Raw genomic sequence first — 67,584 nt, forward strand, 5'->3', positions numbered from 1 at the left:
TGTTAGGGAAAAAGAAGAGATAATGAGTCATTGACCATTGAACCACAGAAAGTAAGTTCCCATATTCCTTAAAATGTCTCATGAATTTCAACTTCTAGAATGGGAAACAATTTCTTGCTTCTTAGTTGCATTCCTACAACGCGTTTTCTCCTTTTCTTTGCGTCTCTTTCCCAAACACTACCTCATTTGCAATTTGGTCCATAAAATTTTACTTTATATTATATTTTAATATTTAAATTTTTAAAAATTAATTATTTAATTTTTAAATTTTAAATTATATTAAATTTTAATCTATTAATTTTTAAAAATTAATTATTTAATTCATATTTTTTAATTACAGTAACAAAAAATTCAAGAGTTAAAGTCGTGGACCACCACAGAGCTCCAAATTTATTTTTGGTTTCGAGGAAAAGCGAAGGAAAGATGAGAAAATTGGACTCTCTTTCCGACTTCCCCAAGGAAAGCGAAGGAAATATAGATATGTAATGTCTATATGAATACGATCACAACTATTCCCCCCATAATATATTTTTGTTGTCTTGCAAAAATTATAAATAAATTAAATTTTGTTAAAAAATTATATTAAAATTAAAAGAGTTAATTTAATTTTATATAAGAGATTATATATATTGAATATACTGAATAATTTTTATGTAACTTAGGGATAAGAATAAGCATTCGGTTAATTAAAATAACCAAAATTGAAAATGTTTGATAAGTTATTGATTATAATTAAATTAATTGAAAAAATAAAATATATATTTTATATTATTAATTATTTAATAAAATATTAATAAAAATATATTTATAATTTTTATTTAGTAAAATAATAAATATAATTTAATAATATTATTATAAAATATTAATATATAAAAATTTAATTATTCCGATTATTTTATTTATTAAATTAAAAATATTTAAATAAACAATTTTTATTATTTAAAAATTAAATTAAATTAAATAATTTTTATTGAAATAAGTATATTTTATTAGTTTGATTTACAACAAAATAATGTATATATATTTCATCCGATAAGTGATCAACGCGGAATACGTGATTGAGGGACAGTGATCAGGTGTCACTGCGCGACCCGCGGCGTCAAAACCTCGCTTTACGTTAGGGAGCAGGAGAGTTATCCTATTACGCCGAAACAGAAAACACATTTCCCAAAATTTAACATAATTTTAGAGGGCCGCGTGTTCACGCAAATAAAAAGATGGGGACCACCATAACCGTTAGGCGCTTTCCTTGTGACATGGACGTCGACGGGACAAAGAAGCAAAGACACTCTGGTGCCGTGTATTGACAAGAAAACTCTAATATTCAATCTCAGCCGTTTGTACTTTTTAAATTAACGGTCAAGTATTGATGTACAAAATTACGGTCTTTTGACAATGACTTCGATCTGAGTTTCAAATTTCAATTTTTTAAAACACGTTTTTTAAAAATATTAATTCAATTTTCAGAAAAATATTAATTTATTTTTTCACCAATAATTTTAAATAATTTTATTATTTTAATATTTAATTAATATAATTTAATTTTTTGTAATAAATAATAATTCTAATAAAAATGTCAAAACCTTGAATGTCACACCAAATATTATTTCACCTCTGTTGTTCAACGCTAGTGTGGGGCCAAACTATGGGTCCACTTCTCCTGCATGGACCCTTGTTTTCTCACGCATTTAGTCCTCTGATCAACTATGGTTCCACGAGTGATCTTGACGTACCAAGCCGATTCTTTAGATCCTATATCAAGCGAGTGTAGAGTATTGGTACGTAGATTACATAAAAATAAAAATTTTATTAAAATTATTATAATTTTAACGATAATTAATTATTATTATTAATATTAAATCTGTGTGTTTTGTATTTTATTTATTGATAAAAAAAAGAATTATAATATTTATAAAATTTAATTATTTTTTTATAATTAATATGATTGAAATTTAAAATTAGATGCTCGTAACTCTAAAGATCACTTAAATATTATTAAATTAAAATTTATTAGTTTCTTGCAGTTTAACTCTAATGGTGTTGCTATTATAATAGTTTATATATTTTGTTATTTTACTACAAAAATATTATATAAAATATTAAATATACTTAATTTTAAGTTGATTTGAATTTATTTAACATTCCTACTTCAATCATTATTTAAAATTTATTATTTTAAAATTATTAAAAAATTAATTTTAAGTTAAATTTAATATTTTATTAATAATAAAATTTTAAAATAATTAAATATTTATAAAAAGAAAGTCAAAATGATAGCATTGAGAGAGAAGTAAAAAAGAAAATTAATGATGATGATGATGATAAATGTATCAATCATTATTCAGTTTGGCAAAGACGAGGTTGCCATCACGTTCATCACTGTTCATCCCGTTGAAATGAATCCACCACAGTACCCAATGATAATCAATGAACCCACATAGAGAAAGTGAAACAAACAGAATCTGTATGTAAATTGGAAACTATTCCTTTTCATTCTTGCAGAGAAAATCAAGAAACCAAGTGATTAAGCTTAACTTACTCTCTCTCTCTCTCTCTCTCTCTCTCTCTCTCTTCTCTGACACTAAGGATATGATCGCGTATGCAAGATGTATATATACCAGTCTTTGAAAGCCAAGATTTATACGTGTTTTCCTACAACACTTTTTCAAGAAATGAAGTAAAACCCTAATCTTGATTTATCTGACTAGGAGAACTCAGTGGAAAAAGGGTCAAGAGCTGTGGTGGGTCGCTTCCTCTCGGTGTAGTCATCGGTGATGGATGCAGATAAAACCTTTTTTCTGCTATTGCCTTTTCCTCCTCCGAAACTGCAGGGGACGATGGTGATTCAGTTCCAGGGCTACGGATAAAGAGTGACTCTGAGGAAAGTGGAGTCACCGGACTCGGGATCAGTGAGTCGAGTCGGTGATGATGAGTTTGGCGGCGGGGGGAGAAGTGAGTTGGTGATGAGTTGCAGTGAGAGGTGGCGAGACCAAGTTTGATTTCGAGTTTTCTCATGGTGTGTCTTCTTTCTTGGAGCTTGAAAGGTGAGCGGCGATGGCCAGTGGAGTCAACGGGATGGGAAAGCTTTGAGGACAGTCCAGCCGGAAGAGTGATGGGGAGTTTTTCTGAGTTACTGCCAGCTAAACCCGTGAGCTTTTGGACGAGGTCTCTGAAGGTGTTGGCATCTGCATGGATAAAGGTTGTGGGTGAAGCTGGAGAAGAAGTTATGGCGTTCATCTGTCTTTCCATTTGAGAGAGATAGAGGAAGATTTTTGAAGAGATGCAAAGTATATTATTAGGTGAGGGGCTAAGAGAAAGATGGGATTCTTGGGTTTGTGAAGGCGTTGGAGGTGGTTTTCATAGGGAGATCGTTGAGGGAATTGGAAGATAATGAGACCTTTTAGAGAGAAGGGAGACAGGGTGAGAAAGAGGGCAAAGATATGCTTGTGCTTATGATTAATTAATAAGTTTTAAGTATATGGGTCGGGTTGTGCACACTGCGAAGTTTGCTGCTACACTGGGTAAACGGGTTGAAATTCCACTTGACCATAATAAATGACGCAATGCACTTCTTTTTTAATAGAATTATTTAAATTTATTACATAAATAATATGCGTGCAACCTCTAGGCGTATGGTTAGTAGTTGTAGCGGAAGGTTTTGCTCTTAGAAGGACTAACCTCTTTGCTATTGCCAAGAAGTTTCCTGTTGTGATATTTGAGAGGGATTCTCTTGTGTTAATAAAGCTGTTATCTTCTACAGAATAGGTCCCTCGAGACATTGATGCTATTATTCTGGATATTAAGATGTTATTGCAGCAGTATCCTTCTTGTTCTGTGTCCTTTGTGCCGAGAGAGGCTAATTGCTGTACTCATTGGCTAGCTTGTAACGCTATATTAGGATTAGTATTGTCGGGTTGGGTGTCTAATATCCCTCCTCGGCTAGCTTCTGTTGTTGATAAGTTGTACGTTCATCTTTCCTCTTGAATGAATTCCCTTTTTTTGGTAAAAAAAAAATATAACAATATATTTAGATTCCCCAAATCATAATTAATTATACATAAATAATAATTTTTAAAAAATACAGAATATTTCATTTACTAAAAAATTATTTAAAAAAGAAAAATAAAATACTAATAAAAAAGAATCAATTTCTTTTTTAAATCTTTCTCTTTGTTTGACACTCACATAAAAAACTAGAAAACAAAATTTTGTATTTATAAATATCAATTTCAGATGAAGAATTGCAAAAATTAGTTTTTTAACCGTTTTCCTTTAAAATCAAAGTTTTATTCTCTTCTATAACTAAAATTATACTATAACTTTTTTATAATTAAAAATAAATAATTATTAAAAAAGTATTTATTTATAATAATAAAAAATTAATCACATTATTATAGAATAAATGAATATTGCGTATTAAAAAAAATTTAAAATAAATAAAATTTAAAATATATTAACAATTTATTTTTAATTACAAAAATATAAATAATTTTTTTAAAGTTTTTAAGTAAAAAATTTATTTACTATGATTAGTGAACGCATTTTTAATGTTTTTATTTATTTATTTTTATAAAAAATAAAAATTAAATTTTCTTAAAAAAAAAAAATTGTTTTCTAAGGCTTTAGACTTTTCAAGCTTAGGCTTAGCTTCGTTTAGCTACAAGAAACAAAACTTTCAAGATTTACAAAGCCCAGCCCAACTAAATAGACAAAAAGCCCAGTGTCTAGGAGCTTCCTCGCCGTCCAAATTGGTGAAAAGTCACACGGATGCTACTTCTTGTTTTCTCGGTCCAAACAAGAAAGATGCTTCACCGTGGGCTCACACTCAGACCTCAGACATTCAACAAGAGGGAAAAGAAATCGCCGTTAGTTTTCCCCCACAAGAAAACTCACATAACCCATAGTTTTCATTCTTCATTCTTTATAACCCAGAAAAAAAAAAAAAAAATTCACCCTCTGCAATCAAGAAATGACGAATTGTATGTGTTCTTGTAGCAAGTCTCTGATTGTGGACAAACCCATTCACAATGTGAGCTCTATATCTACCGAGAGGCTGCCAATCAATTTGGGGGTTTTACCTTCTGCGACAACCGCCGCCATCGCCACTTCTAGGGTTTTTCCGGTTAGGGCTTCAATGGTGGATTCATATGAGAGTTCCTCTAATTTCGCTAAGCGCATGGAGCAAGCTTGGTTAATTTCACAGGTAACTAAATTATAATACATCCTAAACGTAAATTTTCCTAGGGTTTTCAATTATTATGAATATGTTTCTTTGAGTAAATAATGAATTGAAATTAACAAGAGAATGAAAGCAAATACAGAAAAAAAAATTCCTAGCTTGATAATCCTACAGTGGTGTTCTGCCAGTTGCAAGCTGGATTTAAGAGGAATGCTATTACTATGTTGAAGAAATGAATAGATAAGATGACTATGGGTCTGGTTGGTGGTGTTGTTAGAGCTGCTAGAGGAATAACAAGATCTTAAATATATTAATTAGAGGTATTAGAAATTAATTTAAAATTAAATTTGATATGTTTCAGTGATAAGAACCCTAAAATCTTTTTTTTTTCAACGGAATGTAAACTGATACTTTAACACAAGTGCTTTTTTTTTTTTGCTTCTCAACCTCAACCCCAAACAGGGCCTATATGAATAATTAACTACAAATGAGGCCTTTGGTTTCTTATGGGAAAATTGGTACGTGATTGATGCTATATGGAAATTCAAATTTGGAAAATAATGCATCCCGTACAATTTGCAAAATTTTTAGTTTGCTGAATAAAAAGATTGATATTTTCATTTATTAAGCAGATTGAAGGAGAACAACCTTTCTAAGCATCATAGGGTACGTTAAAACTTAATGAAATATCTGATACCTAATGTTTTTCATGATGCTATTGCTTACAGCAACCAAGACCAGTTGCGTGCACTTCTTGCAGCTCAAATGGGTATGTTGAATGCAAATGGTGTGCAGGTACAGGCTTCTTCATTCTTGGTGATAATATGCTCTGTCAAGTCCCCTCCAGAAACACTACTTGTGTCATTTGTGCTGGGAAGGTAATTTAAACTTGGATAGCCAGTTATTGTTGGTGCACTCTTCTTACTTTGAATACCAATATTTCATAGTTGTAGCCTTTCTGCCTGTTACTGAATGCTAAAGCTACAATATAAGAAATACTTTCCTGATCTTTATTTTTCAGGGTTCAATGCGCTGCTCTAATTGTAAAGGAACAGGCTTTCGTGCCAAGTGGTTGGAGGAGCCTCCAATCTCCAAGTAGCTGCTGAATTGTAAAAAAAAAAAAAAAAAGGCTGTCAACAAGATTCAAACATCAAGGGCATGAGAAATATATAACTGGAATTTTATTCGTGTTGTGATTTCTTTTACCTTTCCAATTTGGAATTCATGATTAAAGTGATTAAAGTTGTAGCCTCATTTACTTCATAGCACAGGTTATACGAGTATTGTTTAATTGTCTGTTGAAAAAAATCAATTCATGTCAAGCACAAAACTACCAGCCAGAGAGATTATTTGGTTCAGGTGTTACTGAAATTGCTAGTATCAGATCTTACAGCACACTAATTAATTGGTACTTTTTTGAAAGTTTATTGAAGAAAACCTGTTCTTGCAGTACTGATTAACAATCGTTTGATCATTTGCTTGATCCCATGGTTGCCAATTTACATGCAAGGTGTGCTTGTGTGTGCTGAATGAGTTTCCTTGTATGTTCAGCATCATGCTGTGCGGGCCTGTAGCAAGTACTGATAGTCATCATGGAATTTTGGAAATCAGGGTCTCTATGGCAGAACCTCGTTTTGGTGGATTAGACAGGGGAGGTCGTAATGACAACCTTGGTGCATTCATCCAAGACGAGACAACTACAGGACCAATAAGCCGAAGGATATGATAGGATTGTAATCCCAAGTTCATCTTGGTACGTTATAATCCCTTAAAAAGAGACTTGAATTCAACTTGAGTAAAAAGATGAGCACCCAGAAATACCATATAATAACCAAAAGAATAGCATGATATAGCAAGATGTTTTTGTAATAGTCTGTACAAAATTTATTTCAAAAACAGAAAATCATAATGCCAGTCATCGCAATATAATGGTAACACTGCATTAAACTTAACTAAAGAGACCTCATTAAACCATATGGAGAGATTGATAGGGCACAACTTGTAACCAAGAATCGTTTTCAACAAGGCTATTCAATTGCTTTGAACTACAGCTGAGAAGAGTAATTTGTTAATATCCTCGGATTCTGAATTCTGCCCCTCATTCCCTGCATCAATAATGCAAGATTATTTAAAGTTAAAACATTTTGTTTATAATTCACATGTTCGCAAGTGATGTACAATTGTCATGGGAAGTATCGGATAAAAAAAAGGAAACAGAAGTATTAATTTGAAATTTTCTATTTTATTTTTCAAACAAATCTCCAGCAACTCCATTTTTTCTAGTCTGGATCTCAAAATTATTTCTGCATCAGCTTAAGCGAAGGACCTTTGAATGCCACATTGTGGCTCCCACATGAAATTCAATTTTAACAGTATTCCTTAGGCCAGCAAACGGATATTTGGTCCTAAAGGCTGAAGCCAGACTATGTTGTCACAGAAGCTCAAGGAACAAGAATCACGTTTACGCCTAATGCATGCTTAGTTCCATTATCAGTGTAGACAGATGAAAGTTTACACAGCAGAAACAGAAATTATGCATGAACATTTAGTCATGCAAAAGATAAGAACATCAATTTTCATACTATAAATTTCTGATTTTCCAATCATCAGTGACAAAAGTATCTCAATGCTATCAGGCATTATTAGATTACTTCCACCTGTAAGCATATCAATAACTAAAAAAAGCCATGAAATTTACAAATACATACCTGTTCTCGATCTGACTTGAATCGTCCACTCATCAATGATCTGAATGACAACAAAGAGACAGAAGGGTAATTATAATGTTTCAGAAATGATATTGCATAAATTAGTTGGCAGAGAAAGGACAACAACCAAGTAAAAAAAAAAGTATGGAGGTTATGTAGGCCTTATTATCACCAAAGCAAAGCTATCCAACACATCTCCAGATGGTTGTTTACTTGCGTAAAGCCTCACAAGTTGTTTTGGTTGCTTGCTGGCAAATGGTGCAAACACTCACACACCATTTGGAAAAATATGCAACCTTTCAGACCAGTAAAACAATAATATCAAAAATATTTTAAAGTCAAAACAGGATTTGCTGAGTCTCCACTTTGTTTCCACAATTGAAATAAGTAGGACATACAATTTGGCTCAAGTTTTTCTCTACCATATATCTACAAGGACGTGTAACGGTAAAAATACTGGTTTAATGGTAAAGTAAACCTGGTAAAATTAGCAAATGCAGGGTCCTCATCGACACTAGTGAGGAGAATACCCATGGATGCTTGCGTTCTCTGCAGTAAACTTCTGTTTCCAATGAGAGTTGTCCGAGCTTTATCAATCAAGTCCGGCATATCAAATTTTAAATCAAGATCACTAAATTGCCTCCACCTCATCTTATTTTTTTAAGCCACCTAGACCATGTTTACTCTCCTTGTTTCTCTTTGCATTTAGTACTTAGGATATGGAACTTCTCCACTAGCTTGAAACCATAGACAACAAGAATCTCCATTCAGGATAGAAAATACCAAATACTTGATTACTGTGTTCTCGTCTTTAAAACACCAAATTGAAATAAATACAATAATTAATCATTATTTATACATATGCTACTCATTGCCTTCAATTACGCATACACAGCATCCAAACAGAAGAAAACGAGTACCTCTTTGGCAGAAAGAAGCTTGCGGCACTGTTCTTTCAGTGTAGTAAGATCCTCCTGCATCTTCTTTATCCTATTAACTAGCTTTATAGGATTTGCCTGCAATTAAAAATGCCCCAATTAATTTTCCTTATAATTCCACTTAACAATGCACAAAACATATTAAGAATAAATGGAAATCGAATTCAGTAGTTTCCCAAAATTTCTCATACAAGAGAGCTAATGTGGTTTGCTTTGCTCAATAGATTCACTAAACTGTCTGCTGCTTGGTAGTGGAGGTGGTAGCGACAACACTACTATCATTATTACTGATCTGAAACAAAGGCTAAATTGCCCTAATCTACAAAGTGATATCTCAACTGTCTAGAAAGTTTAATTTGGCCGAATTAAACAACTTGGTGATAAGAAGTAACTCCTTCTGAGAAGGAAACCCCATCCCTCTAGTGGAACTGAGGGGAAAGAGAGGAAACTCTGGTGACCTGTTTCTCACCTTTTTTTTTTTTCGGCTAATTACAGACCTCCTCACCATCCCCAAGCTTGATTCAACTCGTAGCAACCCCAAAACTCACTTTTAATCACGCGAAGAGAAACTCGAGAGAGCCTGAAACTGTCAGTCACAAATCCTCCATCTTCTGTCACCTCTCCCAGCTAACACCACCTCTAGAAGCATCCACAGTTTCCATCTCCCTCTTTCTGACGCCAACACACCTCAAACCAGTCTCAAATTGAGAAGGAAAGTGAGAGAAAGGAAAAGAACCAAACTTGCCATTTTCAAATCCCTCAACTCCCTGCTGGCGCCTCCAAGAGCCTCCCTCGACGTGGCAAGGCCACCTGTAACCTCCCTTTGCCTTTGGTATGGCTTGAATCTTCATTGGGTAACAAATTAGAAAGTTGTAAGTGGGAAACTTTGGACATTCGAATTGCATGAACTAGAGCTCCCCTGAGTGCGTAAGCACCACCAACGAGCTCCCCTCGCCATCATGAACTTCTGAATCCTTTTTCGCATTTGTCCAATGAACCTCCATCAAGGATTGGTCATGCTTCGACAAATTTCCAGCGAGGCCTTGTCTCGCCATTTCAAACGCATTCCAGATATTTATTTAAAACCCTTTAAAATTCTTAACAACTTCCTCGCGAAGTCTACCGCTAACAACTTCCTCGCGAAGTCATCATGCAGCTGGTCTGTGGGCCCAGACCAGACCAGTCTCCGTGGGTACAGTTTCACACGGTCCAGCATATAATCCTTTCCGGACAGCCATAGCAGCAAATCTCTTCTTAAATGTATAAAGTTAGCAAAGAGCATCTCCTTTTTCTTTATTTATTTTCTGCTTAATATTTTTCTTCAACATCAAGCATTTAACTATCATCTCTACTCCATCAAAATCCTGTTTTCTGCTTCTTTAGTCTTTTCTATTTTCTCTGTGTCACTACAATGGGGAAGGAGGCAAATCCCAGTGGCACTGTGAAACCGGTTTCGACTATCGGTTCATCTTTCATTCCCATAATCAATAAGCTACAGGACATCATTGCTCCTTTTAGCGGAGGCGGCGAAGTTTTACAGATATCGCTGCCACAGGTGGCTGTGGTTGGTAGTCAGAGCAGTGGGAAGTCTAGCGTGCTTGAAGCTCTTGTTGGCCGCGACTTTCTTCCTCGTGGCTGTGATATTTGCACTCGAAGACCACTCATTTTGATGCTGGAGAATAGGTCGCCTATTCCTGATGATGATGACACTGAGTGGGGCGAGTTTCTACACATGCCTGGCAAGCGGTTCTATGATTTCTCCAAAATTCGCAGAGAGATTCAGGTTATTTGTTTGTAATTTTTTTGTTATCTAATTCTTGGCTTTTGTATGCCTCACTGCAGTTGTAGTAGTTTGTGAGGTTGTGCTTTGAGGAGAATGAATTCTGTGCTGAGTTAGTTTTCAGGATGTATCAAGTTAATTGATTTAGTGATTTAAGGCAATTAGTAACTTTTGTTTTCTTTATTTCTTTTCTGTTAGTCCAGGCTGAGACTGAAAGAGAAGCAGGATTTAACAAGGGAGTTTCAGATAAACCAATTCGTTTAAAGATTTCTTCTCCAAATGTTCTGAATATGACCCTTGTAGATTTACCTGGCATTACCAAGGTTCCTGTGGGAGATCAACCGAGTGACATAGAAGCAAGAATTAGGAAGATGATAATGGACTATATCAGCCAAGAAAACTGTATCATATTAGCAGTTACCCCAGCCAATTCGGATTTGGCTACTTCTGATGCTCTTCAGATGGCTAGAAATGCTGATCCAAAGGGTAGATACTTGATCCTTGATTGGCTTTTGCTTCGTCACAAATTCATTTTGAATGTTAAGGACTAAGGAACCTTTGTGTATTGTTTTTTTCCCCCTATTTTAGCTTTTAATTCTTGGCATCTGCTGTATCTAACTTACATCCTTTGCAGGTTCTCGGACAGTTGGTGTAATAACAAAGGTTTGCATTATCGTTTTTCTGTAATAAGAAATTTGTTTTCTCCTATTTAAATTTTAATCACCATAGTGATTTGATTATGGCCATAAGCAACAAAATAATTTTTTACTTCTTTTTTTTCTTCCCACTCTGTAGCTTGATATAATGGACAGGGGAACTAATGCATGTAACCTTCTGCTTGGAGGAGTTGTTCCACTTCGTCTTGGTTATGTTGGCGTTGTGAATCGCTGTCAGGAGGTCTGAATTGTTAAAGATCATTATTTGTATAGTAGTTGTTTTGTTCTGTGCATTGCTATCAACCATTATTTTTTCTTTTCAACTGCTTCTATGATAATTAATTTTGGCTTTTGCAATGACTGAAAAATAGGAAATTAGGCAAACTTTGGGATCAATAATCTTTCATCTTCCTCGTGTTCTTCTTCATCTTCTTACATCCTTTAAAATAATCTATGATGCAAGTTTCTTTATTTATTGTTGTTATCAATAAGTAATTTCAGATTTAGCCCTTTAACCTGTAACCTTCATGTATTGTGTTCTCACAGTGAAAAAATCTGTACAACCTAGTCATTCACTTCAGCCATTCACCTATTCTGTCCAATAATATGTTTTTTTTTATACAAAAGAAACCTTCAGGTGCATTCTGGGTCTAATTTTAGAAGGAGAGGAGGGGGGGGGGGGGGGTGGTGAGAAATATAAACATGGTTCTCTTTTCGATTAGTTTTCATTGTCATGCTCTCTTTGTTGGTAACTAACACAAATAATTTGCAATTCATATGACTGCGTTTCAGTTGCCAAATGTTGAAAAAATGAATGGGAAATCCATAACCCAATGAATTCCTTATAGATTTCTATTTTTTATCAGTCTTTCTAAAACCATTTCTATCTTGGTTCAGCTAAAGATCAATAATATATTTCAAGACATAGTGCTGTGTAGGGTGTAAATCTACATGCTGATGCATTACAGGATATTAATTATAATCGGAGCATTCGAGATGCGCTTGTACGTGAGGAGCAGTTCTTCCGTGATCATCCTGTACTTCCACTCCTTCATAATATTTTTTTTTTTTAAAAAAAGTTTTTAATTTCTTTTTTCTTTTTATATGAATTGGATGATTTTGTATTTTACACTTGTTTAATGCCATGCTTGCTGAAGGTATATAATGGCCTCTCTGATCGGTGCGGAATTCCCCAATTAGCAAAGAAACTGAATCAGGTTGGTTCTGGTGCAACCTAAAATAAAATTTTCTTCTTTGTTTGAATATCTGAAATGCAAGTGAAAATATTGTATGTTTTATTTTTACCCCTTAGAATGAACAGCCATTAGAACAGCCATTATTCAACTATATGATTTGCCTCCAATAATCTTCCTTTGATCTTTCCTTTCTTTTCCTTCAACCGTTATCTGATGTCTATTTACGGTGTTTGTTGATTGTCCATTTTAGATCTTGGAGCAGCATATCAGAATGGTTCTTCCAAATTTGAAGGCTGAGCTGAATTCTCGTATGGTGGTTGTGTCGAATGAACTGCGCACATATGGTGAAGACATGGAGTCAAAAGTATGTTTACTGTTTAGCATGATAAATTGTATGAGTTCTTATAATAACTTCTGCAATTTCTAATGATAAAATGCTTAGATATTCATTTTAACTGGTCTCTTTGCATGTATTTGGAATTCCATCAATGTGCGTTCAAGCAAGAATCCATTTAAAGTTGAAGCCATTTGCTGATTACATAACTATTGTACTGTTGTTAATTACTATATGCTTACTAGGAGCTTGCAAATTATAGTCTCTGTACACAGGCTATGATTCAAAATTTTCAGTGGATTAAGAATTAGGAAAAGTTTTGAATCACCATTATTGTTGTGGTCAGCATTTTAAGAATGTTGGCTAAACAACTAGTTTTATGAAATTTCTGTATTGCATTAATTGCTTGCATGATTAATATCTAAGTGGATGTCACCTAAAGGCTTAGCTGCTTGCTCTGTGAGTGTAGTTGCAACTTGTTCCAGACACGCAGACTTATAGACGTGTTCATATTTATATTTTTGCATGTGAGCTTGCATCCATGTGCATATCCATGTATGCATGCTGAAGGGAGTTTTGTTTTATGATATTTTACTGTTCATGTCACTAAATATATTAATATATTTTTCTACTCTTTCGCTTTCCCCCCTTTTTTTTCATGTTGTCATTCTCTAGGCAGAACAAGGTGGAGGAGTCATTCTGCTGAACATCCTAAAAAGATACTATGAAGGCGAGATTTCATTTACTAAATTCATGATTTTTTATTGATATGAATAGTGCATTTATGTCCACGGAAAGGTTGCTTTCTCTTCATTTTGATGTGCAAACTTTGTTTTCAATTTAATTCCCTTTTCTCCATCCGTTTTGATTTGTTTGTTTAAATTGATAACTTTTCCTGTGCTTTCTTGATAATTATTCAATAGCCTTTACTGCCATGGTCGATGGAAAAAGTCAGGCGATGTTGACTGAGGAGCTTTCTGGGGGAGCCAGGATCCGCTACATTTTTCAGTCAATTTTTGTAAAGGGCTTGGAGGTGTCAAATCTATTTTCGTGAAAACATTCTATTTTAAATTTACTATCTTTGATTTGTTTAAACCTGAAGGCATTTGTAACTAACATTTCCTGTTGGTTTGTTCGCTGCCTCACTCATATGAAAGGACATCCTTTTTCACTGAGCACCAATAAATTACATTATAATGGTTGATGTTAATTCCGTTGTTTTTACTCTTTTATTTGTTGAAATCTGCATTTGCTACTAACTGCATTCGAGTCTTTGTAGGAAGTGGATCCTTGTGAAGATCTAACTGATGATGATATTCGAATAGCAATTCAAAATGCTACTGGTCCTGGAAATGCTTTGTTTGTGCCAGAGGTGAGAATCAAGATGATTGTATATGATGGTTTGTATGTTTTGCATCTTCTCAGTGGTTGCCCAGTGTCCTGGAACCTTGGTTTCATGCAGCAAATTGACCATTTCTGAAATGGTGTTCCAGGCACCATTTGAAGTTTTGGTTAGAAAGCAAATGGCGCGACTGTTAGACCCTAGCCTCCAGTGTCTAAGATTTGTTTACAATGAAATGATAAAGGTTATACAAGTGATATCAGAAGCTTTAGAATGATTTTATTGTTATGAATTTTCGTGAGATAGATGATGTTAAGAAATTCTATTTGCCACAGATGAGCCACTCTTGTCAAGCAGCTGAGTTGCAGAGATATCCAAATCTGAGAAGGCATCTAGCTGAAGTCATAGGAAAGTTCTTGAGTGATGGTGTTAAACCAGCTGAGAGTATGATAGCAAACATTATTGAGATGGAGGTAATTTCTTCTTTTCTTCCCCTTCTGTTCGCTGTGTTTTCCCACTGAATAATGTACATTAACAAAACAGTAAAGTTGCGTAAATTTTCTTTGTTTATAGCTCCATATTCTATTTGTTCCTTGTTGAAATCAAAATATCTAAATTCTTCAAAATTTACCTTTATTGATTTTTATGTATTTGTAATGGAGTCTAATAAATGAAGAAATGAGAACCCTTCATGAATGGAATTTCATAATTAATTTGATGATAGTTAACTTAGTGAGTTTCAATTTGAACATTCCTTTACTTCTTTAAATGTTCAACACATAATACAAATTCAGTGGACTTAGCATTTTCATATTATATTTGTGAAATTTTATGTGCTCTAATTTGTTGTATTTGATTTTGATGCTAATTTGCCTGTCTTTTTAATAAATTCAGACGGATTATATAAATTCTTCACATCCAAGATTTATAGGTGGGAAAAAAGCTGTTGAACTTGCCATGCAACAAGTTAAATCATCACAGGTATTAGCCACAGCTGGCCAAATTTATGTTTAGGAACAATATTCCTTTGAATTTCTATTGATCTCCTCGTCTGTTTACTAGGCAATCCAACTATGAATTCTGGTGTTGAAATTCATTTGTTTGCAGAATTTTATGCATGGATAGAATGCATCTGGATTGTAGAGTTCTCTTTTAGATTTTTAAATCATCATGGTTTTTCGGATTAATCTCATTGTGTAATTGGTTCTTATTTGGGCCCATCCCAATACTGTTGGTTTTTTCCATCAATATGATTCAGGATATTGGTGATGTAGAATGGTATCGACAATTGAGAATGGCTAGAGATAGGGCTATTCTTGCTAGGCTAGTTGTCAATGGCATTGTACCTAATCAAGTGATTAATTATTTTTGGATTAAACTTTGTTCAGAAAGATGTTTTTGCAGCAAGGGAATGAGTTCTTTGTAAACAGAGTGGAGAATGTCTACTCTAAATGGAGAAGAAAATTGAAAGTTGTGCTTCAAGGGAAGAAATGACGTTAAATTTACTAGTAGATAATGTAATTTTTAACTGCATCCTTATTTGCACTTTATGCTTTGTATTTGGCAGGAAAGTCTTCCCCAGTCACATAATGACAAAACATCAGCAGCGAGTAATCTCTTGAATATGAAGCTTTCCATGACATGTGAATCAGGTAAGCAATTAGTGTTGGATTGTTTTGGTGGTTCAAGTGTTTATTTTTTCTAGGGGTGGGGTTAAAAATTTAAAGGGGTGCTGATGTAGGGGATGAAAAACTATTTCTCAATTTTCTATTAATTCTCAAAAATTGAATTCTCAAATTGTCAATAATAAAAGCCTACCAAACTACTGAGAGGACATATTTGTTTATAGTAGACTTGTTAATCCTACTAGTAGATTGGAAATCCTAAAACAAGAAAAATACTAATCAAATTCTTATTAGGAATCCCTAGTCAACTTAACTTTGTAAATAAAATAAAATACTACTTCCTAAACAATGATAGAATTCTTAAATAATAGAAATACTACTGTTGATTAAATTTCCTAAACAATCGAAAATTAAACTTCTTATTTCTAAGATGAAAAATTAAATTCTTAAATTCAGATTTCCTTCTCTGCATCATTTTTTACCTGGTTGTAGAAAACTCGACCTTGGTTTTGTAATGCTGAAGAATCAGGAACTAAATTTGAAGAACAAGCAACTTTATCTTCTTGATGGTAGCAATAAGATTGAAACGAAAAACTTCATGCTTTTCTTCACATCCCTAGTAACATCTAAACATATAAAATCAATCATAATTACAATTGAAAGGCTCTTCAATTCATTAGGAAAAAAAAAAAGATAACTTTTCAATTTCCATTGTCTTCTTAAAGGTTTACTTTTCTTCTTTCCAAAGGTTTCTTTCTCTAGGATACGTTCCTCAAAATTTTCCAACTCAATCTTATCATTTTGGATTTCTGCATGTAAAATCTCAACAATCAAACCTTCAGGTTCTTCATTTTTCTTTTCATGCTCTTCACTGTCAAATTCTTGCCTAGTATCCTATTGATTTGTAACCATATCTTTAAGAACTTTTGATATCGCATCCATCTCTACTTTTAGCCTTGCCACAGAGTCCCTCTTTCACGCATCAAGTTTTTGTCCCTAAATCATATTTGAAACATATATTCTGTGTTCCATGCTTCAACATAAATATTTTTTTATGGTTCAATATTCATAAAATAAATTAGGAGGATATATATAGTGTCACTATAGAAATTCCTTAAATAACATGTCTCATCTAGTTGTACCTTGTAGTCATCGATTTCAACTTGTAATATTTAAATGTTACTCCACTTCATTAGTCTCAATGAAAACACAATTTGAAGTTCTGAGTCATTTCTACCTAAATCAGATGTCAAAATCAGAACTAGCGTGTCAAAATTAGTGTGGAAGGGTTCTGCCAAAATTGCTGACGTGGTGCTATCCTAGTAGGTGACATGTTAGTGACATGGCTGCTGAGCTGGAAGCTGATTAGATGCTCATGGGCTCATAGAACTTTGTGAGCTCATCTGGGTTTAAGGGGACCCAACCTGGATGAATCTTTGATGTAGGGATGATGGACTTGAGTTTCGATAGTGGGAAGGTGCTGATTTCTGATCTATTTATGAGTTGGGTTGAAACTTAATCCAATCAAAACTCTCTCTCTGAGCAACCTCTGGATGCTGGACTTGCACCAGAGGAGTCACCTGATGCCGAGATGTCATTTGGTGACGGAGGCTGTCATGTGAATGATGGCAGTTGGTTTAGTGAAGGACAGTGGTTAGGGGCTTTGTTTTGTGATGATAGGTGGGAGTGTTTTTTTTTCCTTTTTTTTTTTCTCCCCAGACATTGAGGTTTCAGAGGAAATTGTTCAACAATGGGTAACTCTTTTGTTGTGGTGTGGTGATGGTTTGATGGAAGGGAAGTGATGGTTTAAGGTCAATAGCAGCTAGGTCTAGGGAAAATGTGAGAAAGGCAGTAGGCAAAGGGGAAAAATTACAGAAAAAAGCCCATAAATTTCAATTCGAGTTCTCTGACTAATTTTCAATGGTCATAAGGAATATGGATAAAAAAGGGTCTGATACCAAATTGATGTAAAACACAATAGAACACTCCAAAAGGATGAGAAACAATTCACAATTTTCTATTAATTCTCAAAATTCAATTATCAAATTGTCAATGACAAAAGTCTATCAGAGTACCTAATGGACATCGGTACTTGTAGTAGAATTGTTAATGCTACTACTACTACTACTACCAGGATAAGAAATCCTAAACCAATTCAACTTTCAAAATAAAATAAAATATTTCCTAAATAATAATAGAAATACCACTACTAATCAAATTTCTAAAATAATAGAAAACTAAACTTCTTACTTTTAAGATGAAAAATTAAATTCCTAAAATTAGATTCCTTGACTGCTTCAGGTGCTGTCGGGGGCAGCAAATCGGCAAGGGTGGTTGGAGGTTTCCATTTGCATGAGCTAACTTCATCAGTTATTTATCCAGGTGGTAATTCATCCAGGGGTTGGGGCATTCCTTCAGTGTTCGGAAGCAAGGCATCGTCCAATGAGAATTCATCCAGTGGATCATTAACAAATTCATCTAGCAAATCTCTTGGTGGAACTTTAAATAGTACAAAGCATTCATCATCAACAATCCAATTGAGAGAGGTGATATTGTGCTTTGGAAAAACCTTGGTTTTCATATCTATGTTGATATTTTTTTTACGCTTTCTTCTTATGGTTGGTGGTAATTATAGCCTCCATCCATCTTGAGGCCGCTAGAAGTGACAGAGCATGATGAAGCGGTGGAAATAATTGTAACCAAATTGCTTTTGAGGTCTTACTTTGATGTAGTCAAGGATACCATTCAAGACTTAGTTCCTAAAGCTATAATGCACTTTTTGGTAATATTATCATCTTTTTCCTTGTCCATTGACTTGGCTTTATGTGAGGGTCATTTCATCATATTAAAATTCTTTTCTTCCTTTTTGAAACCTTGTCTATCTCATCTAAATGAATCAATTCTTTCATGCACTATAGGTCAATCATGCAAAGAGGGAACTTCATTATACCTTCATACAAAAACTTTACAGGTGCGCGTATGATATTTTTCAAGATAGTTTAACTTTTTCTGGACGAAGGCACGGATATCAGTGTAATTATTGTCAAATTTATTGAATTCATATGGGATTAAAAGTTTTTTGCAATAAATTTTAATAAGAAGCCTCTATTGATAATGACCTTTTGATGTGTATTTACATTGATTAGTGCATGTGACATCCTCCCTTTTGTGTTTTTATTATGTTTTGAGTAGTTATTGGCATGAGCATCCCTATGTTGCCCTCAAATTATGATTCTTTCGAAGTTAATAAAAAAGAAATGCATGTCTCTTGGGTGACAAATGTGTGCAGCCTGAGGAATAGGAACCTTGCAAAGTGCCAAAGTTAAGGCCATCTATGTTTGCTCACAAAATGCAAAATGTTTAAGCACGGGATGAGTTTACTTTCTAGGGACATATTGTAGTGATTGCTTGAATATATGATTTCAAAACATTGAAGAATTCTTACTGTTGAACAACCAGGGAAAGCCTTTTTGAAGAGCTATTGCAGGAACGGGATGAGGTTGTTGCAAAAAGAAAACATACCCGTGAACTTTTCCATGTTTTGCAACAAGTAGTTCAGGTTAGTATTCTGGGTTAATGCATCTGTGATCTGGGATTTATAGGCTCTAATAATGTGGCTTTTACTGATATTATTTTTTGTTACTGTATATTTATCATCTACAAATACATGTGAACTGAGTTCATATAAGCATATATTTTATCTTTGGCCAATGAACCCTAATCATCGCTTTCTTGTAGACACTGGATGGGGTTGAATCTGAACTGTCATGTCAATATTCACATTCAAGCATGTTTAAAACTGATTCTACCAAAGGATTGCCTCCATGATACTCATCACATCTTCAGTCAAGAACAGGTAAAAACAGGTCATCTTACATACTATCTTCCAGGCACTCCAAAACCCCTAAATTATCTCATCCAGATGAGCAATAGCAATTGTTGTTTGTCAACATCAAATATTGGAATTGTTTCCTCGCATTTTCTTTCCTGCAACTTTCCTCACTCTCCTAGGCGGAGGGCGAGTAAGTTTACAAGTGATATATAGCATTTCAGTGTCAGAGAAATGGTGACATTCGCCATTGCCCATGGGGTAAAGGGGTTTGAAATTGTCATGTATGGTACTCGCAAATTTTGCAGCATTTTTCAATGCTAGCACATTGTCATCTACGTGCTATTATCTGTATGTTGTTCAAGTTTTTTTATTTTTTATTTTATTTTTTTTAATGATCTCTGTTAATTCTCTCATATGAGCAAACCAATTTTTGCTTTTACACCATAGTTGCCGCTGCTATTATTTCTGATTTTAAATAAATGCTAAGCTGTCTTAGCTACAGAGCGATATCTCAATTTGTCCAAAAACCTTAATTTGGCCGAACTAAGACAACTTGGTCATAAGGACTGAAAACGAATCATAATTTCTTATGTTGTTATAGTAAAATTTTTCTTGTCAATCAAGTTTTACATAAAATAAATAAATAAATAACTCAAGAAATGAAAAGATTTGCGTTTTTCAATTTTTAATAGAATCTTTCATTGTCTAAAACAAAAAATTCAATGAATTCATCTCAATGAGAATAGCTAAATGCATAATATATATTGGTCTTTTGGATAAATAAATTCAAATTTTAACCTTGGTTATATTCAAAATTTTTATCATAATTTTTAAAATTGAAGAATTTTCTCCCTCACTCTCTCCTCCACTCTCCCCCTCTGTTCTAAGCAATCTAACTCACTTAGTATGGAATCTTTACTCTTTTATTTGGAGAAAAAGAGAGAGAGATTGTGAGAGAATGAGGAGAGAGAGAGAACGGGATAGAGAGATGAATAAAATAAGAAATAAAAAATGAGATGAATAAAATAAAAAATGTGATAAGACATTTTATATGACAAACTAAGCGTAAAAAGTCAAAATTCTTGAATTAATTTTTAAATTTTAAATAAAAATTATTCTATTTTGAATGTTATAATTAAATTATCCGATATAATTAGCTAGCAACGTAAAAGTTTAAATTTATTTGGACAGTAAGTTATATATATTTAGTTTGGTTAGTTAACCATCAGTTTTTTAAGTTGAAAATTATAGCTGAACTGAAATCCAAAAAATTAGAAGTTTCAAACTGGAAACAACACAAAGAACCATATTTTTCAATACAGTTTTGTGATTTGGTTAGGTTTCTTGATTTTTCCCTTTTTCCCACATTCCCTAGGCACACTGAAAGCTATGAAGGGGGGAAAAAAAAGAAGAAAAAGCAATGTATTAGACCTGAAAACAATGGAAACTCACAAAACCAACTGCCTAATCATAGTCTTCTGTGTGTTCTGATGAAATTTGTTGTGATCGTTGCAATAGCAGTTGAGCATTCATAAACTCCTACTAGGCACAAGCCTGTTGATACCAAGAGAAAGGACTTCCACTTCATAAACTCCTACTAGGCACAAGCCTGTTGATACCAAGAGAAAGGACTTCCACTGCCTTCCAGAAGCTAGAATAGCCAATGCACTCAATACAAGAGCTATAGCAGAAAGGATATTTTTCCAAGCCTCAAAAGTTTTAACAACACTATTGCATTCCTTGCAATGGATTACATGCCGAAAATACCTGTTAGCCAAATTGGGTGCGTACATTGTTCCTGTGCCACCCTTCGCTGGCAAAGAAGCAGAAACTCCAGCGACAAACTCGGCTGGTGCATGTTCAACAACGGCAGGAACTTGAGGTAGAGAGATTGTGTTGTGCCCAAAATGATAAGGCATTCCATGTCCAACTTTGTCCATCCATTTCCTATATTCTGCGACCCATGCATCCGAAGTACTTAAATTGAGGTACAGATTCTTTGTGTGAATTTTTTCTTTCATTAAAACCTCATTTTGGGATGACAGGAATCCCATATCTTGTTCAAAGACTTTACTTCCTTTCTGGTGAAAGTACCATTGGGGGATCCATTTTGCAATGTGGGATCTTTTGTTCCTCCAAACCTCACTATGAGCATGGATTTTCCTTGTCCAGTTGGTCTGCAAAGGAAAAGGCCTGTGAAGTACTGCTTCACTCCATTCTCATCAATGAGTTCTCGATTATTCTGAAGAACACATGGTGCTTCAAACCTTGAGAAGTTCAGCAATGCGTGATCTTTTTCCCTCCCCCACCGTCCTGCAAAACCCCAATCAGTGCGTTCAGTGACCTCAAAATGCAGTGGCTGCGCATCTTCTCTTTTCGCAGACCAGTCTGTTCTGTCATGTGAGATTGGAATATGTGCAGAATCCATGAGGTTTTCAAGAAGTATAGAGTGATCATACGGAAGCTCATGGACAGTTGAAGTATCTTGGAACCTGGCCTGGCAAAATTCTCAAACCAAGGTGGCTTATTAAGGTTTGGAGGAGTCTTCTGGGACATCCATACCCACACAACTCCTTGTGACTCCTTCACCTTGTGTGTGTTAACACAAGCTGATCTAGGAATTTTAGCATTTGCAGCAAGCTGGAGTGAAGAAATCCATGGATATCATTAGCTAGGAATATGAGAAGAAGAAAGAACAATTGAAGGCATACATGGAAAATGACTGACCTGAGGTATCTTGACACATTTGCCTTCCCCTTCAAATTGCCACCCATGATAGAGACATTCAAGTCTTCCATCTATCAACTGACCTTCTGATAGTTTAGCTAACCTGAATCAAATTAGAGCCAAACAGAAATATAATAGAAGTGGATAAGTTGCAGCAATGATCACTAAACTCGTCAAATTCTAGTGTCATCAGAAAAAAAAAGTATTTTACTATAATTAGATCATTGAATGCAGTTTACCCTAATAAAACTGTCAGAAATTGACAGTCTTGAGATTAATGTAATGAAGTACCTGTGAGCACATCTATCTTCATAGCAGCGACGCTCACCTTGTCCATCTTTAAACAAAACTATTTGCTTATCGAAGACGGTGAGCCCTAACTCAATAAACAACACTACTCTTGATTCTTGAAGGTGGGAAGAAACCTCAAGTTGCATATACCTGATAGGGTAACAAGGTCATCAAGGGATAACCCTTTAGAGGAGAAGATTTTGATCATTTCATCCAGAGTAAAACTTGCATCTACAATGTTAGATCTCACATTTGCAGCTGCTGATGCCCTCCTATCTCTCCTACCTGTTGGAATCTGGATCATAGGTCCTCCACTCTGTTTTCATATTGAATAATAACAAAAAAAAAGCAAATAAATACAGTGATGGAATAACAGAAACACCAGAATTCTTACAATTGCAACAGCATCTCTTGCAGCCAAAGCCAAAATATCAGCGCAAGAAACAGTCCCTGGACACAGTAGTTCAAGTAGTCTTTTAGTTGAATCAATAACTGAAAACCCTCCAACAGACTGGTTTGCTGGATCACTTTGCTCCGTCCCATTTCCTTGTAGCAGCACCGATGCGTCACAACCCTGCAACCATTTCAGTTTTATAAATTAACCAATTGTGACTTTGGTTTTGAAGGATAGTTATTGGATTTTCTTTGGCTTAACAGGAAAAAGAAATGATGGTGCCAACTATTGGACAATCACTCACAGATGTTTTCGAGTGTAAAGGTGACGTCAAGATTTTTTTGATGGATTAGATCACAGGCTTAGAGCCTATTTGGTATTGTGATTTCAACATGCTTTTTGGAAAAACACCAGTTTAGATGCTATTAAAAATAATTTGAAAAAAACAATTTAGTTATTTTAGAGTTTTATGATTAAAATATATCAAATTTAACCTAAAATCAAATTTTAACAACCTCTAGCCAATGTATTTAAGCTGGTGTTCTTCTCAACGGCATTGGTTTTGTCTCCATGAAAATTTTGGGTGATTTGCTCTTGAGCACTGCTTCTAGTCTTTACTTTTAAGTGGATGCATTTCATCTTTTCAAGAGACATAACAGGGGTGTGACCATCGTGTATCCCTGCATTTAAAGATGCATTTATGGAGTTGGGTAATGTCAGAAGGTGGATCGGTTTTATCATGCAGTCACCGAGCAAGAGATGATGAAGCTCATCACCATATCAACTTCTTCCTCATCTGCTTATGCATGCACATTCCCCTGAAGCTACTTGAGAATTGGGATTCACATTTTAGCATCGACTTTTTTGATTCACCCATTCATGAACCACTTACTAAATTCTGCTCAAAAACTATTTGAAATTCGCTTGAGACTTTATTTTAGCTTGTGCCAGAGCAGTTTGGAGAACCAAGTTCAAACTCTCAAAAATAAAGTTCGATTTAATAAATTCAACCAAATCAAGTCTAGCTTTAAGTTTTAGGATCGAGTATTGATGGAACTTGACTAGACTGAAGGACTGAATTGGAAATTGCTAGGATAGAACTTCCAAAACTGCAAGGCGTTCCAATGTCACAAAAGGGTAAAAAAGGTACCGACCGTATTGACATGTTTAATATCAAATTCAACCACACACAGATGGAAGGGATGCTGTCTTTCATAAATCATTTTGAATCACATAAATATAACACTCAATGGTACTTACAGGAGATATAGTATTCTAATCAATGAAACACTGGTATTCAATAATAGTTGAAAAACACGCACAGTAAACTAACATGACTAAGAAGTAAGAACTACTGGGCTGGTAATTTGAGCAACAAGTATTATCTTCAGTTTCTACTCTATGCCCACCACAAAATCATCATTTGCATGGGACAGCAAAATACAACACCTTGAACACGACTTCATGCTTCCCCATGGGTTCCTTCAGCCATCACTTGTGGCAGATGAGTTGGTGAACCATCTCCTTTTGCATCTAGAACTCAATGGCTGCAATCCTCATTCTTCTCATTCAGCATCATAGAATAGAATAACAATATCATCACCTCCTTTCCTGGCTGCATTGATAATTTAATCCAATACAAGTCAGTTCAATTAAGGCCCCAGTTGCTACAATCTGTTCCTTGAATTACTAGCTGTCAAGTGTTTCAGCAGATGCCAAAAACATAAAGGTAAAACAATTACATATTTTCTACAAGAAAAATCACCATAACTCATAAAACATTATATACAATGGAGAGAGAGAGAGAGAGAGAGAGAGAGAGAGAGAGGAAGGCACATAAACTAAGCTAGATATGATAATAGCTTTAACTGAAAAAATAAACATGGTAATAAAAGATATTATTATTACCCTTGTGCGAGTTCCCAAATTACTCATTTCCAGTTTCCACATCATCAATTTCTGCAAATTCTTCTACCTCATCCGCATCATCTATGGGAATTTCTTCACTATACTCAACAGAAGAACCTAGAGATTGTAAAATATGTTTTAGAAAATATTAATCTCACCAATGTATCTTATACAATATAATTCCAGAATCATCATATTTGCACCAATTGCATCTAGAGGAACAAATATTTTGGGTTCATCAATGTAAATACATGCAGAACCACCAAGTTTCAGGAACCCATAAATTAGCACCAAATTAGGCAAATTAATACAAATCATGAATGCAAACAAGTTATAAACAACTTGTTACTTTCATGCTGAAGAAATTTGTCAGGTATTCCCAACTTCTTCCAGTATAGGAGATCAATTCCTGTTTCCATTCAAATAAACTAAATAATAATAATACCAATAATAGAGAACAACTAAAATTCAGATCCTGCTGTTGCAAGTACGCTTTGCCAGCTGAAAAATTAGGGTGAAACAGGAATCAGAGAACACACTTTGATTTTAAGAAAGCAAAGACTTCGATGTTGACTGATTTAGATCATCCAAATCAAATTTATATCAAAGAAAAGCAAAATTGATTTACCTCCTTGAATTAATGGGGTGGGACCATGAGTTGGTACTCTTGATTCTGATACACTGTCAAGAAGATAAGGAAGTTCCAAAAGCTGCAACAAAGACTCTGTTTGAGGATTCCTAGGATAATCTGCAGAAAAGCATGAGAAATTAGTCAGCAATATAAAAAGCCTGCAGATTCCGAAACTTCATTTAATAAACTAATTAATGCATGTGCCATAAATAACAATGAATGGTAGCAATGAATTTTTTAAGTCAAAGGCCATAGATGTTGCAAAAGTATAGGATTTCACAATTTATCTATTTAAGTAACAAGCAAAGCCAAACACAAGCCAACCAACAATTAACTAAAACTAAATTACCAAAGTAGGAATTATTTGAGTCAGGTTGGCTGGGATCAAAAGAAGGAACGGTCTGTGCAAATTCAAAAGGTTTGGGCCCTCTAGCTTGTAGCCGGCTCCTAACCCATTGTTGACAATCTTGCATCTCGAGCTGTGTACCACTATCACATCAAAACACAAAGTTATCAGCAGCCAAAAACAGGGAAATTCTCTCTCTCTCTCTCTCTCTCTCTCTCTCTAATAAGAAAGACAAATGCATAGTCATATTATTAATCATAAAGAGCATTTTTCATATTTATACACACCCAAAATTTGCATTTTTAAATGTTAACGGAAATATAGGGTTGAACTTCCTGGTTATTGCCAGCCATTCTTCATCATATTGAATCTCATAAGGTCCAGGCTCTGATTCAATATCAATAATCTGTGAAATCATTGGACATCAGAATTGATGGCACAAACCTCCAACAATGACTACAAGCTCGTTATAACCAGCAATTACATATTACAATATATACCTGCAAAAATTTGCGCCGTGGAAGACACTTATCAAGTGCAAGAAATTTTGTCGTTGGGCCACTTTCCCCATGTTGGACAACAGCAGCAAATTTGCAGTGCAAGTGAGCCGAAAACCAATAAGGAGGCCTCAATTTTTCCAGTAGCTGAGCAGCTGCTTTACTTCCAAGAGTTCTTTCCCGAATCTGCAAACAGAGTGAGCAACTTATGTGGGTACAAAGAGTTTGGGCAAGTATGAAGGTTAATTGGTGGTGCAAATAGGCTTACACTATGATACAAAAACTCCACATGGTTTTTTCTACCAGGCAAGGTACTCTGGCAAGCCACCTTCCTTTCCAAGTGCAAAGTATTTGATTTCTCAAATACCAGAATATAAATGTCCTATATTCTTTTTGTTTCAGTATGAAATATTATGAACTTATGACTTATAACAAATCTCACTAAGTCAATCCTTTCATCGATACACGTATTAAAATCACCTCATTCTCAAAATGTCGTTTATGTCTAACTAGTTGCTGCCAGTTCCCACAATCAGTGATGCCAAGAGGCCAATCATGTGAAAGAAAAATATCAATGGGTTCCTCAACTTGCATGAGTTTGTGGACATCATACTCACGAACGTGATATACAGATCTTATAGTTCTCTCATTATAGGGAGGCCTCTCATGGTGTCCTGCCCACCAAAATTCACAAAATTTCATTCAGTTTCCATGACAATAATGCTTCCAAATAATTGTTTAGCCAAGAATTCAAGAACAAAGAAAGCAACCAACCTAAATGATAATCTCGCGCGCTATATATCCCAGAAAGGCCACCTATACGTATATTGCCAAACTTGACCACCCCAGCAAATCCCAGAAAGTATATATTAGGGGCTGCCCATCCTCCATAATATCTAATAAAGGCTTCTATGTTAGCGCCCTCAGCACCATATTTCTTCTAAGAATTATCTTATAAAAGTAAAGCTAAAAATAGAAAATTTACTTACAGTTCCCATAAATAATTGGAAGCTTCATGGTTCCCGCCGATGAAAATGGTCGGAATCGGAGCGACTTCTTGGCCCGAATAGTACTTCCAGAACGACTTCATCTCGCGATATTTCGGCGGCACATTTAAGCTCTCCATGTCTCTCGCATTCCTCACAGCCTAATTGGCAACAGGAAAGCGAAATCAATCCCATGAAATTTCTTAAAAAGAGAAAAACTTGAACTACAATTGGAAACAAATTTTACCTGGAAATCGCCGCAACAGAGGAGAAGGTCGATTTTGATGCCGTTCAATCTTTCCACGTGTTGGATTGTTTGGTAGACGATGTCCAGATCTCCATGCATACACCCCTCTACAGCTATCTTCATCTTCAAATTTTTGATAATTTGAATTGGTAAGACAATAGGGTTTAAGCAAATCTAAACCCTCCTCCTCTGCTATTATTTTTGGAATTTTTTTTTAAAAAATTGTTATTTTAAAAAATATTATTTTAAACATATTAATTATAAATGATTAAAAATTATTTTTATATTAAATTATATATATATATATATATATATATATATATATATATATATATATATATATATTAAGTTTCAATGCCAGGTTAGAAAATTGATGGAATTTTTGGGCCTATATGGGCCATTGGGCCTCTCTGACACGAGGCCCAATGTACACCGTATTAGCTTCTGTTCTTTTCGTAATTCTACTTACCGAACCGACCCGTTGTCTCCAAAACCAGACAACCAACAACCCTAGAAAACACCACTCTATGGTTTCTCCATCTTCCTCCACTCCAGAACTCGAAATCCACATTTCCGCTGTCTTCAGACGGCAACTGTTTCTGTTGCTCTCTCTGGACTCCCAAAAGTGAAAGAAGGAAATCATGGCGGACATTACGATAATGTATGAAATAGACTCTCTGGCGGCCGCGGCTGGTATCGATCTCTCCCTCGTCGATATTCAGCTTCCTCCTGGCGAAAACTTTGGAATCATTAGGTAAGTAAATTCCTATTGAACTCGAAGAAATTGAATTCCCTCTTCTGCCACTTGGTTTAATGTAATGCTGTGACCTCGCTGAGGTCAATATTGTTTTAGTTTTTATACTTTTATTAAATTATATTAACATGGAAATTTAGGGTTATTGAATTTAGTAGATAATATACTCAGCGTCGCAGCTGGTTTTTGAATTTTTTGTTGGGTTGGGGACGGGGGGCTGGTTTGGTTATCTGTGCAGTTTGTTCACTTTGAATATGCATTAACCACTGCATTGTGGAGGTCCTAAAATTAGGTGCAGTTATGCTGTTCAGTTGATTGGCAGATTATGGTTGACGGGTTCCTGTGTGTTTTTGTTTACATTAGTTATCCAATATAAATTCCATTACTATATAATTCACTAGTCTGCAGTATGTTCAATTCCGACTTCTCCCATGCTTTATGTGCAGTGATGATGAAGATGTTTACCAGGAAGAACAGCTGGATTTTGAGGCCGGCTTTGGTAACATTATTGTTGTCGATAATTTGCCAGTTGTTCCCCGAGAAAAATTTGAGAAGCTTGAAGGCGTGATTCGGAAAATTTATGGCCAGATTGGTGTAATTAAGGAGGATGGCCTCTGGATGCCTGTTGATCCTGAAACCCAGAAGACCTTGGGTTACTGCTTCATCGAGTATAACACTCCTCAGGTATTTGTGTTCTTCATTCACACATGGTTGCTTACTGCTTCTTCCACTCATTTTATTATAAATTCACTTGTTTTGATACCATTATTTTGACTACCATGACTATCTTTTTGACATTCTTATGATGCTATTGAAGTAGAAATGTTTGCTATTATTATTAGAAATTAGCATCTCTGTAAAGTGCATGCACATCTTGTTGAGCACAACCAGTGGGCTTGTGCCAGAGAAACTAAATGTGGTCACCTTTGAAGGCTTGGCTACCATTGAAATTAATTATTTTTTGTTTTATTGGAGAAAAAAATACTTTGCAGGATGAAACGGGCATAGTTGGTGAGTGTTGAGTCGATGGTCCATGATTAAGTGGTTAATTAATTATGTATCTGATTGATATTAGTCGCTTTACAGGAAGCTGAGCTAGCTAAAGAGAAAACAAATGGTTACAAGTTGGACAGATCGCATATTTTTGCTGTCAACATGTTTGATGATTTTGAAAAATTTATGAAAGTTCCAGATGAGTGGGCTCCTCCTGAAATCAGGCCATATGCTCCTGGGGTAATTAATTCAATTATTTTTCTCACTATTCTGCTGTTTTATCTTTCTCATTTGAATGTCATGAGATGATCCACTTGTCATACAATTAACTTAGTCCCATGTTTGTGCATTTTGTTTAGATGTGTCTTGTGGGACTTGTTAGAGGTTATGAAACTTGTCACTAGAGTTCAATTTCACGTGCATTTGGTTAAAGGACCTTAATCTTGTTGTTTGGGGTGCCATTGTTTAAAAGAAAGGAACTCTTTACTGACAAAAAAAAATGTAAAACTTTGAGAATGGAATGTTATTGATGAGCTTTTGCAGTTTATATTTCATTTCTGATTCCTCTTTCCTTTACTCTCTCTATGTGTATAAGCTGCTTGTTAGATCGCTATGTGCATGTGCACTGTTTGTGTTACACTTACCATAATACCATGCTGCTGCTCCTGTACATTACAGGAAAATCTTCAACATTGGCTTACTGATGAAAAAGCTCGAGATCAATTTGTGATCCGTGCTGGCTCAGATACTGAGGTTTTCTGGAATGATGCAAGACAGTTGAAACCTGATCCTGTTTACAAACGTGCCGTGAGTTAAAAACTTGATTACAAGTTCTCATTATTGTCTCTTAAGGCATAATTAGTTACTCTGCAATTAGATTCTATCTCTAATCACCCTGTCTTTTTTACAAGTTTTATTATCTTTCCCCTTTTCTTAATTTCATTTTGCTGAATGATCAATCATGTCACCTTTGCAGTATTGGACTGAGAGTTTTGTACAGTGGTCCCCTCTTGGGACATACTTGGCAACAGTTCACAGGCAGGGTGCTGCTGTCTGGGGTGGTGCAAGTTCCTTTAATAGGTTAATGCGTTATGCTCATCCTCAGGTCTAGCATCGGTTTCTATATCTTTACTTGATCAGAATTTTACTTTATCCGAATTTTATCTTCACGATACAACTCAACTCAACTAAGCCTTTATCCTAAAAATTTGGGGTCGGCTATATGGATTCGCTTTCTCCACTCTAAACGATTTTGGGTTAAATCCTCAGAATTTTATCTTCACGATACTTAGCTTTAATGATATCTCCTGCAGGTTAAACTGATTGACTTTTCTCCTGTTGAGAAATATTTGGTTACCTACAGCAGCCATGAACCAAGCAATCCTCGTGATGCAAATGTGAGGTTTCCTATTCTGCCATTCTTGATTCTGTTGTGTGCTTTTTTTTTTCTTCCCTATTTTCTACTAACATTTTCTTGCTGTTCAGAGGATTGTGATAAATATTTTTGATGTAAGAACTGGGAAAGCGATGAGAGATTTCAAGGGTAGTGCTGATGAATTTGCCATTGGAGGAACTGGTGGTGTTACAGGGGTATCGTGGCCCATTTTCAGGTTTTGTTTCCCTTTCAGTTTGGTACTGAAGTGGACCATGTTTGTCATCAGTTTGTATGCTTGATGGAGTATTACTTTGCCTTTTCCAGGTGGGGTGGCGGAAAAGATGACAGGTACTTCGCCAAAATGGGGAAAAACATGATCTCCATCTACGAAACTGAGACCTTCAGTCTGATTGACAAGAAGTCTCTGAAGGTTGAAAATGTTATGGACTTCAGTTGGTCACCAACTGATCCCATTCTGGCACTTTTTGTTCCTGAACTTGCTGGTGGTAATCAACCTGCCAGGGTGAGTACTCTGTTACAAGAGATTAAGAATTTAATCTTCCAAGTCCTGTTGTGACCTGTTTTGTGTGATGATAAAATTCACAGGTATCTCTTGTTCAAATCCCCAGTAAAGAGGAATTAAGGCAGAAGAATCTTTTCAGTGTTAGTGATTGCAAAATGTACTGGCAAAGCAACGGGGATTATCTTGCTGTAAAGGTTGATCGTTATACAAAATCAAAGAGGACTACATACACAGGCTTTGAGCTTTTCAGAATAAAAGAGCGGGACATACCCATTGAGGTATTGGAACTTGACAATAAGAATGACAAGATCATTGCCTTTGCTTGGGAGCCAAAGGGTCACAGGTTTGCTGTTATTCATGGGGATAGCCCAAGGCCTGATGTAAGTTTTTACTCAATGAGGACTGCTCAAAATACTGGCCGGGTTTCAAAGCTCACTACTCTCAAAGGCAAACAAGCAAATGCTCTTTTCTGGTCACCTGTTGGCCACTATTTAATACTTGCTGGACTGAAGGGTTTTAATGGACAGTTGGAATTCTATAACGTAGATGAGCTTGAGACTATGGCTACAACTGAGCATTTTATGGCAACTGATATTGAATGGGATCCTACTGGGAGGTAATTTTTTTTTTTTTTAATAGAAACTTTGGTAGAGCCAATATAGGAGGTATTTTGAGCATGATTGTGGTTTTGTTTTTGAAATGCATGAAAGTGCACTGGCATACTTCTATATATTTAAATGCATAGATTTGTGGATTCAAAATTGCATTTTCTTGTTAGTAGTTTGAAGCAAATAGGGACCTCCATTCCTGTATTTTTATTATGATTGTGATGGATGTCCCATCTGTAGGTATGTTGCAACTTCAGTGACTTCAGTTCATCATGAAATGGAAAATGGATTCAATATCTGGTCTTTCAATGGCAAGCTACTTTATCGGATCCTTAAGGATCATTTCTTCCAGGTAAGATTAATCATTCTACTGAAAATTCTGTTTAATTGCATTGGTAGAAATGATGGCTTTCATTATTTTTAATTGGGTAGGTGACTGTATGATCTCTATTTTGCTACTATAATTTTTCGGATATTCACTTATGCATTTATTGATTCTGTGCTGGGTTACATGACATGGAATAACCCTTTTCCTGCATGAGTGGAGTTACCCTGAATTTTGGCATGATGTCAATTGACTAACCAACTATGATATTTACTAATTTGAAGTGTCTTGGTAATATTGATATATCATTTTTGAGGTAAAGTGGCATTTAATGAGGTCTCTGGTATAATGGTCTTGGTTAAAATCGGTGAACTTCTCTTACATATTGAATCATGATGTATAATTGTCTTGTTTCTCGTTTTCCATGCCTTCATTTTGCTTCTTGTTGACTTATTACCATTGATGATGTCACCACCATTGCTTGGCTATTGATTTCGTGTCATTTTTTATAGTTCTTGTGGCGCCCAAGGCCACCGTCCTTCTTGACTCCTGAGAAGGAGGAAGAAATAGCAAACAATTTGAAGAAGTATAGTAAGAAATATGAGGCAGAGGACCAAGATGTTTCATTGCAATTGAGTGAGCAGGACCGTGAGAAGCGGAGAATGTTGAAGGATGAATGGGACAAATGGGTGAACGAGTGGAAACGGTTGCTTGAGGAAGAAAAATTGGAGAGACAGAAGTTAAGGGATGGAGAAGCCAGTGATGAAGAAGAGGAGTACGAGGCAAAAGAAATAGAAGTTGAGGAGTTGTTGGATGTTTCAGAGGAGGTTCTTTCGTTTGAATATGAACAGGAGTAAGCATTATTAGTATTATATCAAGAGCTCACACATCCTCCATTCAAGGTTAAATTCAACTAGAAGCACCGAAGTTGTGGAGATACACGAAAAACTTGGTTTAGGTAATTGATATTTTTGCTTCGGTGTTTGAATTTTCTAGTAGGGACTTGATGTTGGATGTTTTTCTTCATCTAACATCCCTGTGGATTTGTATTAATTTCTTAAGTTTGTTAGTCCTGATAAAGGATTTCACTTAATTTCATGATGCTTAATGCTTGTGTTGGAGTTCAACTGACTTGTGAGATGTATTTCATTTTGTTAGAAATTTTTCTGTTGGTTCAGAGCACATATGCGATCTCTCACATGTATATTTGTAAGTATAAGGTGTATTATGTCTTAGAGCAGAGTGTTTTTTTATTAAAAGATACTATGGAGTCAGTGGGTTGGATTTGGCAGGCAAAGTAGAAAGAAATTTTTCAAAGAATGCCCAGTTGCTTTTTGTATCATATCTATGGCCAAATATTTCTTTTTAATATTTCATTATATTGAATTTTTATTTTGTTTATTCTATTAAATTACTAATTAAAATATTTATAAGAATAATTGTTCATTAATTCATTAAATGCATCACATAAAATTATTTGAATAAAATTTAATATAAAAACACACAGTAAACCAAAAAAGCGCAATATACAGTCTTCATAATCTATTATAATGAATTGCTGTTATTTGTCAAACATTATTTTACTTATCGATAAACTATTATTATTATTATTATTATTATTATTATTATTATTATTATTATTATTATTATTATTATTATTTCTTCAAACAGCAAGCTTATAAAATTAATTCTTAAAATTAGATATTGAAATTTATAAGAAAAGTTAAATTATTAATAGGGGGTCAACCACATTAAAGTGAGTTTTTTTTTTTTTGATAAATTAAAAAAATGAGTTATTATACATAACAAATTAAATGAAAAATAAAATATATTATCAAAATTTAAGTAGGCCATTGCCCCTCTAGTCCCTTAATAGATTCGTCCTTGTCTACAAGCTAACTATGTTATTGTTAAAATATGTGTAGTATGAAATTTATGCAATAAATTGAAATTTAGAGGTGCTAATGTCTACTAGCTACAAGTAGGAAGGGACGGCATTTGAAAATTATGGCCAATTAAACTACTACATTAAATTTTGTCAAAACAAAATCTTACATTTGTCAACTTTCTATTTATAAAAAAAAAAAAAAAAAACCCCTAAATAATATGAAATTAATTAACATCCTTTTCAGTTTCATTTCATATCCATCTATTACTTTTTAATTTCATTCTTTTAATTTTCATTTAAATAATATAAAATTAATAAATTCTTTATTGAAAATATTTATAATTATTTTTAAAATTATAAAATCTCAAATTTAAATTTCAATCAAAATCAATTATAATAAAAAATATCCAAAAAATTTGATAACTCTTAAAAACCCAATCAAGTGCACTAACCCTAATACTTGATTGATGGGTTGATTGAATTTGTACGAGTTTGATAATAAATATTTAATTTAAAGATTATTAAATTTATTTTTATATAAAATTTTATCCATGTCATTGTTTATATTAAAATTTATAAAAATAAAATAATGTAATATATTAAAAAATTCAAAATTCAGGATTTTTTTATAATCAGAAAAAAAAAAATCCTTAGAATTCTATTAAGTGGGAAGTGCTAATTGCCTATTTTAAATGATTGATAAATTACAAATGGTCAAGTGGTGAAAATGGCCTACCCACTATAAAATAATAAATCAGATATAAAAAAAAAATAATAATTCTCACACTATCATAATTTTTTAAGGATAAAAAATAAATTCTTTTATTTAATATATTTTTAAATATAAAAATTAAAAAAAATTAATTGAATTGAATATATATATATATATTCAAACAGGCTGATAGTGAATTTAAATTCCTATGAGGGATCCTAGTATTTACCCACTAAGAATAAAGAAGATTAATTTAAGGGAAGATAAGATGAATCCTAATTGATTGCACTACAAATTAGATACTTTATCACTAAATTAGTAACTTAATTAGTCTAACCTAATCACCATTTTTTATGATATGTGATCAAAATGTGCCTCTTGGCCTAACATTCAAAAAAAAAAAAAAAGTCACTTGAAGTGATAGAGTGTTTATTTTATAATGTAAAATTTATAATTTTATAATTGAGATTTTATCACCTATATATTAAATATACGAGTCCTATATATAGATCTTTCATCTTGGGTCCATGATAAATCGAGTGTAAGTAAGAATTTCCTACCAATGAGTGACGTGTAAGGATTAAACCTCCGATAACTTACTGAGAAAGTCTTATCTCACTCTATTATAAATTGAAGATATAAATATACATTTAGTTATTTATATGTCTTCCATTCATAATAATTCGAGTATTAAAAAAAAAAAAACTTTTAACTTATAAATATAGGCAAGTATATGAAGGTATTGTGCACTTCATTGCAGAAAATTAACATAATTGAAGAGGTTGATATGTCCATGGCCACTCTCTGCTCCCAGAGGCTCAGGTTTTTCTATTGTTTTTGTTTATGCCTTCTGTTCTCATTGAACAAGGGCTGTGCCTTATTCCAAGGAAGGAAACTTACAGAAAGAAGCCAGCTTCCTCACCATAGCCATACTATTCAAGTCAGCTCTCTATTCCCATCTGGTTCTTGCAAACCTTCCACTGCTGAAGGTTATTTACATAACTCTTTATCTTTTTAACTTCTTTCTTTCTCAATATTAATGGCTGGATTCAATTAGTTTAATTTTCTTTAATCATACAATCATCATCATCATCATAAATAACACAGAGAGAATCATGATAGCTAACTGTACATCCTGTTTTCATTGTTAGAATAAGTTCCAATAACTATTCTTAATCTTCTTTCCTTCTCTCTATAAAATATGCCCAAATAGGAAAAAGCTCACTCCAACCTCACCCAAGTTGCATTCGTCATACTTAATTCTGTTTATTCATGAATTTTTCTAATTGGCACAACAATCCAATTAGCTAACAGCAATTAATCTAGCACCAATAGCAATCCAATTGGCACAACAATTAGCTAACCTTGGAGAAAATTTATCAAATAGATAATTCCTAATATACTGAAAGACAGCCTCTAGTTCCCAACAAATGAGGGCCAGAGAAGAAGAAAGCAACTGGCACAACTGAAGAGGGTCAGGCTCAACAACACAAGAAAGAAAACTTGTGCTAAGAAGCCCACTTATGAGCATTAAACAAACAAACATTAAACAAGTTGTTAAGAATGTTGGTGTTTATCTGTTAATTTTCAGTGGTAGAGAAGAAGACATCATTGAAAGTAGTCCACAAGCATGGACCATGCTTGCAACTAAATCAAGGCAAAGCTGGGGGAAAGGCTCCAAATCACACGGAGATCCTTCTGCAAGATGAATCCAGAGTCGAATCAATTCAATCTAAGTTGTGGGGTCGCAGAGATGTGAAGGTGACAGATTCAGCAGCTACGCTTCCGGCCAAGGACGGCAAAAGCATTGGTGCAGCCAATTATATCGTGACTGTAGGACTTGGTACACCAAAAAGGGACCTTTCCCTCATCTTCGACACTGGAAGCGACCTCACATGGACACAATGTGAGCCCTGTGTCAGGTCTTGCTATGAACAACAAGACCCTATTTTCAATCCCTCTCAGTCTACATCGTACACCAACATATCCTGTGGCTCCTCTCTCTGTGATTCTCTCGCTTCTGCAACAGGTATCCACATCTTTTTAATTTCTTGTTTCATATTAGAGCTCGAACTCATAATCTTTAGTTATGGAAAAGAAAGAAACTAATTGATTTGAAAACCTTCTTTAATTAATTTCTACACAGGGCATACGCTTAAATGTGCTTCCTCAACATGTGTATATGGCATCCAATATGGAGACTCTTCTTTTTCCGTTGGCTTCTTTGGTAAAGAGACACTTACTTTAAGCCCAAGTGACGTTTTCCACAACTTCTACTTTGGCTGCGGCCAAAATAACCAGGGTCTCTTCAGGGGCTCCGCCGGCCTACTTGGTCTAGGCCGCGACCCACTATCATTGGTCTCACAAACCGCCGGAAAATACAACAAGATCTTCTCCTACTGTCTTCCATCCTCCGCCAGCTCAACCGGATTCCTCACTTTCGGTGGCTCGCCCTCTAAATCCGCTAAATTCACACCATTAACCACAATATCCGACGGCACCTCCTTTTATGGCCTTGACTTCATCGGAATCAGCGTTGGAGGCCGCAAATTGTCAATTTCCCAGTCAGTGTTTTCAGATGCCGGTGCACTCATCGACTCAGGCACAGTCATTACCCGGTTGCCACCTGCGGCATACTCTGCTTTAAGATCAGCCTTCAGAAAAATGATGACCAAGTATCCTAGAGCACCTGCATTATCAATACTTGACACTTGCTACGATTTTAGCAACTACAGTACGATTAGTGCGCCAAAGATTGGCTTTTTCTTCAATGGCGGAGTTGAGGTGGATATTGATGCGTCGGGGATTCTATATGCGAATAAGGTGTCACAAGTGTGCTTGGCCTTTGCCGGAAATAGTGACCGAACCGACGTGCTCATTTATGGGAATGTGCAGCAAAAGACTATGGAGGTGGTCTATGATGGTGCTGCGGGGAGGCTTGGGTTTGCTCCTGCAGGTTGTAGTTGATTTAATGTTTCAGCTGAGCGTGTAGAGCATATTTCATCCAGAATAACTGACGTATCATCAAAATAATCAAAATAATGAAGGATCCTATAAATTTTATTATAAAATATGATGAACTTCATTATAAAATATAATTTTTAATTTTTAATTAATTAATGATATAAAATAATTTGTATACTGTAATGCAATTAAGAAATTCTATTCAGTTTTTTGTTACCATGGCTATTAACATCAACCCGCCAATATAAAATTTCAACTAAAATCTTCTCAAATATGTCGAGTAAATAAGAAATTTCATCCATATCAAACGCAAAAGACTGGTTATGATTATTGATTTGAGGTGGGGGTATGACTAAGTTTTTCCAACTGAAATCTTCTCAAAAGTGTTGAGTAAATAAGAAATTCCGTCCATGGCAGACAAGAAGACCGATTACGATTATTGATTTGAGGGTGGTGGGGGGTTTTCTTTGGAAATTGCTATGCAATGATTAGGTTTCAATGATTTTTTTAAGAGTAGAGTGTAGCTGGCCTTTTTGGTTTGGGCCTTTTGAATCTGTTCTTTCTCTTGTATGGGCTAGAATCTTGTTCGTCAATGAATTTACCTATTGAAAAAGAAAAAAAGCTTTTTGAAGTGAACTAAAGAAATCGCTATGGGAACCGAAAAGAAAATGCAATAATTTGTCTAAAAAGTCAAATAAATATGGATATGAATAACCTCAAGTCTTCCATTCATCATCAAGCTCTCATGTTCGCCCAGCTCACAAACTGCAGTGCTCTAATATTATTATGGGTAGCCAAATGTTGGGTCCAAATCTAATTAGTAATTACAGCCTTGGTTTCGAAACAAGGGGCATAATACATTGATTATGTCTCTTTAAGCCAACTGATATTTTGATTCATAGTCATCAAGTTGGGCTGCTAATTCGTCCTTTTAGGAGACATTGGAGAAAAGTTGTAACTAATAGCCATGCAATGAGAACTAAATTGCCCACATGGAAAAAAGTTAAAGAGATGCTTTGGTTTGGTAGTTTTTTTATTTTTTTTTTAACAACATTCAAAATAATGCATTTTTGTTTTACTCTAAAATCTTAATGACAAAGGGGCTTACTATCGTAAGCAACACTAACTCTAGACACAAGATCTCTCCAAATCATTTTGCCAGAGGGCATTAACAATAATAGAGCCCAGATTTGCACACCTTGTATTAGCACCCAGTTAACTATAAAATAGTTAGCTTACACCAACTAAAGTTGGACTCTCTTATCCATCGAGATTAGGAAGCCATAGAGATTAAAAAATAAAGAAATAATTAAGGGTACAAGCCAGCCTTAATTGCTAATATTAAGAGAGAAGGGAACGCTTTCCTGAAGTATTTTGGTAGTACAAGCCAGCCTTCGTAAAAGGGTTAACAAGTGGTTGACCATCTAGAAGCGAGGTGGGATGTGCTGGCTTCGATTCTTGAATCAGCGATCAATGGGACATCAATAGTATCAAGCTCGTGCTGTCCTAAATTGCTAATATTAAATTCAAACTCCAGGCTCAGAAAGAGAAATTTTCATGATTCTCTAGTTCATGATTAATTATTTATTCACCATACTATTATAATGAAAGTAATGTTGCAATAATAATCGTAAATTGGTGGCCATGCTTGTTGAGATTTGAATTATTGAACTCAAATTTTAAAATAATAAAATAAGATTGACAAAAAGATAAAGTTGAGAACAGCATCTGCCTGCTCGATGTAATCCAAGAAAATCAAGTAACTCCAAATACAGGAACATTTGAAACCTACAAATGGTCACATCGATGTCTTCAATTCAATACCAAAATGAGATTGTTACTAATGGAAGGTTTGGGGGGCTCTAAATAACAACATCGTAAGCATTAAAAGACCAAATGATAACTTACTCAAGGTAGAGCAATTAGGGATAGCAAGTGACATAATATCTACAAAAACCCCTCTACCTACAAAAATACTATATCTTGACCTCAATTAATCATTTTAGTATTTAAACTCGTCTCACGCTTATTAAAAATTCATCTTAAATTTTATATATGCATATTATTCGAATATTAGCCAAACTCAGTTCAATTTTATATATTGTAACTAATAATTTATATAACATATATTTTATTAATAATTGTTATTTTAAAATTTTATAAATGTTATTATAAAAAATATATATTTTACATTTAATTGATTATTTACATAGATAGATTTAAATAACAAGTATTCAATATATGAACTTGAACCTGTATTATTAATAAATCTAAATATGTTTTTGAACTCAAATATATATTATTTAAACTTATATTATTAAAATTGAATTTATATTATCTAAATTATTGAAATTAAATCAATTCAAATGCTCAAAAATACACTATCTATCATCAATTCTCATAAAAATGCAATTAAGTTGTGACTTGTTCAACAACAACTTTTAAGATAATATTTAAATCAGTACCTCTCTTATTTATATAATTTGATGACTAATATTTATACTATATTTATAGGTTGAGTGAATTGTTCATAAAAAATCACCCATAACTTTTAAAGATTGAAAAATTATTTTAATTAAAAATAATAAAATAGTATCATTATTTTTACGACTTATTTTAGTAAATATTTTTTATTTAAATTACCATACAAATTCACTATATAAATTACCAATCACTAATAATTATTGAAACAATTGATATTTACTAGGATAGTTAATGGTTATTATAATATCTAATATTACTTACCAAGGCTAACATAGTAATGTACTAATGGCTGCCTAGCAAATTTTTTTAACTGATAACCAACTTTCATTTTTTGAGTTGTACTGCGATATTTCACCTACCTTTTCACCATCACATTTCACATTTGCCATGCCAAAAAAACCCACCACCAAAACCTGCACGGCAGTCCCCACCAAAAATATCAGATCAGTGAAAGTCGCACAACAACAAATGCAAAAGAACAAGCACCAAAGCGAAGCACAAGCACAGCACAAAGGCCTAAACTAGCCAAAAAGCAAGCAACGCTTATTTTTTTACCCTACCTCTTTCGGCCATCTTCTGCTCGGTTGCTCGTCCACAGAACCCAACAAAACTGGCACGCATTCCTAAGAGTCCAATCACGATGAAACCTTTTTCTTAAGTTTAAAGCAGAGAAAACATGGCAGAGAAGAAAAGTTCAAGTCCATGGTCGTTATTTATCACCATTTTATTATCTACACCCATCAATCCCCGTAAAAAAGGGCTTCCAATTTCCAACTCACAAAAGATGTTAACAAAATAAATTAAAATTGAAATCCGGTAAAGGAGAAAAAAAAAAATAATGATAACAAACACCATTATGTTCGCATTATTAATCTTCATCCTCGTCTTCGCCGGACTCATGATGTTTAACCTTGGCTAACCCTATCCCACGCGCCACCATCGTGTTCGGCGCCTCAACTACAGTCGCCGATGACATCTCCATCTGACAAACTCTAATCGCACCGATTAATTTCTCAGGCAACTCATCCTCTGCCTGCGCCTCTACCACAAAACCCATATCAATAGTAACGCTTGTCACGTATCCCAATGCAATGTGCAAAATAGCGGTGGCGATCTTCGAGCTCCCTATATCCACATCAATCTCCAAATAATTGGCTCCTCTATGATAATTACATGTTAAGGCTTTACCTAACAAACAAGCACTATAGTTCCCTACCGCTGTCTTCACGATCCACGGTCCTTTCACGATCCGGTTCACGATCTTGAACCGCTGGTTCCTAAACGAGTCATCGTCATTGATGAAACGATACAACAGCGAACCTGGAGGGATAGGATCCTCCGTTACAAAGTAAAACACCGCACTGTGCTGTTCCTTACCAGGAATTTGGAGATTAACGGCGAAGATGAAACTTTTCAAGGATTTTCCTTGGGACTGAACCTTTCTGAGCGCAAGGGACACGCGGTTGTCAGGGCGAGCAAGTACGTTATCGAGTTTGGTATTGGACTTGAGCCAGTCCATACCGGCAGGGGAGAGTAAGTACCCGCCAGAGGGGGATTTCTGTCGTTTAGTAAAGTAATTTTTGGCGCGTAGAGAGAAAAGGTCACCTGGAGGCGACGCCCAGCCATTGATACCATCGTCGAGGTTCACACGGCACAAGGATCCACCGTCGATTGCCTCGGAGATCCAAGAGCTTGTGGTAGTTGTAGAGGCGTTAGAATTGGATCTGGAGGCGGTAGATTCAGGGGCGGAATTCCGGTGTTTTGGCTTGGTTGTGCACATTTTGAATTAGTTTTCTGAATCTCCGAGGATAAAATATATACACACTCACTATCCAAATCTCCGATGTCAGTTGTGAGAGAGAGTGTGAGAAGCTTTTCTATAGCCTAATAAGAGAAGGAGAAAGAGTGCCCTTGTGATGCTCCGAAATTACCAAAGACCCCTGCAGCATCTCGACCATTCATTTATCGTCATCATCATTATTATTATTTATAATTAAAAGTATTCTCAAATCAATTTATGTATATGAAAACTAAATTATCTTCTTAAATAATTTTAAAAGCATACGCTTAAATAAATAATTTATTTTTCAGTAAATTCAAATTTTATTTAACAAAAATGAGATTTTCATTTTTACAAATTGAATAAGTCTATTGAGCATTATTATTATTATTTTCATGATAAAATAATTAGTACTCTTTAATTATGATTAAGCATAATCGACAGATAGAAATATAAGTTAAACCGACTGCTGACACTGCACATGTGCACAATTATTGCATTTATTTTCATCTAATTAAGAAATCATTTAATAATATAATGAAAATACCGTAATTAACTAGTTTTTTTATTTATAATACTTATTAATCTTTCACTAAATTCAATACAGATTTGTAAAATTAAATTAAATTTAATTGTTTTTAATTAATATATTTAATTTTTTTTCTCTTAATTAACATATTTAAATTGATACTTTATAAGATTCGCTGAAACAACCATGCTAAATACACCTAGAACTTTACAGGTGAGTGGTTATGGCTACTTTACTCACCGAGCTTTTCTTTATTCTCTCGTTTTTATTCTTTTTCTCCTTTCGGCAACTTTACACTTAGTAATGGCAATGGTGTAATTCAATGAGAATCACGGGGAGTTTTGTGGAGTCGAAACAAAGATGCTGATGTTGACGATAAGGATAAAGACACGTGGAAGAACGACGACGCCGAAGACAATTACTCGATCCTGGACATGCACAGGTCACCATGGGACTCTGTGACGACACGTGGAATAATGCGTCACAGTTATATGATAACAACTCATAACGACTGAGACGAACAAATAATGAATATTTTTCGAAAAGCTCAAATTGTTCACAGATTAGTTAGCTAGATGTGATGGCTAAACTGTCGTCGTTTCTTTAGGAGCATATGATTGCTGCATTCGTAATCGTAAATTGTTCTTTAAGAGTCCGAAATTTTGACCGTAAGCTGGCCAATTAGTTCTGATTTCGATCAAACTCGAGAATTTAATGTCTAAAATTAAAAAAGTCAGAGCCTAAATTGAAGGATTCCTCAATTCCGCAAGATACGTACACCAATTACATCACAATTTTTTTAATTTTATTCTTAAGGTTCCTTTGTATTTTTATATAAATAAATATGTGAATTTTTCTATAAATTAAAAATTCATATTTATATAAGTGAAAGAAGCATTACGCTAAAATCGCTTGATCAATACGTGAAATTCAAAAGAAAAGGACAAGAGTCGCACTCACGGCTGCCACAACCATCTGCAACGTGACCGTCACCGCCATCTACACAATGACCACCGACACTTCTCAATTACTTTGCCTTTGGGAAACAGCCATTATTTCTCATAAATATGGCCTGCTTCCCAAAATCTAAAAGTTGGCCCATATCAAGCAAGGAAGCAAAATAAGTTATAATTTAGCCCCAACTTCCAGAATTTTTTTCAATACTGCCCCTAGAGTGTTTCATCTTTCATTTTTGTTCAATTCAAACCTCAAAGCCAATCCATTTCTAGTCCACTAGCATGCGATAACATAAAGATAAACTATTAACAATTTCCTAATTCATAATGGAAAAAGGGATGGTGGATGTGCAGTAGTGTAGCTATTGCACTGTTAAAAATAATTCTCTCCGCCCGTTTGGTTAACAACTCAAGTATATTGCAATTAATGGTCGGTCAAAGATAGAATTGATGAATGTGTTATCTCAAGGAAGAAAGGTGAGCAATCAAGTATGTTCAAACAATCAAGTCAACAGTTGTCCAAGTTTTCGATGGTGCAAACATTAAGGACAATACAAGGCACTCAATAATGTTGGATGAAGCAGCAATTCTGAGATAAGGAACATGCAGCAACCTGATGTACCAATAAAAACACAAGCTATACAATATGTAAAAAGCAGTCTTTTGTGATTGTTGTTGTATAACCTCTCTAAATATAATCAAAATCCCGTTCAGCATTATGAACAAGCACCTGCAAAGAAAAACAGAGGTGGGCAGTCCAGTTTAATGTAGGTTGGAGCAGCAACAAGTAGAAACTCATCCCAAAACAAATGAGTTAAGATTATATGCCCCAAATACAATGGAAACTTATTTTTTAGAGAACAAAAGAAAAAAAATGCACATTCAAAGCTGCAATTTTGTAATGCTTTTACCTTGCAGCAGTCATGAAAGTAGCTAAGACAATAATGACCATTTACCATGAGGTTTATTATTACAGAACACCCACTTTCATTCAAGTTGGAGGCTATACATCTTTCAAATATATACACAAGCCAAAACATCCAAATACATTTTCTTTATTGTTCATGTTATGAACACCTATAGGCTATAATCACGACGACAACTGGTAAACAACAGAAATTTTTAAGTAAGAAATTCCCATGTTGGCATCAAAATGCTACTACAATTTAGGTCTGCATAACAAAGGGTTGCATAATGTTAATAATAATTCACTTATAACATATCTAACTATTCAATCTTGTTCAATGAACAAAAATTTAAGGTAAAATATAAAAGAATACATCTTTAAAATTCTTGAACAAACAACAAATTTGCTGAAAAACACTAACTCCTTATCCAATGATTGAACAACAGAGCTCATATTGATAGTTGGCACAATTTAGGCCTCACAGCCAAACTCACTACTCAGAAGCACTGTAGATTTGTTTGGAATTACAGAAATCATATAATAACTCATGCTAGTACCAGAAAAGGAGTATTCCCAATTGAAACAGAAAATATATGTCTACCAGGGTTAAAGGGAGCAAAAATTGTTTGTGAAAGGAAAAGTGACATTATAACTAGCTTACCCAACTAAGACATAATAGAATGTTTGTGTCACCTGGTAGTTTCAATCCATTTTTGAGAAAATAATTAGAATATGTACTTGTGGCTTCTATTTGCAATGCAGAGCAGTACACCAATAGTTCAACCTTACAAATGATTCTGGATCACATTAGGGATCAATAAAAGTAGAGTTGTGTCTATCCATGTATTTATTTCTTAATGTTTAATCCTGATATAATATTGCCATATTCTGCAAATAGAGCAAAAGAAATCGGACTGGAAACACAATGGTGATGATATTTCCAGCCTGGGTTAAACTGTAGGTAGCAAAAGCTTTCGTCTATAAAGCAGGAAAGTACAAAGTATACCAGCAAGCAACTATGCAAGGTACACAGAACTATTAAATTCCCTACAAGTCCTACCACACAATTGGAACTCTTTGGGCAAAAACGTAATCGAATGATAACACAAAAAGCAATCAACCTGCTTCAGGCAAAAATTTGAAGTATAAAATCCAAGCAAGCAAACATATAACTGCCAAAATTATTGTCAAATTTCAAATTCCCAAGTAAAGACCAAACCCACTGTTACATTAACCAAGAGCTAACTTGCAATCAACAACACCATCATAATTGAAAATGACTACCAAACCTGCTTAATCTTCAATGTGCCTTTCTTCTCTGGGGTTGTTTATCAGTAGCTAACCTGTATATCCAGTAAACCTAACACACATATATATAGAGAGAGAAATCAAAGATGTGCATTCCAATTTGGTTAAATCTAAGAGATTGAAACAATGAAATGAGAGTACCAAAGCGAGGACGTGAGCTGCTATTAGAAGAACCACCAAAAGAGGTACCAAATCCAGAAACCATGGGCGTGGTGCTATTGAGTCCTTCGCCATTTTTTACGGGAGAGAGAGAGAAAGAGAGAAAGAGAGAGAGAGGGATGATGATAAGCCCTGATTAAACCAGGGTTTTCAAATTCGCTCCGACTTGGGAGAGAAGCAAACGCGAGACTGAGGAGGGTTACGCCGTTTTGGCTTGGTACACTTAACTACGGCGTAGGCAGACCGGGCTACCAGCCCGTTCCATACCAAGACCGGATTAGAATCTATCCGGTCTAATATGATATCGAAATTAAATTGAATATCGAACCAAATCAATTTTTTTTTTTAAATATATTTTCACAAAAGCATATTATGCTTTTTTTATTTATATTTCTTTAAAAAAATTAAATTAAAAAAATTCTTTCACTTATTATAAATTTTGAAAATAAAAATTAAAAAAAATAAATTAATTTTTTATAAATTTATAATTTTTAAATAAACTGTAAAATCATATCAGCAATAAATCAAAATAGAAATTAATGCAATTAGAGTTTTGATTTCACAAATTGATTCTCGTGTATAGTTAAAATTTATATAAAAATTTGTTAAAGGACTTGTTTTGGTCTAACAAAATTTGATCGCAAATGAGATGGAAATGAAACTGAATTAAAAGTAAATTAGTTTAAATTAAAATAAAAAATAAATAAATTGACTAAAATTAAATTGAATTGAAATTGAATCATAATTGATCAACATGATTTCTAATCAAATCATTTTTTAAATAAAATGTTTGAAAAAAAAACTCAATAGTTAAATTTAATTAAATTAAAATTCAATTAATACCAAAATATTCTCTCTATTTATTTTTATTTATTATTTTTTAAAATACCTTATCAAGCATAATTATCAAGCATAGCACTAAAGTAACTTTGAAATAACTAAAACTTATTATATACATACATATTTTTGGAAAAAGTGTGTGTGAATACTTTTATTAATTTGTATATATAGTATTATATTGCAATATGCCCATATTCCACTAATATATATATATATATATATATATTAGGAATTTTTTTTGCCTAAATTTGATCCATCATATTTATATTTTAAGTATATGATAGGCTGATTTATATAAAAAAAATTTATTCAATATAATAAATCTAAGTTGTAATAATATTTTTTTAATATCATTTTATACATGATGTAATAAATAATATTAAGGTAATATATTTAGACATTAAATTAATACATAATTAACAAATAATATATATATAATATAAAGCATAATAACGTTGTAAATTAATGTAAAAGTACTGCTAAAAAATTTAAGTAATAGAATATCACTAAGTACTTGTTGATAATTTTTACTAATATTATATTTTAACTTTTTAATAACATATAAGGCATACTATTAAAGTTTAAATTTATTGTGAATATTTCAGGAATAAATTCAAAACAATTCCTTTAATTATATTGGATACATCAGTTGTCACATAAAATAGCAGTTTATGTATTGCATTTATATTTATCTTACCATTTGTTTGGATTGAGAGTATATGAGATAAGAGAAAATAAAAGAAATTTAATTTAAATCTAATTTCTTTAAATTCGTTTGTTTGGACAGTAAATAGAAGGGAGAATTGAAGAGAAAGGAAGAGAAAGAAGAATAATGATGAGAAATTTTAACTCAAAACATTTCTCTTCAAATCGGTGAGAAATGAAGAGAAATGGAGAGAAAGGATGAATAAAATACCTAAATATTATTCTACAATATAAACATAAGAAATAAAATGAGGGTATAATTGTTATTTATCCTATAGAAGAAATTATATTTTTTCTCTATTCTAATAATCTATCCAAATAACATAGAGTAAATTAAATTTATTTTTTTTTTCTTTATTCTTACTCTTTAATTTTTCTTTATTTTCCCTCCCAAGTTAAGGACCCAACCAAGGGTTAAAAAAAGCTTTTTTTTTTTGTTCATTGTCTACAAAATGATAGGAAAATCAGCTTAATTGAATCTGATCAACGGGTACAAGCTCGCTAAGTTATGGACTTTCCAAGAGCTCCGGCCATTAAATCTGAGCCAAGCAGTGGCCAGCTCGTGCCCATTGGAACTTATAAGCTGGGCCTTCAACTAAGTTCGAACAATTAAACCCAATTCCCAATCCAAAATCAATCAGAAAGTTCGCGTCCATGACCATAGCTGCAACTCCAAAGAGCAAATGTTCAGCTTCAGCAAACGCAGGTTTGGCCCTTTTTGGGTCTTCTAGCGTTCTGCGAGGGCGCCGGGTAGATCAAACTTGGCAGTTCTCTAATCATCAAGCAGACCAAGTTTCCCCTACCCCTCGACAAAGTAGCATTTACATTTCTGCAAACAGTTATTCTGCAATTGAAATGTTTTAGCTTCTGATGTTTTCTTCCATTCGTTTGATGAGATATTACAATAGCCAATGAGGAATATGTTTAGGAGTCTCAAGCGTCGCTGCCATGCCACACTTCTCTCTAGAAGTACTGTATACTATTCTTCACCAATACCTGTGATTCACTTCTCATTTCTGCGAATTTTGTTTGGTTCCCGAGAAAACGAGGTGGAAGAAGGGAACGAAATTTTCTAAGCTGTTTGTTTTTTTTCCAGTTTTACTTGATCGCAGTAGAATAAGCGTTTGCGCGAAATTTTGTTACGTGATTGATATGGTGATTGCAAATTCAGATTATGTTTGAATGTTGTCATTGTTGATTTTGTGCATGTCGATTTTGTTTTACACTATGGCACGTGATCCAGTAAAGTTGCAATTTGGGTTTTTTATCGAGTTACACGCAATATTCTTGTGTTGCTAGTCAGTGCATTGTTGAGAATATTGGTTTGGAAAAGGTCAATTTTAATTGTCATTGGTGAAATTACTAGAATCTACAAGCACATCAGCTTATATGACTTCCTGCTGGATTTGCAATTAGGTGAATTAAGCCTTCTACTAATGACTGCTACCTAAAGAGAAAAATGAGGGAAAGAACGAAAGAAAGATGGAAGAAGTGGATGCTAGGGAACAAAAAGAAGGGACATTTTTCATAAAAGCAAGCCAGCAAATGTTCATTTAACTTCTTAGCTAATACATGAAATTGTATACAATAAATCCCCATGAACAATTACCATGTTAATACATACTGTGTTTCAGCTTATTGGGTTATATTATGATTAATATTTTCTTTGCTTGCAATAAAAAAATTGGGTTTTCTTTGCAGCTTTATATGAGGATGGTAATGTGATGACCAGTCTGAGGAATTGTACATGGCTAGGTCAGGAAGATATTGAAATCAGAAGACAATATAATCTGTTTCTGCCATACTTCTTGAACCGAAGGTCGTAAGTGCCTTGCTGTCATAAAGTTTAGAAAATACTCAAGTTTCCTTCTGTGCAGGCATATCAATAATTCATCATCACCTTAGAAGGTTTAAACATTTCCATAATTGTTGCATGGATTTGGTGCAGATTCTCTACAGCTTTTACCAGTGTGCATGGGGAAAGGCCATCTGCGGAGTATGCTAAGTTGAGGAAGGAATCACTTGAAAGTGAATTTGGGCAAGCTCTTGGTACTTACAGTTCTGAAAGAGTATCCATCATCTACCGATTTGGTCCATTTTTGGCATTTTATAGAGCAGCGATCATTTCCTATCATGTCTTGAAGTTAACCCTTTGGCAATTTTTTGTTCAAGACATAAAAAAGCGTGCCATCAAGGTAATCTTAAATGCACTCTTGGATATATGTTGCCTTCTGTTGGATTGATGCTTGCAAGTGTGGTGGTGATGATTATGCTAAATTATTTTTGCTTTACTTGAGATATATTTTTCAATTTTCTGTGTGGGATTATCTTAACTTTTGAATTTTAGTGGGCACCATTAAAACAATGGGAATTACAGAGAGGTCAATGAAATTGAAAGGCATTTGCCTTTTCAAAAGTAGCATTATATGACAATTCTATTCCATAATAGAGCTTCTGTTGGATAAGCTATGTTAACTATAACTCCTTATACATTAACCTGTAAATATTAATCTGTCTTTCATTGGAAACAAAGATTGCATATGAAATATATGCTCGGCATTGGCATTAGCGCTTATCACTGGTGTGGGTGCATCATGGTGTGAGAAGCATGAAAAAAATCATAATGTTCTTTGTCTATTAATGGCAAACTGTCGTAGAAGTTCTAATTTCAATTTCTAATTTTTCATGAATTAATATTTCTTGAAGTTCTCATATGGAGGGTTTTTTGCTTCTTCTATTGGAAAAAAATTTTAAAATTTAAATTAGTAGAAATAGGATTTGTAACCTTCCAGAAATTTACGGGCCTTTTACAATTGATTGCAGTTTCGGGAAACTCTAATCCACTTGGGGCCTTTCTACATCAAGGCAAGTAAAACTGTTGTGAAATTGTCGAACACAATTGTATTTTCTTCTGCTTCTCTTACAATTAAATCAACTTACATTGTGTTGCTTCATGCATATTCTCTTATTTCATGCTAGATTCTTGTCAGATTTGTCATTTGATTATATTCCATTCTTCTTGGGTGCTGCCGAAAGTTTTATTGCTAGTATCTGGTGACAGTGGTGCGTGGATATCCATTGAGAAAATTTATGCGTGGTCTAAGAGGTTTTCTAGATGATTGTCTCTCACTCGTTCTTTTCTTCAGTGCTTAGTTCTAATGACTTTGGATGCGAAACTGTGTATTTTCTTTGCTTTGTTTGGTGACCTATCAGTCCTCTTGGTGCAATTGGATTTGAGATATTGTGCAAAGGATGCGATGAGGACTGATAATTAATGCAGCATTACAGTTTCCTGCATTCTGGTTCCCTATTTAGTGGGATTGTAGAACTAAGCTCAGAATGTTCTTAACTGGATAGAAATTTTAAATCTATAATCAAGTCTTCAATTGCTTCCTAGCATTGCATTTGTGCTCATTCTCATCTAATTTTGCAGCTCGGGCAGGCGCTGAGCATTAGACCAGATATTTTGCCAACTGTCTATTGTCAAGAGCTTGCTAAGTTACAGGTACAGCAGCATTTCCTTATTGATAACACGCTTAACTAATGGATCATATTATGTGATTGTATTTTTAATTTTCACTTCAGATGGATTTTTTGCAATTTTCCTTATTTTGGCTTTCTTGCATTCTAATTCTTTGCATCCCACTAGGATCAAATACCACCATTTCCAACACATGTTGCCATTAAATCTATTGAATCCCAGTTGGGCGTTCCAATTTCACAAATTTTTTCTGACATTAGTCCAGAGCCAATTGCTGCAGCATCCTTGGGACAAGTGTATAAAGGTTAGATACTCTCTTCTGACCAACTGAAGCTAGATGTCTTTATTTTAATTCCTTTAAATATATTTCTTCACCTATTATATGTCTTTGTCCAGCTGTCTTTATTTGTCTTTTTTACATTGTTAATGTGCGGGTCCTGCAGAGGATGCTTATGTTTTGGAAATAACACAAACTAAATGTTGTCATTTGTGGCTTCAAGTATTGCAGCTCATCTGCATTCGGGTGAGCTTGTAGCTGTTAAGGTACAGAGGCCAGGTATGTCACTTCTGTTGACCCTTGATGCTCTGTTATTTCATATGATTGGTGGTCAATTGAAGCGTTTTGCCAAAGCCCGCAAGGATCTATTAGTAGCAGTTAATGAGATGGTGAGCTTTCTTTAATTCTAGTGTATACCTTCCATGCCCGTGTTTCTAACAATGTTTTTTGTGAAATATGTTGGAGAATTAGTTAAGTAGTATGTATCATTACATTAATGAATGCTGAATGGTACTCAAAGATTTGTTTTTGAAAAATTTTCAATTTAGCTTCAGATTTATCTTATCATTGGACTAATTCTATTGGATTGACAAATAATAATGTCCATTTGCCTCTTCAGACCTTTCATATTGAATAGCCATTGTAGAAAATTATGACATTGCACTCAAGTAGACTTGCTTCATTAATGGATACGGGCCTATGTCCCATGATGAGGCATAGAATAAGGTCAAGTGTTAGGAAATGTGGTTCTATTTCCAATTTCCCTTTTCTCTAGTAGCTTGGAAATATTTTAGACAATTTTTTCAATAATTTAAATAGTTTATTTGAATGAAGGTTTTTTCTTTCTGAGTAAAATTTAAATTACTAATATCTTATCAATTCTAGATTGTTCTAATAATGAGAATGGGAGGATCTTATTTTTCTGTTGAAGAGAAGAAAAAACAAAGATCACCTGCCTTCTCAATTGCTTATGTGGATCTTATTTTTCTGTTGAAGAGAAGAAAAAACAAAGATCACCAGCCTTCTCAATTGCTTATGTGCTTATGCACGTGCATGCAAATAGATATGCACACACATGCAAATAGATGCAGACATGTATGCAAGTGCTCAGATGTACAAATCTGGAGAGTTGAAAACATACACAATTTTCTTTTTAAATTTAATTTACTGCAATTTATTTCTTTAAATTTCATTTTATTTGGTTGTGCTGTATGTTATCTTTTTATTTTTTCAATATGATTGTGCATGCTTATGGACATATTCAGGTCTATCTTGAATGGACAGGTCAGGCACATGTTTGATGAAATTGATTACATCCTAGAGGGGAAAAATGCTGAACGCTTTGCTTCTCTCTATGGTTGTGACCCATGTATGTTCTATGCTTAAAACTACATCATATATTATTTTCAGTTGGTGCTGAATTGCAGTATTGTTATTATGAGCTAGAGTTACCAAGTAATTATAAATGCACTTACTAGTTACTACATTTTTAGGTTCGTTGTGAGTATTGCAAAACTAACATTCAAGAAGCTCATTCTGAACCCCACCTGTAAAGTCATTTTCCGCAAGTCCACATTTGACTTAAAAAACCTTGCTGATCAGGCATGGTCTTTTAGGATATGGTTATTTTGTTAAGTAAAGGATAAATAAGGTGATATGGCTGTTGGAATGGACTTTATAGTGATTGTATGATCGAGCGCTTATCAGTATGCCAAAAGTTTAAGCTGTTAGCAGAGATGCAACTCTAACTCCTTATAGTGTAGCAGCCCAAGTGCCATAGGCCGAAGGAATTTGGGTAGAATGTTGGCCCAATGAGTTGTCACCACTTACTGCCAACAATCCCCTGCCCCTCCCCCCAGCATTCGCTAGGGATTCGAACCCATGGCCTTGGATATGATATCAATTGTAGGATCAAGCATAGTTATTAAAGGCGCGCCTCAGGCTCAAGGCTCACCAGGCTCGAAACCCTAGCGCCTTATGCGCCTAGGTGTGCGCCTTTGTTCCAGGCACAAGATTCTAGAAAGGCATACTTTCTTTATTTCTATCTTTAGCGAGCACTTTTATTGGCAAAAAGGACAACCACTTAAACTCAAACCAGCAAACCCAATTCAATATATATGCCAAAGGAAAAAAAAGAAAAGCATCACATTTATTTGATTTTTATTAACTTTTTAAATATTTTACTTTTGCGCCTCACCTCGCTCAGGCGCCTTGCGCCTAGGCTCTAGGACTCCTTAGCGCCTTAATGCGCCTTGAGCCTTTAATAACTATGGGATCAAGCATTTACTACTGTGCCAAAAGCTTAAGCTATTAGTGGAGGTGCAATTTTAACCCCTTATAGCATAGTAGCCTAAGCGCCATGGGCTAAAGGAATTTGGGCAGGATGTTGGTCCACTGAGCTATTCTTATTCAGTGCCAACAGTAATTATTTACTCATTTTACCTAGTTAAGTAATTTTTTTAGCTTATGTCAAACTGTTTTTGCTGCATGCTTGTGTGCACTTGCATGCATGTGTGTGATTGCAATCTGTGATTCATTTCTCTCCTGTTTATGTGTAATTTCTTTTAGTATGAGGATTCTGATTGAATAGCTTTTGTTTGTATTCATCAGGTAATGATCCAAAGAGCCATCATGGAAATGCCATGCATCAGAAGAAAGAAAATTGTGTTAAAGTTCCTAAAATATATTGGGATATGACATGCAAGGGCGTGCTTACTATGGAATGGGTTGATGGAATCAAACTTACAGATGAAGCAAGACTTAAAAAGGCCTGTTTGAACAGAAGGAAACTGATAGACCAGGTATATGGCACTTCTAATTATTTAGTGTACCAATTCGTTGTGATTTATTTTTGTTTATGTTTTCAGTTTCAGCCATATCTGTAAGCAGTCATGCTGCAAACCATTTTGGCTCAGTGTGATAATTATTATCCTTTTGATTTGGCTTCATAGGGTTTATACTGCTCTTTGAGGCAATTGCTTGAGGTAGGATTTTTCCATGCTGATCCACATCCAGGAAACCTTGTTGCTATTGACAGTGGCTCTCTTGCATATTTTGACTTTGGAATGATGGGGGATATTCCTCGACATTTCCGTGTGGGGCTCATTCAAATGGTAATAGCTGTTTGGTTGATCTGCTGAGCTAATTTTTTTTTTCTTGGTGTGTATAGCTTTGTTTGACTACTTGAGATGAATTTTAGCATTCACATGTCACGTTTTATTTGTGTTAAAATGTATGCCACTCCGTCTCTCTGTCTCTCCCCCTTCCTCAAACATCATCTTGCTTCTTTCTAAGTTATCATGTTGCTGAGTCTTCCATCCGTCTATAAATGAAAAGATAGGTTGTTTTCTGCATGGTGATGCTGATGACAACTGTGTCAGTGCATTTTCATTTGAGAGTTGAGATTTTGTATTTGTTGATGAGTTTTTATTTCTTTCAGCTTGTGCACTTTGTTAATCGTGACTCTCTGGGTTTGGCAAATGATTTTCTTTCTTTGGGATTTATTCCTGAAGGGGTTGATATCCAATCAGTTTCGGATGCATTGCAAGCATCCTTTGGTGATGGGACTAAACAATCTCGAGATTTTGAGGTTTGCACTACTAAACTTATTTTCTTTTTCTTCTTCTTCTTCTTCTTCTTTCAGCGAAGGCAGTATTGGCATTTCAAAGACACTATTTTTCATTTGGGATATGTGAATAGGAATTTGGAAGTACTAATATCCTAATGGAAGGTTTCCTGGGAAACTTTTGGGATGCCTAGTTTTATTATTCATTGGTTGACAAGTAACAACATAAATTCCTTGAGCTTTTCCCTGTACTGGTAACTGCAAAAGGGTACTAAATTTGAATTAAAATCAACATGGAGGGTGTCAACATCTGATAGTAAGCATGATAACCAACAGTTATTCAAGGATCTGCTAAGCCTCTGATTTTTGTTTCTTTTCTTTCCTTTACAAAATTTGGAAGTAGAGCAATTTTTTTTCCTCATTGATTTCAGGCAATAATGAACCAATTATATGATGTCATGTATGAATTTGACTTCTCCCTTCCCCCGGACTATGCACTGGTGGTAAGAGCACTGGGATCACTTGAAGGCACAGCACAAGTTCTGGATCCAAATTTCAAAGTTGTTGAGAGTGCATATCCTTTTGTCATTGGGAGACTTTTAGCTGACCCAAATCCTGATATGAGAAGAATTTTGAGGGAACTTCTCATCTGCAATGATGGATCTGTGAGATGGAATCGGTTAGAGCGCCTGGTAGGTCATTCTAATTCTTAAGAATTTGTTTCTCTTTCACACGATCTGTTCATGCTTAAACCGGAAGAATTTTTGTTCTCAATAAGGGAATCATTATTTTTATGCAAAGATTTGTATGTATTAATGCATGCATCATTGTGATATACAAGTATATTCATGCTACTGGTAACCTTGGGTTGAATCTTGATGTTGTATGTTCTTTGAATTAGAGCCACAGAAATGGACTGTGTCCCATGTAACAAATGGTTGATCTAGCATGATGAGCTGGTCTCAAATAGTGTGATTGTGATAATAGTTACCTTTTTATTGATCTTGTGTGTGATTGTGATAGTAGTTTGCTTTTTTATGATCTTGTGTCTTTAGTAGTGCTTGGCTATTAACTCTCCCATTATTCGCAATCTAGTATAGCATGAGATCAGTTTTGTGGTCACTGATATGCAGTGTCTAATCCTTGCTTATGAGTATGCAAAACTTTTTGAGTTGGTACTCAAAATTTGACAGATTCTCTAGGCCAATTTACTTGCATTAATATATTACTTCGATCCTATCAGGGGTTTTTTTATTTTAATGAAAAAAAATTAACTATGTTTTGATGGTTATTTGTACTGTTGAGTATGACTTTAGGTGGTTGAGTATAACATGGATTTGATTAGTTTGTCACATCCATAAATGCTGCCCATTCAGAAACTATTCCTGTCTTTTTCCAGATAGTGGCGATATCTGAACAGGCTTCGGAGTCTGCAGGAGAGGCCTCTAATTCTGAAGCAAATTCTTCAAATACCTTGGAATGGAAATCATTTGATATGCGTGCTGTTGTTGGTGCCACGGATGATCTTTTGCATTTCATTCTATCTGAAAAGGGTTGGAGGGTGCGTGTTTTCCTTGTCCGGGATATGATTAAGGTGGCTGATGTTATTTTAGAAGATGAAGTTGTTGGTTACATTTTAGATGAGAAACATGAAGAAAGAGAGGAATCTAAGTCTGAGGTTTGTCTAAACCCCCTTCATTGCATTAGGAGGAGACCCTCAAATTAATTCAAGTATACGCTGATGTAAGTGATGATTTATTATTTGTTCTTCAATCCCCAATATTGCAGGGCCATTCAATGTTCATGAGGGTGGTTAATGGATTTCAATATCTACGCCAAGCAGTAAGGTTGGCTCCAGAGATGTGGTCAGCAATGCTTATACGAATGGTATTGAAGCCCGAGTTTCATAGATTTACTCTTGAAATTATTTTAGCCTTTTCCATACATTTTAGCCATAAACTTCCTCAGACTTTTTGGACTTGTATTTCTAGACTTATGCATGAGATGGCAAGAAACTATAGATTTAATGATCTATAAGAGGAATAATCTTTCATTAGTAGTATTTGATACACACCAAAGAAATGCATCATCTCTTTTATGATTTCATGTATCAGCTTTTCTGACAGTGCATATGCTTGAAACCCTTCATGTCCAAGTTCTCTCTAGAGCTCCCTGGTTTGGGATGCAAATCAGAAAGTATGGAGAAATCTCATTTCTATGTCCTGCTTCCTAGATGTTATTTTTGTTGGATGTCAATGGAGGAAAATTGAGAACATACCATTGTGATCCCTTGCAAATGTTTTGGCCTCAACAATTGAATGGAGATAGGTGGTTGGTAATGGAAGTGGAGCTTGGTACTTGAGCCTGCCATTATTCTTCTCTTATTTGGTTGGATTGAGATTTGATTTGAAATTTTTATTTTAGTATTGTTGAGCTAAAGCTATTTGAGTTCACAATCTCAAATTTTGCTATGAAGTCATAGGAACTTAGCTTCCTTCATTCCCTATCAGAAAGACATGAGAGGTGAAAGTAGGGCTGGCAAGGCTGGTTTTGGGCTCTTTAGGGTTTTTTCAATCTTGGTTTAGTTTCGATTTCACTTCAATTTCAATTTTGAGTAAATTTAAATTTCATCTATAATTAAACTAGTCAGTATTTGATTTCAAATTTGAATTGCTCTGAATTTAAGCCGGTATCTAATCACACAGATTATGTGTCTCATTAGCACATTGTTTTCCTCGATGCAAGAGAACATTTTTAGAGGAAATTAGATTAAAAAAAAAAATTTGTATTTAATAAAAGTTTGATATGTATAAGAATTTAACAGTTTTTAAATTAAATATTTATATTAAAATTTATATATTGTGAATTAAAATGTATAAACATTTAATTTAAAAATGATTAACATTTGAAAAATTGTTGTGAATTAATGGTAAGAAGGTGGTTTTTATATAAATAATAGAATCATAGTTGATGATTTTATTAGAGTAGGTGATTGGTAAGTAATCATATCTTTGTCCTCATTCATATGGACTGATCAATACAAAATATCTCAAATTAGTAATTAAATCAACGAAGCAACAGAGACGTCAATAGCTTTTATGTAAAAATTCATAAGATTAAAAAAAATTATAAATTAGATAAATCTTTAATTTTTTTTTTTTTGGTTTTTGATGGAAATAAACAAATTGAATTGAAAAATTAAATTTTTTAAAAAATATTAATCACATCAACTCAATAAAAAAATAAATTAAAACTATTAAATTTAATTTTTTAATTATAATTAATTTTTACTAACCCCTCATTTAATGATAGGAGTTTGACATCATAAAATAATCAATTTTCTAATGTCAACACTTTAAGCAGAAGAATTAAGTGCAGAAGCCTACAAAGTCAACAGATGATGAGATGAGCGGTAGAGATCATAAGTTCACAATAACTACTCTCGTGTAACACATTCACCCGAAAGTAAATTTACCCTGTAGCTCACTACCAAATGAAGAGCAATGACAACCACTTGTATAAGCGCCACGTGTCATTGTCAACAACAGATAAAGACGACCCATTCACATTAGCTGTTTAGGGTTTGACTCGGTCGTATCGTAAACCTGTGACCTGTCTCACGCAACGCCAACGGAGACCATTTTTGGCATGAAACAGAACAATTACAAAATGCCCTTATTTTAAGCTAAGGGAAAGGGAAAATTAAATGATTTCATTTTCTTTTTTGCTTGAGTTGAGTTCTATCTTTTCTCAACAAAAACCAAGACTGAAATGAAACAGAAATAGCCTCTTGTTTTCTCCTTCTCTTCTCTCTCTACAAAATTCTCTCTCTCTCGTCCTTTTGCCCTTTAACGCCTTTTAAGCTAATATCTGTCTCTTATGGCATTTCGTTTCTCTTCATTTCCTCCAGGTGCTCCCTCTCTCTCTCTCTCTCTCTCTCTCTCTCTCTCTGTGTATTCCTTTGTTGGTAGTTTTCTATCTGTTCATGAATTTCCTTTTTATTGTGTTTTTATTTTACAAGTTTAATTGAATTTTAGTTTTTGGATTGGATATGTTATGCGTGTCATGAGAATTCTAAGATTGATCTATACATTAGCTTTCAGCTTTTTTATGTGCTAAAGCTTTGAATTTTTTGTTTATTTGCAGGTTAAGCTCGATTGTTCCTGAATTAGAAATAATACCTTAAATGTCAACATAATAGAGGTGAAGGGTAGGCTTGTCATCTGCTATAATAAACACCAAAAACTGTTGTTCCTGCTGTTTTTATCTTGTTTTCTAATCTTGATTCAAGAGATAAGAGGTGGGCTACCTGAAATTTCTAGCAAGAATATGGGTTACCTCAATTCAGTCCTGTCATCTTCAAACCAGGTTCATGCTGATGATGCGCCAGTCAGCGGTGGTGGTCTCAGGTAAAGCTTTTTAATGGCTTTTTAATCTATGGTTAGATCTCGAAACGTTTTCTTTTGACCCTTTTGTTATTTATCATCATTGGCTTAATCCTCTAAATTTTATTTTACAATATAGATGGTGTGATTTTGTGTAATTGTCAATTATGTTGTGTGTTTTGTCTGTTATATATGCTTTTCGCTTTGCTTGCTTGTTGATTACCATTCGTGCTGTGTCCCATTTTGTGAATTTGTCAAATTATGATGATATTTACTTGCTCTGATTAATACTGTGTTGCTTATGTCAACACCTAATTGGTTTGTTGAGTAATTTAAGTCATTATATTTGTTAGGAAAGGGTCCATCTTAATATGGGTTTATATCTAAAGCTTCACAATCTCATTAATTTTGGTCACTACAGAGAAAGGCTTTTGTTTTCTTTTTGGTTCTTTATTAAGAGCTTCTAATGCAGGAATTCTTAATTTGATTGGTTATGTGGTATGAGAATCTTTTCTTTTTTTTTTTTTTTAAGGAAAACTATGAGATATAAAAACAAAGGAAAAAGAATTGAATACCTGCTGGTATGCCATAGGATCTTAATGTTAATTGTGAAAAATAAATATTGAAATGCAAGTGAATATGAAGCTCAATATATTGCATATAAAAGGTATACATTATTATGATACTCTGCTCCTGTCAGATGGAAATCTCCCGTGTGTCATTTTATATATTTTGGGAATGTGCAAAATGAGACAAACAACCTGTAAATCACACTTTTATCGTGTTGGTCATGGAACTTCCTCTTTCGAGATAGTGTGTTAGTTATCCTAGCTCTGTGTTTTGTCAGATTTGAAGTTATTAGATTTGTCGTGTGGATACGTACCAATGTTGCTCTTAGTGGAATGATTTATTATTCTTTTGTTCATCCTTGGACTTGACTTTGCAAATCCAACATGTGGATGGAGGATCTATGTCATGTGGTCTTGAAATGTCATTTTGAACACTTGACTTTTATTACCATTATTGCATTGAAATAAATTATCTATCGTTTTGGAGTGGGTACCTGGTAATAAAACTTTTAGCCTAAAGCTTACTAATGTCATATGCATTAAATTGAAATATTTCGGCAGACATATGTATCTATCACAGAAGTAGTCTTTGTAATATTAAATACTTTGGGTGGTTGGATGCTTCCTAACATAATCATGCGTCTGGCTTTCTAATGTTAAATACTTTGGCTAACTAGGAAGTAGGAATTCTTTGTGTGAAGCAGTACACGACATAATCATGTGGCTGGCTTTCTTCATATTTTCCTTCCAAAGTATGCTTGTTGCCAAAACGCTTAACACAAGTAAAATATTAATTGTCATTCTTGAGTCAGTTTGATTTATTTTAGTACTTGCCCCTACTTCAGTTTGTTTGATCAAGATTTTGATGTGAAAATTTACTTGTTATATAGTCTTAGGTTAACATCTCAGCTTATTTAATCCTAATAAATGCTTTAAACTAATATACTTGTTTAGTCCTGTCTGAAATAATAAAAAGTTATAGGAAACTAGTCCAATATTTAATTACAACCTTCAATGCAATATGACAACTCATCTTAGATTAACATCTCTCTTCCTTGTCCTTGTCCAGTTTAAGCTCAGCTTTTTTAGTCTCAACATGTTACCCATTGTCTTTATGAAGTTCTCTATTATATGCTTTCTCAAAGTCAGTAGACCATATATGATGATCTATTTGCAATCTTAATATCTTTTTAAGCATTTCATTTGCATGGTTTGTTTTGTTTTGTCTTTCTACTTTCTCAGCTTTTATGATTTTGATTGAACAAGTTTGTCTGCCTACATTGGATAGAGGCGTCAAATTCATTTATCATTGGTTTGAAGAAATTTTGTTTTAGTTTTCAAAGTTCTTTGATTTTTTTGAGCTGACCAGGAACCTATCATTGTCTAGTGTCTCTTTTGAGTTCATGGATTTGTATGATATTAACTTTGACATGTTTGCTGCAACAGTCAGAACGGAAAATTCAGCTATGGATATGCAAGCTCTCCTGGGAAAAGATCTTCCATGGAAGATTTTTATGAGACAAGAATTGATGGTGTTAATGGAGAGATAGTTGGCCTGTTTGGAGTCTTTGATGGTCTCTCTCTCACTACTTTTTGTGTGTGTTGAATATTATCAATAATTATGAAGAGCACAACAAGATTACTTTTGCAGAATATGTATTCATGAAATGCAGATTTGGTGATGGAAAATCCACCAAATGCAGAATGCATTGGTGCTCTGCTCATTTATTTATTAATTACATGTATCTCTCACTCGTCCCTAATCTTAGTATTTCTTTTTATTGTGGAATAAGTGCTAATGCGTATGTAAAACTGTAGCATGTTGAGTATTATTATATCTTTCCATCTCTAGGCTTTGCAAGTTCTTGGGTTGGTTTCTTTTTGGATTTAAATTGATTATCTTCCTTGATGAACATGCCTTACCCTTACCATAAGTGGTTGTTAGATGACATCATACTATTGATAGATTAGTACATTAGCTGCATTGGCTACCTTTACATTGCTGTAGTATCCAATAGAGGAAAGTTGCAGAAAGGATTTATTCTGATTCAGTTGTTTGACTTCATATCACATCACCATATTTTGGCTGGAATTTTCCCTTAAGTATGTAGGTAGATAATGCAGAAAATATTTGTTATGTTTTCAGGCCATGGAGGTGCACGTGCTGCTGAATATGTGAAACAAAACCTTTTCAGTAATCTGATCAGCCATCCAAAGTTCATCTCTGATACAAGATCAGCTATAGGTTTCAATTCCTAACCATCAATACATTTTAAGTTTTGACAAATTTGTAAATTCTGCGATCAACAATGTAACTTCATTTTATTCTTGAAATTTTCCTTTCCACTGTAGCTGATGCATACAATCACACAGACTCAGAATTTCTGAAATCAGAAAATAATCAGAACAGAGATGCTGGATCAACTGCTTCCACAGCCATTCTTGTTGGTGATCGTTTACTTGTTGCTAATGTTGGAGATTCTAGAGCTGTCATATGCCGAGGTGGCAATGGTGAGATTCAAAAAAATTATTGGTTATAATATTCAGGTTCTGATAGATATGTTTACATATGAGATTATAATACTCAGGTTCTCTTTAATATGTTTACATACTAGATTCTATCAGAATCTAGTATGAGATTATAATACTCAGGTTCTCTTTAATATGTTTACATACTAGATTCACAATTCTCATATTATCTCAAATAATCAGATATGTTAAGGCCTAGGATACAGTGGTTAATAATTAGGAGGTGTACAATAAAAATTGAAATGGTGAGTGAGACAGAATATTAGTCTTGTGATGAAGAGATTGCTTGGTAAAACTGATTGAAAAGCCTGAAGAGATATCTTTGCTTCTTGGCCATTTTCTGGAGACAGAACACTGACAGGATATGTTGGAAGTAGTTGAAGATTATGATGGTTGCCAATATGATATCATTTGGAAATGGGAATTGGAATATATCCACTCAATGAAGTAAGATCATTACATTTTCCCCATGATTACCCAACGTTACTTTTAAAAAAAAGGTATTTTTATACTCCTTTCATCCAAATGTGAAAGGAAAAAGATCATATAATTTGGGTTTTTATAGGAAAGTTCAGAAAATATAGCTTTGCTTTTGAAGCGGATACCAATAAACAAATGCTAGAGGATGGAGTATTAAATAGTTTTTTTAAAGAACTACCATTTGGTGATTTTATAGTTAGACTTCTGTGTCTTTTGAGAACTTTGTTGAATTTTTTTATATATATATTATGTTATTTAGTTGTTTCACAATTAAGTTGTTAAATTTTCTTGCCATCTTATGCAGCTATTGCTGTTTCTCGAGATCACAAGCCAGACCAAACTGATGAGCGGCAACGAATTGAGGATGCTGGAGGGTTTGTGATGTGGGCAGGCAAGGACTTCAATCTTTCCATTTTATTTGTTTGTGAAAAACTTTTTTTTTTTTTTTTTATAAGTTTCTTACATGCTTGATAACTGAAAATTTAATAACAGGAACTTGGAGAGTTGGTGGAGTTCTTGCTGTCTCTCGTGCATTTGGTGATAGGCTCTTGAAGCAGTATGTTGTTGCTGATCCTGAAATTCAGGTCTGATTCTTCTTGTTGAGACCATTTTTGTTTTATGTATATAAATAAGTTGTCAACGTGGGAACATATGCTAATCATATTCAAGGAGCAAGCAAGACACAAAAAAAAAAAAAAAAGAAGAAAAAAAAAAGATGAAAAGAATTTGGATTGGCATTGTCAGATGATGAACTCCTAAGTTGAGATAGCATAAAAAGATAACTGCCGGTAGCTGCATATTTCTTGGATTTTATGTGTGTATGTGAAAGCATGTAGGCAGGAATGCTAAGCCTGCTATAATTTGGAAAGCTTTTTTTGTTCATTGCTTTAAGTATCATTTCACTTTAGATTTCTCAAGTAATCTTATCTAAAGAAATACTCTAATTACCATGACAGAAGAAAGGTGCTTTAACATGATTGTAGATCAGTAATATAAAAATTGCTTCAGAAATTATTTTTTGCTCTCTTTGCTCCAATTGGAAATTTTAATGTATTTTAGCCACTGAACCTTTTTCTTTTTTTTTTTTTGAAATTGCAGGAGGAAAAGATTGACAGCTCGCTTGAGTTTCTTATCCTTGCAAGTGATGGATTATGGGATGTTGTCTCCAATGAGGTTTCCTAATGAGTTTTCATACCATGGGGGATTTTGTCTTAGAATACGACTTTGTTTGCATTAAACTCAATTGAAGACAGAATGGGCAGTTCATTGTTGCCTGCTTATCTGATGCTGTATCTTTTTCTCAGGAAGCTGTTGAAATGACCAAGCCAATTGAGGACCCAGAGCAGGCAGCAAAGAGGTTATTGCAGGAGGCATACCAGAGAGGCAGTGCAGACAATATTACCTGTGTTGTTGTCCGCTTCTTGGTCAATCAAGGTGCTACTTCTCATGGTACCATCGGTGTTACTTCTGTGTGAGCATGCAGTACTGTTGCTGTGCTAAGGGTTTAGTTTTGCAGCTAATGGTAGAATTGTGAGGTGGATAGCTAGTCAGGGAAGCACAACAGTGGCATCCTTTGGTGCTAGGATAGAAAGGTGGACAAACTCAATAGGCTGTTAATGAGTATGACATTACACATTTCAGCCTCTAGAATAGAACCATATGAGTCTAGTTTATATACTTGGGTCTTGAATTAGCTAGAAATGTGCACTTATTAATCTGTAAACTGTAAAGAGTCTGGAAACTTATCTGTGTGTTGTAATTTGTAAATGTGATTTAAACTTACTTTTGTTGCTTTTGTTCGGTACTTTTCCTTTCTTCTTGTAGCAGCTAATCCCTTCAATGTTGGCTCAGTTGTGCATTCAAACAAATTTTCAATCAGGATTTTGACCAATGGCATCACAGATTTTTCAGAGCCCTGGAGGCTTATTCCTGGTAATATCTGTAGATCTCAACAAGAAAGGCAAAATCAAATACGGGGCACCGTTGCCTTTGTTTCCATTCCATTGCCTGCCACCAACTAAGCAATCAGTCAGTGTCTATGAAGGCGCAACACAAAAGCCTTTTTTTTTTTTGGTAAACAAAAATTTGGGATAGGAGGGATATTACCATTTGAAGATTTATAGTAGATTTTCTATTGCTCACTTATGAGGAATTTCAACAAGGGTCAGTAAGATTCAAATTCAAAATAAGATACATCAAGAGCCGGATTCTTAACTTTTAGTTTATCCTTAAGGCTTATCCTTCAATTCATTGGCACTCAAAAATTACTAGAAAAATCAATCAATGACACTATTCAATACAATGAGCTCTAAGTTTAAGTTCACAATCGAAGCTAAATAAAATAAAAAAACAATAAAAAGATCCGGTTTAATTAGTGATAACCGAAAAGAGAGAATTTTTGTAAAGTCATAAAATTTTGATAGAAGTAATTTTCAAAACTGTTGACTCGGATTAGAACAATAAATTAAAAAGATACTAGGAAAGAAAAAGAGATAATTCACTAGATGAGGAAAGATATTCCAAAAAGCAAGTTTAATAACGACTAACTGCAATAATTGAGCATGAAATGGCCCAGAAAACATGAATTAGAGAGGGAACTCAGAAGTCAGAAAAGTAAAGCAAGGTCGGCAAGGCAAATTTTGCCATTACGCACGACAAGCGAACAATATTTTATCATCATGGTCCTCCTCTCTTAATAACCCATTGCCCAGGAATTTGTTTGGTTGGAAAGAAAGGACTACAGACAAAGGAAGAACAAACTAACCAAACTCTTATCATGAAGTAACCATGGAATGATCCCAACAGGAGGGGATTGGAGAACATGAATACCCAAGGGAAAGGACTCGGCATTGAGAAGCAAAGCTAATCAGCCGAGAAATTGGCCTCTCTGAACACATGCTTAAAACTACGCAAGAGCTGCTGGATTTACCACACCAAAGACACACAACTGCCAATTGGATTTGTAGACTTTGAAATCATAGCTACTTGTTTTTTAAGCTATGATTTAACAATATTGATGGTATTAAAAATAATTTAAAATTAAATTTAAACATTTTTTAAACTATTATTATATCCAAGTAACTAAGGGCATGGCACATAATTTCAGCCAAGCACTGGAATAGGAAGGGCCAAATCCTACAACAATTTATAAGAGCTAGCTTTTGGACTTCTATGCCTTGCTCATCAAGGGCTTTTTTTTTTTTTAATTAATTAATTTTACGAAGAACAATTTCCTCTGTTGATGGTTTCAGTTGAATTCTCTTTAATTTGACTTATATAAATATGAAATTTTATTTTTTATAATTATAAAAAATATTAAATTCAAGTGTTTCAACTTTCTAATATTTTTCCACACCAATAATCATCCAGCTTCTGATGCGGGTCCGATAACCAGGAAAATTAAATCAAACAAAACTCATTACTCCATAAAACTTCTACAAAGTCGACGGTCAATAATCCATCGATCAAACACCTTCACCTACTTTCTATACGCTACTTCAGCACCACTAACAACAACAACTGCAACTTGCGACAGGAGGAGGAAAGGATGGATTTTTAGAAGGAAGGAACGACGCCGAATCCGTAGATACTACTTCGATCAACTTCAACTTCAACTTCAATATCGGATCGTTTCGCGAATCTTCCTTTGATTCTCGGTCTCGTCTCTGCATAAGCTTTTCGCGATGCGTATCTAATTGTCTTCTGGAACTTTCGGTTCTTTCTCTTTTCTCTGTACCTTAACACCCTTGCTTCCCTGTCCACTGCCGATAGCTGAACCGTTTGATTTGTTGACTCCATGCTATCTGGCACTACTCCGACGTCCAGAGACGAGGATGATACCTGAGGTTGCATGCACTCGATCAGAACTTCCTTAATTCCAGATTATTAATCGCTAATTTCGATTAATTAATTGTGATTAGAAAACTTACACTGTGGCTCAAGCACTGTGTGTTGTAGCCGTTGGCAAACGGTTTGGATCCAGTGAAATCGAAATCAAAGCAGAGATCGTTCACTAATCGAGCTTGAACGCTCTTGCTTTGCACAGGCACAACGCCATCCGTGCCGGAGCCGTTCTGCTCCTGTTCTTCGAGTTTGGGATCCACCGGAGGGGCATAATCCAGATTCAAATAGGGGTCCATATCCGAGAACACATATGAACCTGTAATTAGACCCGCACTCTCCATCACTTTCGGGTTGGGAGGATTTGGAAGAAGCCACGAGGCTGTCTCCGCTTCCTCCCTGTTGACATCGGCGTCTCCATCCACGTCAGACAGGTAACAGTCATCAAGGAAGTTTACAGCGTTAGGCTTAACGGCAGGAGCCGAGCCAACCGATTCGTAGAACGGCGTAACAGGAACTCGCTCGTGTCGGCGAGCCAGTGGATTGGCGCAGTGAATGTCACGATCGCACGTGACGCAGAGGGCTGCAGCGTCGGCCTTGCAAGTCACATGAGCCGGCGCTTGCTCGCACACCTCACAAACCCACACACGAGCGTGCCGCGAGGCAAGCTTGTTGGCGGCGTGGACCTTAGAGTCACAGTTGATGCAGAGAAACGCCGAGTCAGCTCGGCAGAAGAGAGTTGCCGTTGCCGACTTGCAGGAATCACAGAGCTTGTAAGCCATTACCAAGTATATGCGGATGAAAAGATGAACTCAGGCTGGCCTGGCACAGTCTTCTTTTGTGTATTTTCCGTTTACTGTAGCGAGAGGAGCGAGTATGATACTATGAGTCAATGTGGTGGGGCCGGGGAGATCTGGGAACCAGCAAATGGAAGAGAGACACATGGATAAGGCTTAGCCAAAATAAGAAAGGATTTTGTCAGATGTCAATTTGGACATGGAGCCTACATCACGTGGGAAGGGCAACTTGAG

The 67,584-nt window shown here is 34.6% G+C and overlaps 10 protein-coding genes, 1 long non-coding RNA gene and 1 pseudogene across 23 annotated transcripts; 6 read left to right on the forward strand and 6 right to left on the reverse strand.

Annotated features, from left to right (window-relative positions):
• Positions 1 to 2,463: 2,463 nt before the first annotated feature.
• LOC110657367 (VQ motif-containing protein 31-like) lies at positions 2,464 to 3,990 on the reverse strand. The gene has a single exon (XM_058146133.1). It carries the CDS (start codon positions 3,247 to 3,249, stop codon positions 2,686 to 2,688), a length of 564 nt encoding a protein of 187 aa, XP_058002116.1. The 5' UTR covers positions 3,250 to 3,990; the 3' UTR covers positions 2,464 to 2,685.
• A 789-nt stretch (positions 3,991 to 4,779) lies between these two features.
• On the forward strand, positions 4,780 to 6,571 carry LOC110671196 (protein BUNDLE SHEATH DEFECTIVE 2, chloroplastic). The gene is made up of 3 exons (XM_021814537.2): positions 4,780 to 5,203; positions 5,908 to 6,057; positions 6,201 to 6,571. Exons 1-3 carry the CDS (start codon positions 4,970 to 4,972, stop codon positions 6,276 to 6,278), a joined length of 462 nt encoding a protein of 153 aa, XP_021670229.2. The 5' UTR covers positions 4,780 to 4,969; the 3' UTR covers positions 6,279 to 6,571.
• Positions 6,572 to 10,236: 3,665 nt separating this feature from the next.
• Positions 10,237 to 19,941, forward strand: LOC110671191 (dynamin-related protein 3A). The gene is made up of 20 exons (XM_021833585.2): positions 10,237 to 10,608; positions 10,809 to 11,091; positions 11,240 to 11,268; positions 11,401 to 11,502; positions 11,633 to 11,719; positions 12,230 to 12,298; positions 12,419 to 12,478; positions 12,708 to 12,821; positions 13,467 to 13,521; positions 13,715 to 13,824; positions 14,071 to 14,163; positions 14,285 to 14,377; positions 14,469 to 14,606; positions 15,028 to 15,114; positions 15,701 to 15,785; positions 18,060 to 18,304; positions 18,394 to 18,540; positions 18,677 to 18,729; positions 19,218 to 19,317; positions 19,497 to 19,941. Exons 1-20 carry the CDS (start codon positions 10,237 to 10,239, stop codon positions 19,584 to 19,586), a joined length of 2,412 nt encoding a protein of 803 aa, XP_021689277.2. The 3' UTR covers positions 19,587 to 19,941.
• A 935-nt stretch (positions 19,942 to 20,876) lies between these two features.
• Positions 20,877 to 24,478, reverse strand: LOC110671218 (protein TIC 55, chloroplastic-like; annotated as a pseudogene).
• On the reverse strand, positions 24,197 to 27,853 carry LOC110671219 (lariat debranching enzyme). Of its 6 annotated transcripts, none has more exons than XR_009148387.1 (11): positions 27,618 to 27,853; positions 27,374 to 27,531; positions 27,159 to 27,280; positions 26,865 to 27,058; positions 26,388 to 26,570; positions 26,175 to 26,293; positions 25,891 to 26,030; positions 25,539 to 25,658; positions 25,260 to 25,411; positions 24,911 to 25,027; positions 24,197 to 24,617 (listed from the first exon to the last, which is right to left on the reverse strand). XR_009148387.1 is itself a non-coding variant. In XM_058146135.1 (11 exons), exons 1-10 carry the CDS (start codon positions 27,738 to 27,740, stop codon positions 24,930 to 24,932), a joined length of 1,317 nt encoding a protein of 438 aa, XP_058002118.1. In that variant the 5' UTR covers positions 27,741 to 27,852; the 3' UTR covers positions 24,197 to 24,617; positions 24,911 to 24,929. The 6 variants fall into 6 exon arrangements, 4 of the variants coding, with proteins under 4 accessions (XP_058002118.1, XP_058002119.1, XP_021689318.2 ...); XR_009148388.1 differs by having other exon boundaries at positions 24,197 to 24,695; XM_058146135.1 differs by having other exon boundaries at positions 25,260 to 25,319; positions 27,618 to 27,852.
• Positions 27,854 to 28,079: 226 nt separating this feature from the next.
• On the forward strand, positions 28,080 to 33,377 carry LOC110671200 (eukaryotic translation initiation factor 3 subunit B). Its single transcript, XM_021833600.2, has 11 exons — positions 28,080 to 28,371; positions 28,818 to 29,055; positions 29,458 to 29,604; positions 30,043 to 30,171; positions 30,341 to 30,469; positions 30,678 to 30,761; positions 30,850 to 30,974; positions 31,064 to 31,262; positions 31,346 to 31,878; positions 32,111 to 32,222; positions 32,708 to 33,377. The coding sequence occupies exons 1-11, from the start codon at positions 28,259 to 28,261 to the stop codon at positions 33,050 to 33,052; spliced, it is 2,154 nt and encodes a 717-aa protein (XP_021689292.2). The 5' UTR covers positions 28,080 to 28,258; the 3' UTR covers positions 33,053 to 33,377.
• Positions 33,378 to 35,559: 2,182 nt separating this feature from the next.
• Positions 35,560 to 37,866, forward strand: LOC110657358 (aspartyl protease family protein At5g10770-like). Its single transcript, XM_021814533.2, has 3 exons — positions 35,560 to 35,784; positions 36,387 to 36,824; positions 36,942 to 37,866. The coding sequence occupies exons 1-3, from the start codon at positions 35,583 to 35,585 to the stop codon at positions 37,760 to 37,762; spliced, it is 1,461 nt and encodes a 486-aa protein (XP_021670225.2). The 5' UTR covers positions 35,560 to 35,582; the 3' UTR covers positions 37,763 to 37,866.
• A 3,061-nt stretch (positions 37,867 to 40,927) lies between these two features.
• On the reverse strand, positions 40,928 to 42,239 carry LOC110657357 (protein ENHANCED DISEASE RESISTANCE 2). Its single transcript, XM_021814532.2, has one exon. The coding sequence runs from the start codon at positions 42,021 to 42,023 to the stop codon at positions 41,112 to 41,114; it is 912 nt and encodes a 303-aa protein (XP_021670224.2). The 5' UTR covers positions 42,024 to 42,239; the 3' UTR covers positions 40,928 to 41,111.
• A 1,772-nt stretch (positions 42,240 to 44,011) lies between these two features.
• On the reverse strand, positions 44,012 to 46,094 carry LOC110657356 (uncharacterized). Its single transcript, XR_009148390.1, has 3 exons — positions 45,865 to 46,094; positions 45,705 to 45,775; positions 44,012 to 44,238 (listed from the first exon to the last, which is right to left on the reverse strand). It is a non-coding gene; the product is annotated as an uncharacterized LOC110657356 (long non-coding RNA).
• Positions 46,095 to 48,062: 1,968 nt separating this feature from the next.
• LOC110657355 (uncharacterized) lies at positions 48,063 to 56,812 on the forward strand. Of its 8 annotated transcripts, none has more exons than XM_058146140.1 (15): positions 48,104 to 48,396; positions 48,524 to 48,582; positions 49,129 to 49,249; positions 49,376 to 49,622; positions 50,251 to 50,292; positions 50,861 to 50,932; positions 51,077 to 51,212; positions 51,417 to 51,574; positions 52,470 to 52,554; positions 53,796 to 53,986; positions 54,137 to 54,298; positions 54,625 to 54,774; positions 55,182 to 55,442; positions 56,150 to 56,428; positions 56,539 to 56,812. In XM_058146140.1, the coding sequence occupies exons 3-15, from the start codon at positions 49,152 to 49,154 to the stop codon at positions 56,785 to 56,787; spliced, it is 2,130 nt and encodes a 709-aa protein (XP_058002123.1). In that variant the 5' UTR covers positions 48,104 to 48,396; positions 48,524 to 48,582; positions 49,129 to 49,151; the 3' UTR covers positions 56,788 to 56,812. The 8 variants fall into 8 exon arrangements, with proteins under 8 accessions (XP_021670223.2, XP_058002120.1, XP_021670219.2 ...); XM_058146142.1 differs by having other exon boundaries at positions 49,129 to 49,246; XM_021814531.2 differs by lacking the exon at positions 48,524 to 48,582 and having other exon boundaries at positions 48,063 to 48,241.
• Positions 56,813 to 58,426: 1,614 nt separating this feature from the next.
• LOC110657354 (probable protein phosphatase 2C 59) lies at positions 58,427 to 64,517 on the forward strand. Its single transcript, XM_021814525.2, has 9 exons — positions 58,427 to 58,660; positions 58,897 to 59,159; positions 61,151 to 61,278; positions 61,851 to 61,949; positions 62,057 to 62,215; positions 63,018 to 63,104; positions 63,206 to 63,297; positions 63,812 to 63,886; positions 64,018 to 64,517. Exons 2-9 carry the CDS (start codon positions 59,080 to 59,082, stop codon positions 64,186 to 64,188), a joined length of 891 nt encoding a protein of 296 aa, XP_021670217.2. The 5' UTR covers positions 58,427 to 58,660; positions 58,897 to 59,079; the 3' UTR covers positions 64,189 to 64,517.
• Positions 64,518 to 66,112: 1,595 nt separating this feature from the next.
• On the reverse strand, positions 66,113 to 67,555 carry LOC110657353 (zinc finger protein CONSTANS-LIKE 4). The gene is made up of 2 exons (XM_021814524.2): positions 66,643 to 67,555; positions 66,113 to 66,553 (listed from the first exon to the last, which is right to left on the reverse strand). The coding sequence occupies exons 1-2, from the start codon at positions 67,333 to 67,335 to the stop codon at positions 66,269 to 66,271; spliced, it is 978 nt and encodes a 325-aa protein (XP_021670216.2). The 5' UTR covers positions 67,336 to 67,555; the 3' UTR covers positions 66,113 to 66,268.
• Positions 67,556 to 67,584: the final 29 nt, after the last annotated feature.

Source organism: Hevea brasiliensis, chromosome 4 (genome assembly GCF_030052815.1).
Source record: "Hevea brasiliensis isolate MT/VB/25A 57/8 chromosome 4, ASM3005281v1, whole genome shotgun sequence".
Classification (NCBI taxonomy): Eukaryota; Viridiplantae; Streptophyta; class Magnoliopsida; order Malpighiales; family Euphorbiaceae; genus Hevea; species Hevea brasiliensis.

What these genes read in the sequence shown, in the direction of transcription:
- LOC110657367 (XM_058146133.1), bottom strand. Translation starts at nt 3,249, where the DNA reads ATGGAAAGACAGATGAACGCCATAACTTCTTCTCCAGCTTCACCCACA.
- LOC110671196 (XM_021814537.2), top strand. Translation starts at nt 4,970, where the DNA reads ATGACGAATTGTATGTGTTCTTGTAGCAAGTCTCTGATTGTGGACAAA. An exon ending in AAGCTTGGTTAATTTCACAG is followed by an intron (nt 5,204 to 5,907) that starts GTAACTAAATTA and finishes TATTGCTTACAG; the next exon opens with CAACCAAGACCAGTTGCGTG. An exon ending in GTGTCATTTGTGCTGGGAAG is followed by an intron (nt 6,058 to 6,200) that starts GTAATTTAAACT and finishes TTTATTTTTCAG; the next exon opens with GGTTCAATGCGCTGCTCTAA.
- LOC110671191 (XM_021833585.2), top strand. Translation starts at nt 10,237, where the DNA reads ATGGGGAAGGAGGCAAATCCCAGTGGCACTGTGAAACCGGTTTCGACT. An exon ending in TTGTGAATCGCTGTCAGGAG is followed by an intron (nt 11,503 to 11,632) that starts GTCTGAATTGTT and finishes ACTGAAAAATAG; the next exon opens with GAAATTAGGCAAACTTTGGG. An exon ending in CCTAAAAAGATACTATGAAG is followed by an intron (nt 13,522 to 13,714) that starts GCGAGATTTCAT and finishes ATTATTCAATAG; the next exon opens with CCTTTACTGCCATGGTCGAT.
- LOC110671219 (XM_058146135.1), bottom strand. Translation starts at nt 27,740, where the DNA reads ATGAAGATAGCTGTAGAGGGGTGTATGCATGGAGATCTGGACATCGTC. An exon ending in TTTAAAAATGCAAATTTTGG is followed by an intron (nt 26,031 to 26,174) that starts GTGTGTATAAAT and finishes TTGATGTGATAG; the next exon opens with TGGTACACAGCTCGAGATGC. An exon ending in CAAATTTCTTCAGCATGAAA is followed by an intron (nt 25,028 to 25,259) that starts GTAACAAGTTGT and finishes TACAATCTCTAG; the next exon opens with GTTCTTCTGTTGAGTATAGT.
- LOC110671200 (XM_021833600.2), top strand. Translation starts at nt 28,259, where the DNA reads ATGGCGGACATTACGATAATGTATGAAATAGACTCTCTGGCGGCCGCG. An exon ending in TCAGGCCATATGCTCCTGGG is followed by an intron (nt 29,605 to 30,042) that starts GTAATTAATTCA and finishes TGTACATTACAG; the next exon opens with GAAAATCTTCAACATTGGCT. An exon ending in GAATGGGATCCTACTGGGAG is followed by an intron (nt 31,879 to 32,110) that starts GTAATTTTTTTT and finishes TCCCATCTGTAG; the next exon opens with GTATGTTGCAACTTCAGTGA.
- LOC110657358 (XM_021814533.2), top strand. Translation starts at nt 35,583, where the DNA reads ATGTCCATGGCCACTCTCTGCTCCCAGAGGCTCAGGTTTTTCTATTGT. An exon ending in CAAACCTTCCACTGCTGAAG is followed by an intron (nt 35,785 to 36,386) that starts GTTATTTACATA and finishes GTTAATTTTCAG; the next exon opens with TGGTAGAGAAGAAGACATCA. An exon ending in TTCTCTCGCTTCTGCAACAG is followed by an intron (nt 36,825 to 36,941) that starts GTATCCACATCT and finishes ATTTCTACACAG; the next exon opens with GGCATACGCTTAAATGTGCT.
- LOC110657357 (XM_021814532.2), bottom strand. Translation starts at nt 42,023, where the DNA reads ATGTGCACAACCAAGCCAAAACACCGGAATTCCGCCCCTGAATCTACC.
- LOC110657355 (XM_021814531.2), top strand. Translation starts at nt 48,082, where the DNA reads ATGACCATAGCTGCAACTCCAAAGAGCAAATGTTCAGCTTCAGCAAAC. An exon ending in AACAATCTCGAGATTTTGAG is followed by an intron (nt 54,775 to 55,181) that starts GTTTGCACTACT and finishes CATTGATTTCAG; the next exon opens with GCAATAATGAACCAATTATA. An exon ending in GAGAGGAATCTAAGTCTGAG is followed by an intron (nt 56,429 to 56,538) that starts GTTTGTCTAAAC and finishes CCAATATTGCAG; the next exon opens with GGCCATTCAATGTTCATGAG.
- LOC110657354 (XM_021814525.2), top strand. Translation starts at nt 59,080, where the DNA reads ATGGGTTACCTCAATTCAGTCCTGTCATCTTCAAACCAGGTTCATGCT. An exon ending in CATATGCCGAGGTGGCAATG is followed by an intron (nt 62,216 to 63,017) that starts GTGAGATTCAAA and finishes CATCTTATGCAG; the next exon opens with CTATTGCTGTTTCTCGAGAT. An exon ending in GGGATGTTGTCTCCAATGAG is followed by an intron (nt 63,887 to 64,017) that starts GTTTCCTAATGA and finishes TCTTTTTCTCAG; the next exon opens with GAAGCTGTTGAAATGACCAA.
- LOC110657353 (XM_021814524.2), bottom strand. Translation starts at nt 67,335, where the DNA reads ATGGCTTACAAGCTCTGTGATTCCTGCAAGTCGGCAACGGCAACTCTC. An exon ending in CACAGTGCTTGAGCCACAGT is followed by an intron (nt 66,554 to 66,642) that starts GTAAGTTTTCTA and finishes ATGCAACCTCAG; the next exon opens with GTATCATCCTCGTCTCTGGA.